At 45.1% G+C, this 70,734-nt stretch overlaps 6 protein-coding genes across 8 annotated transcripts; 5 read left to right on the top strand and 1 right to left on the bottom strand.

Moving 5' to 3' along the window:
• The first annotated feature begins 20,990 nt into the window (after nt 1-20,990).
• LOC129596872 (serine/threonine-protein kinase 3/4-like) lies at nt 20,991-23,545 on the top strand. Its single transcript, XM_055494270.1, has 4 exons — nt 20,991-21,601; nt 21,852-22,462; nt 22,708-22,796; nt 22,944-23,545. The coding sequence occupies exons 1-4, from the start codon at nt 21,238-21,240 to the stop codon at nt 23,293-23,295; spliced, it is 1,416 nt and encodes a 471-aa protein (XP_055350245.1). The 5' UTR covers nt 20,991-21,237; the 3' UTR covers nt 23,296-23,545.
• Nucleotides 23,546-34,356: 10,811 nt separating this feature from the next.
• On the top strand, nt 34,357-36,515 carry LOC129596878 (speckle-type POZ protein-like). The gene is made up of 2 exons (XM_055494278.1): nt 34,357-34,838; nt 35,531-36,515. Exons 1-2 carry the CDS (start codon nt 34,513-34,515, stop codon nt 36,291-36,293), a joined length of 1,089 nt encoding a protein of 362 aa, XP_055350253.1. The 5' UTR covers nt 34,357-34,512; the 3' UTR covers nt 36,294-36,515.
• A 1,529-nt stretch (nt 36,516-38,044) lies between these two features.
• LOC129596885 (uncharacterized) lies at nt 38,045-41,062 on the top strand. Its single transcript, XM_055494284.1, has 4 exons — nt 38,045-39,356; nt 39,465-39,558; nt 39,866-40,621; nt 40,822-41,062. The coding sequence occupies exons 1-4, from the start codon at nt 38,864-38,866 to the stop codon at nt 40,949-40,951; spliced, it is 1,473 nt and encodes a 490-aa protein (XP_055350259.1). The 5' UTR covers nt 38,045-38,863; the 3' UTR covers nt 40,952-41,062.
• Nucleotides 41,063-42,362: 1,300 nt separating this feature from the next.
• LOC129596883 (uncharacterized) lies at nt 42,363-43,402 on the top strand. The gene is made up of 2 exons (XM_055494281.1): nt 42,363-42,578; nt 43,002-43,402. The coding sequence occupies exons 1-2, from the start codon at nt 42,458-42,460 to the stop codon at nt 43,196-43,198; spliced, it is 318 nt and encodes a 105-aa protein (XP_055350256.1). The 5' UTR covers nt 42,363-42,457; the 3' UTR covers nt 43,199-43,402.
• Nucleotides 43,403-43,825: 423 nt separating this feature from the next.
• LOC129596873 (uncharacterized) lies at nt 43,826-47,439 on the top strand. 3 transcript variants are annotated; one of them, XM_055494271.1, is made up of 4 exons: nt 43,826-45,018; nt 45,278-45,371; nt 46,057-46,773; nt 47,017-47,439. In XM_055494271.1, the coding sequence occupies exons 1-4, from the start codon at nt 44,190-44,192 to the stop codon at nt 47,219-47,221; spliced, it is 1,845 nt and encodes a 614-aa protein (XP_055350246.1). In that variant the 5' UTR covers nt 43,826-44,189; the 3' UTR covers nt 47,222-47,439. The 3 variants fall into 3 exon arrangements, with proteins under 3 accessions (XP_055350246.1, XP_055350247.1, XP_055350248.1); XM_055494272.1 differs by having other exon boundaries at nt 46,057-46,746; XM_055494273.1 differs by having other exon boundaries at nt 46,135-46,773.
• Nucleotides 47,440-47,637: 198 nt separating this feature from the next.
• Nucleotides 47,638-50,039, bottom strand: LOC129596896 (speckle-type POZ protein B-like). Its single transcript, XM_055494297.1, has 3 exons — nt 49,930-50,039; nt 49,407-49,787; nt 47,638-48,423 (listed from the first exon to the last, which is right to left on the bottom strand). Exons 2-3 carry the CDS (start codon nt 49,724-49,726, stop codon nt 47,673-47,675), a joined length of 1,071 nt encoding a protein of 356 aa, XP_055350272.1. The 5' UTR covers nt 49,727-49,787; nt 49,930-50,039; the 3' UTR covers nt 47,638-47,672.
• Nucleotides 50,040-70,734: the final 20,695 nt, after the last annotated feature.

A 70,734-nucleotide genomic window follows, 5' to 3' on the forward strand; every position in this document is an offset into this window, starting at 1 on the left:
CGACTTGGACTTCGTCCTGAGCAAAGGATTCTTCCAAAAGAGATTTGGCATCAACCAGACTCGGGAAGGAGAACGATACGAAGCCCTTAAGCCATCAACACACCGACACGGACACTTACCGAAGCATCCACCGACCTCGGAGCAACAGAATGAGCCAACCGACTCTCTCCAGGTGAACCGGGTGGAATCGACTAACGGATGAGGAGACATGGAATACGTCGGAAGAGTCGTAGAATCGACCTCTTTCATGAGTGCCACACAAGTACTTGTGATCACCGACCTCCCCTCGGACACAACAGAATGTCCCGACCTACCTCATTAGGCACCACATAAGTGCCTTGGACCAGCTCGAGAACCGACCCGGCCCGACCGTTGTAATCATAGGATGTAACACGTATAGGCTAACGAATCCGAGAAACGGATCGTCTAATTTTTCTTTTAACAGCCGCGAACGGAGGCGTACATGGCGGACTGCCGACATTGCAGAGAGAACTCAACTCCGCAGGGCAACAGACTCCCATGCGCGGACTGCATCATTTCTTTCTCGGATGAACATACCCCACAAGTCGGACGTCGTGACGCGATGCAAGCAGCGGCGTTGTACATAAACGTCGTCGCTGGGAACATCAGCGCATACCGACGTTTAGCCCGCAGCGAACGTCTGATTAACCAGTTACGGGCCTACGAACAGGATCACTTGTCGGAAATCCAACGCAACCGCGCTTCCGACCCCGGATGGACTAACACAGTGCCACCGACCTTGACTCATCGGCTTCTGGAATACCGTCAGCAACAGGACCTGCGGCGCCAGGAGGAGGACCGTGCGAAACTTAAGGCAGTCAACGAAAGAATTGCCACCATGAAGGTCCATCCACCACCAACGAAGCACGAGCCACAAATTACTGTTCACCTACAGCAGCCCACACAAGGCCGCTCAGAGTCGGAACAGGTGCTCCACGACGTGAGAGAAGTGATAGTCGGAGACATCCACCGACCTCTTCAGTCCGCATCAATCCAAATGATGATGCGACAGGACGACGGAACCATGAAAATGGTCACTCTTTACCCTGCAACGGCGGAGCAGATGGCAACGATCCCACAGAAGGTTGTTCCAGTGGTTACACAAACCCAGCCGGCTGCTCCCTTAGAGATTCCTCAACCTGGATCCTCGGCACAACCAGTTGCCGCGTCGTCGACTCAACAGCAGCGCCGACCTGCCAAACCATTGGCCGGACACGACCTTCGACATAGGCTCGGACACGACGCTCGACACAGAATCGAGGAACGACGAGCCTCTGCCGGACACGGCAATAGCGAAGCAACCCGACCTTCACCTGGTAAACGGTCAAGTCCGGAAAAGACGAGCATGGGACTGGTCGTCGACTCAACTAGTAAGTCGAAACGGAACTTCGTCCCACCTGAACACCAACCAGAACCGGAAGCCCACATGGCGGAACCGGCAGACAAACCCGAAGAAATGGATGTGGATGTGGCAAATCAGATGGCCTCGATGCCAACAGTGCAAGTCCCCAGCCAGGACGACCCTCGCTACGATAACGCCCGACGACAGGGAGTCGAAGTCGTTATGCCACATCCGACCGAACGGACGAACTACATTATGAATACCCTGGGATACGAGGAACGACACCGACCACACATTTAGCGAATGGTAGAAAACCTGCGTCAGTTCCTCATCCGATCCGGATTCCAGACCAGATTCCAATTGAATAACTGGATGGGCGAGTTCAACATGAACGACCACCCCAACGTGGAACACCCGATCAATCGAGCGAACGCTTTGCCTTCGGTGCATGATCCGGCACTGTTGGACGTACCCTTGTCCACACCGGAGAGGACGAGTCTAAGTCAGCTCGGACCTCAGGAGTACTCACGCGATCAAATGGAAAGCGTGGCTCAATTCGTCATTACCGACGCCCACCCGGCCTTCATTATCGCAGCGGCTCGAGCGGCCCTGGACTTACTGCAGTACTTGCCGGAAGAAGAACCGGGACCAGAAGATCGAAATGCAACCATTTTGCGGTACGTCTTCGCAGCAAGGCTAGGCAACTACTTTTGCCACTACACGCTGTGGGGAGCACGTCGCACGGCACGTATCCCACCAGAACTGGATACGATTGTCGTACAACTTGGTTCACCCATGCGAAGTATCATCTTGGCAGTTTGGTTACGCGACCTCCTCTACATACAGGAACGGCATGCGGCCAGATACGCCTTCCGCAAGGACTTCAAAGATCCAGACGACGATGCGGCCGAATTCGTGAAGTGGTACCGCGAAGAAAAAGCGTTACCTAGCGGATTCACCTCTAGACCATATGGAGAAGGGATGTCGGACGACTTGGCACCCGGCGCAGTACCTAACGCGCATAAGCTCCGTAGGAAGGTCCAGAAAGCCAAGAAGGCGCGGGCGGAACAACCTGGCCAGGAAGACACCCCACAACAAGATGGGCAACCACCAGCAACATGTAAGCCTGACGTCTTCCGGCGCCTTGGTCGACCACCACCTAAATCTGACGATGACGAGGAAGATTACTTCGGCGGAGACCCGCCGATCTCAGTCCCCTTGGGATAACAGGTTCCCACATAAGGAACCTGTGGTCCCACTTCAACAGTAAGGAAGGGACATCGAGCTGAGAAACAGCGAAGTCGAGAACCGACCTGGCGGAGAACCTGCCCGGCTGAGAAACAGCCACGTCGAGAAACGACATGGAAAACATGGAACGGATACTTTTCTTTTATGGACCCTAAAGCAGACGTGAACCACGAATAAGCCAGAAGCGCCAACCACATAAGTTGGCCGGATTCTTTGGTCGGACCCGGAAACGTGTGGTCAGACCTGGGTAGTTCGGTTCTTTCACCGTACCGTTACGTCCTCCAAGGAATCCCCTGGAAAGAACTGGGCAACCGACCTCAGTTCCCCAGCATGGCATTAGCAGATCGCGAACCAGATCACAACCACATCTGCTATAACGGAGCCAACAGACGCCCCGCCTTGCTAACATAGCATATCGTGAATCACGTTCTGCTACCGAAGAAGATTACTCCGGCTAACCGACTCTGGAGAACAGACCGAGAGGATTACGCTAACATGGTGTCGAAAACGTTGTCACGTTCTCGACACCATGCTCGCCTGGCACCCGTGGCCGACTTTGGGACCGGGTAACCGACCAGTAACTTTCATCACCGCAGACAGTGGTATCCTCATCGCCCCGCAATGTCACATGGTTCGGAATTGACCACAGAAGTTAAAACCGACCTGTTACGACATGACGCACTGAATTAACCGAAGGCAGGAACGAAGAACCGGATTCCCGCCCAGAGACCTAACTTCGCAGACCGCGACCTCAACCATGTCTCGCTACCTCAGTCAACCACGGAAGTTGACCATTCCCGAGGTAACTAAAGGCAGTGACGCAGACCGTGTCACAGAACCATGACCTACTACCTTCGTTGACCACGGAGTCAGCCAATTTTAAGGTAGAATTTGGACCTTTCCTCATCACGACTCGGATAACTTAGCCGACCACAGAAGTCGGTGAAGTTTCAACCTTACATCCGAAGAACACCTGGTATAGAAGGCGCACCCAACGCAGACCGTGTTGGTTAATTACGATCTACGACATCAACACTCCGGCAACCGGACTCCGGAGTACAAACCAGCGAGGATTCCGCTAGCATGGCCCGGAACACAGCACTGCGGTGTGTTCAGGACCATGCTTGCCAAGGCACCACGGTTAACTCCGAAATCGGATGGCCGAAAGGATAACAAGTCCGCAAACAACACGGAGTCACTCGGACCGCAACGGACCGGACAGTGTCAACTACGACCTGCTACCTAGAATCGACCACAGAAGTCGATTTTTCAACGGTAGCCGACCTTTGAGATGTCGACTAACCGACGTCGGCCTGACGGAAGCACACGGAAATTACAAACGGGATGGCTTTATCGTAGCCTTTACTGACCACAGAAGTCGGTAATGGTGACCGCAAACCGCGACACCCGACTACGATTTTAGTCTGGACGGATTCTCCGTTTGAACCCGGACCTACAGGCTCTCAACCAGGAACCTGTACCTGGAGTCCAACCGCAGTCTCCCCCGGAGGATATCGGATAAACCAACCGATTCACCGGTGACCACGACTACGCGCGGCTTGACCGTGCTGCCATTACCTGAAGAGGAACAGCGACGGTGATTTGGCTACTGACGTACCAACGACTCCGCCGCGACCTGCTTCCCCATGTCTCAAATGGAACATCCTAGGCAAACCGTGTTAGAACACACGGCCTGCACCCCCATACAGATCCCTACGGACCTGTGATGTCTTTCCATAACAGAAGTGGCAAGGCGTCACAGGTTCGCGGAACCGAACGAAGGAACTCCAAACCAGGGAAGTGAAGTGATCTGATTTTACCTCAGTTCGCATGTTGCATGGGGATGGGAACGGGCAGTCTGACATAAGTCGGGGCCCGAGGCACAACGCTGCCAAGGCGCGAGAATTGTACGCCGGTCTGAAACCAAAGAGTCTGTCTTGTGGATTGGGACCACAGAAGTCCCTTGATGCCACAAGCGACCTGGATTACATGTTGAATGGCCAACAGACGCCATGGAATCGCCGAACCTGATGGGACTCGGACCCGTCCAGAGGCAAAGTTATCGACCCGAACCAGGGCATGTTAGAGGCATGGAAGAGACCATCGCTCCAAACAAACCTCGCAGAGATCGGATGAGTGCCCAGAGGCTTAAACCGACCTCCTGACATACGGAACCGACCTGGACGAAGAATCACCGACCTCGGGTTGGATAACACTATGTCCAACCTCAGGTCGGATGAAGTGGAATAACCGACAACAGGTCGGTTATGAGGATGATTCCACCGAAACGGATTTGTATGGCTCCACTTTGAGCCTGCATACCGTAACTCACTTCGGTTGAACACGGAATTACGGAATCACCGACCTCAGGTCGGATAACGTTGTAACCGACCTCGGGTCGGACATGAGAAGTAACCGACAACAGGTCGGTGGATGGAAACGCCATCGTAAGGATTCACGGAAAATGACTTCCGGATGTAAGAATTCGACCTCAATCGACCTGGGACTTGGAGTAACCGACCTCCAGTCGGATAACATTATTACCGACCTCAGGTCGGTCCAACCGACCACAGAAGTCGGTTAGGAACACCGGATCGCTCGGTTCCGCCCGGAACATCAGCGGCTTAGCCGGGATACGACTTTCGAACGGACCAGTCACATGGTCGGACATCAGGAGTCACCGATAACAGGTCGGTGAAGGACGACTAAACTGAAGATCAGAACTGGAAACGACCTCGGAATGGACGAATTCGACCTAACGGGACTTGTTTGGCCCCACATGGGCCTAAATAACACGAGTTACCGAGGTCGACCATGGAGGTGCGTTATCACCGACCTCAGGTCGGATAACATTACAACCGACCTCAGGTCGGATACCCATCCTCGACCGACAGAAGGTCGGATGAACTACTATTGGATGGAGGAGCAACAAATTCCGACCGGACCTTCGAGCCAGTTCGCCTCGGAAAAGTCTTAACCAGGCTCGTGGTAGCAGATTTAACGGTTTTAAACCGACCACATTCCATCGGCGTTACCACTTGGCGACCACGGAAGTTGCACGACACAAGTACGGTTTTGTCCGACTTGACTTTTGGAATTCGGGACTTCGCCGAATTCCCTTGCCGCCGGTTAACTTGCCGGTAGGCCGACCTTGGTCCGACGACCTTGGTCCATTCCCCCTAATCAGAGAGGATGCTTCGGCATTCGCAACAGCGACAGTGCCTCTCACTCCGGAACGGATGAACACGAGTCGGATGTAAGTGTCAGCCATGCTTACCCGACCTCGTACGGATTTACCGGTTACGTTAGGTAACCCGGGAATTGACGCCCCGGACCTGACACACCGGACTGCATTTAGACAGGAGGGTCAACGCACAATTCCGACCGGACCTTCGAGCCAGTTCGCCTCGGAAAAGTCTTAACCAGGCTCGTGGTAGCAGATTTAACGGTTTTAAACCGACCACATTCCATCGGCGTTACCACTTGGCGACCACGGAAGTTGCACGACACAAGTACGGTTTTGTCCGACTTGACTTTTGGAATTCGGGACTTCGCCGAATTCCCTTGCCGCCGGTTAACTTGCCGGTAGGCCGACCTTGGTCCGACGACCTTGGTCCATTCCCCCTAATCAGAGAGGATGCTTCGGCATTCGCAACAGCGACAGTGCCTCTCACTCCGGAACGGATGAACACGAGTCGGATGTAAGTGTCAGCCATGCTTACCCGACCTCGTACGGATTTACCGGTTACGTTAGGTAACCCGGGAATTGACGCCCCGGACCTGACACACCGGACTGCATTTAGACAGGAGACCCCGTGGAAACTCAAGACCCGTGGACGTCATCCTAGTCGGAATAAGCCCCCGGACAGATCTTTTTTTTAGTATTTTTGTACATTTTCTAACAAACGGAATTGTATTTTACTTAGAATCTCTAACCAGATCTGTTTTGCATTTACTTTTTGCTCACTGGAATTGTGATTAAACTTTATTACTCTTTACTTCGCGCTGTTTAACCGTCATTACTTTTCTTTTACTTTCTCCGCGAGCCAACAGAAGCAAGATGCCAGGCCAACAGAAGCAATACCGGTCCAACAACGAACCCCGAGCGGCTTCCAGATTTGCGGCCGTGAGTTGCTTGCCTCTCATGGGTCTGGAAGTGATGGATGGGACGGTCAACAAGACACCGGACTCCCACTGTAAGAGGACGCGTACCGGCGACCCCACATGGGTCGACCGGAGAGGTGCGACGCTGGCGCGGTACTGAGTCTGAGCATCCTCGCAGGAGCTCGGATTCCCGCCCAGAGGCATGTTAGAGGCACGACAGCCTGCGTGATAGATACGCCACTTTGCGTATGCGTATCACTGCACACATGCTGATTCGCCCTCTCTCGTACGTACGTGAGTGGCTGCACTGCACTCTCCGCCTATGCGGATACACCGCGGGCGCACTCACTGAGCATACTTGCTCTCTCGCTCCTCTCTCTCGCTGTATGACTCAGCGTATATTCGCTCGCGTTGGATACGAGTCCAGTCTGCGCACTCACATTCCATGTGTCTGGACAGCGTGACGCCGTTGCCGCCAGCACATTTCTTTCTCTACATTTCATTACGCTCTAGAACTAGCTCGCAGCAACTTGACTTGCTGATTTCTGCCAGACACTGGCCTTTGTTGTGTTTTTCCCCGCATTCACGCGGCATTTGCTCCACTTTATTTGTACAATAAAGTCATCTGTGAGCTCTCTGTGCTTGCCTGTCACACACGAAATCAGAGATTCTCTTTTCGTTTCAAAAATTCCGCAGTAGTCCGTTGCAAGTGAAAATTATGGCGAATAATTTCATTCTTTGCTATGCACAAAACTGTTGCGCATAACAACTCTGTAACTTGTTTTCGCACCAATTTTAACGCACCAATCTTGCATTTTATGAATCTGAAGCACTTCCCCTGCAAAAATCGTTCAATATACTCCCTAAATAATGCCCCATGCCCGCATGCCGGACACCTAAAATTCGATCCCGACAAAAATGTTTCGAACGCCGAACAGAACTAAGTACAATCCTGCAAGATTTCTAGAGATATAAAATGCTGTTGGCAGTTTTTCAAAGGTCACTAGTGGACTGGTAAACTACCTCATCTGAAGTTGCTGCTTGCGGTAAAAACCGTAAAACTGATGGACAAGCTACAATCACACTCCGACCAAAGTATTAGGGTGCAGCTCATGCTCAAATCAAATTGCCTGGGCTGAAATAATGCTCCGACCAAACTGTGCGGCTCGAAAAACCTGTCAAAAACAAATGGCTGCATAGAGAACGCGAAAGCAAAGGGTGGACAAAATTTACGGAGGACGTTTTTTTGACTCCGGACGGTTTGGTCGGTTTAACGACCCAATCGTCCGCCCGAATTCAGTCTTGCACTGTATGTTAAAATTAAATCTGTTTACATAATGTGATTATTGTCGTTCTCTTTTATCATTACTTGAAACTGCCTACTTGTGTAAATATGGTTGCATTACTTCAGTTAAACTTGAAGACTTCTTAACGGAACCAAAACGAGTGGGAGAAGGTAAACGGTTTCATGTTTTGTAATATAAAAAGTGAACGACAGGATGTACTGTCTGACATCACTCACCAGTCACAAGAAACAAAAATCTAACATGCCGACTGTTTGTATACCGCTTTGCCGCCAGGCTGCCGGCGCAGCAAGAACGGAAATAATTCTTTCCTAAGGTAATGCGGAAATAATGTAATTTCGTGTGATCCCACGGTTCTTCGAATATTCTGATATGTAGTACTTCTAACGAGAAGCTATAATATTTATTCGGCAGAAGTCACCGAAACAACAAAACTGCATTCGTCTTCAAATTGCATAAAACGATATAAGAACAATTGTTTCATTAGCATTTCAAGCATATTATTCCGCACTATTCCTGCACATGGATGCCACTATTTATTCTGTGCTAGCACAACAATAACAATGCATCCAAAAAGGAAGCGAGCAGAAATGCGTGGTAAAAGAGGTCGTCCAGCTGGGTGCTTGGGTCAGACCTGATCAGATTGTAGGCACAAAGCGGCGCGAACCAATGTCCAAGCAAATAATAAAGGAAAATGCTTCTCTCCGGGAACAAAAAACATCAGAACATAAAAAACAAAAAAAGCCACTCGACAACAGACGTCCAATGCAACGTAAGAGTGCTTAACGCTATCTTGACACCATTCGTCGTCGCATGAACTCGCCACGCATTTGACAGTGGAAACGCGGACGCCGCACCTTCTTCCACAACCAGACTGTTCCGGCGATGCAAGTCAAAAGCGTCATCGTCTGCACCGGCAGCCATGCGCGCTCAGGAATAAGGAAATCCAAGATCTTTGGCGTTGCATTGTACCAGGCACCACACAGGACATAAGAGCCGGTCAGCATGTAAACCACGCTGATCTCCAGTGTTATTGTGCTTGGCTCCACTGGTTGGTCGGCTGCTGGGACAACTGGTTGGTCCGGTGCTTCAGCAACTGGTTGGTCCGCTGCTGGTTCGGCTTCCACGCGTGAAGAGTACCAACGACAGCCGCAGAGTATCGGAACAGCTAGCCCCACCAGCAACAGAAAATGGTCAGTGATTATGTCAATCGGCCCCGAGATACAGTAGCTCAACAGGGCGACATATTTTGCGCCCCATGGGGGATCGCTAGTGCCGTCTGGGAAGATGGTCGCATAAGTGGTGTCATCGAAGTGCGGGCGCATATCTGTCCAGTAAGCCATACGGGCGGTAATCCCTTCCAGGGTCTGCAACACGAGTACTCGGTATATTTTGGTACAACGGGAGCAGTTTTCCATACTGACTTGTCTAAAATCCGACGTTTAATCTGAACGTTACGCTGTACGCAGGAGTACAGTTTTGTGGGCTGATTTTGAGCTGGTAAAAATACGAGGAACGTGAGATTGTAGTGTATCCTTTAGCCCATGTAAATCCGTCCTGGTTTAGTTATCATATGCTGCGGTATCCACGTTAATGTACACTTGAACACCATATTGTTAAATTGAGCAGAATGAAGTGCTAGGGACAGCGCGAAGGACATCTTCAGTGCATTCATTTCAAAAATTTATTGGTAAAACGTTCAAGTTTTCTTTATTGCATAGTATAAACATGTGGTGCAGTTGTTTTGGCAATCATTTGGAACCACGTGAATTCTCTGCTTTCCTCTCGTCTTTCTTCGTGCCAACTATCTTCGCTTCTTCTCTTTCAGCTACGCTCTTGTTTGCACCGAGCGCGAAGCGCGAGGTGCTGCAATTAACTGATCGTCAAGAGCATAAATTTGTCTGACGCCACGAAGAGCGTCACCGCTCACTTTTCCAATTCCACAAACCCAGTACCACTACTGAGTGGTATTGGCGCTCGCGCTCGTGCAATAATGTGGTTAACAACCACCGCTAGTTATCTTAATAATTCATTTGGTTGTTCAAACCTGGCTACGATACCATTCAGAGAAGATACAGTTACAAACTATTATCCTCGTACTACATCAGTGTTGTTAGCAACTCGAATTGCTACTATTGTCTAAGTTATCTAGCCCCCTAGCCAGAACCGGCATCCAAGGATAATTTTTAGGAAGTAAAATGCATGTGAACCGTCAACAGTTTAAAAAATGCATGTGAACAGTCAACAGTTTAAAAAATGCATGTGAACTTCTAAACAGATTCTGAAAATGCTGAATGTGATGGCGTTAGCAGCTTTTCTCATTATGCTATGGTTTTCGTTGCCTCAGAGTTTTTGCAGTTATATTGAAGATCTTGTTCTTTAATTAATTTGGAAATATAGTCATTAGCCATGAGTGTAAACGTACCACGAGAGAAGTTTTATTTCCGGCGATGTGTCCCTCGTTAAAATTTTTTGTGCCCATGGTCGCACTCCATGGTGGAATGAACGGTACCGCATCTTGCAGGAAAATGTAGATGTTATAGGGATAGCTCAAGTGGAGTATCCGTCCCAGGCCGCATAGTAAAAAGGTAAATATCAATCGTCGTAGTATTACCGCTATGATGACTGCGGACCTTCGCTCGGTGGCGCTTCTGCCTTCTACACTGCGGCTTTTTCTGTAAGCGGAAATTAACGTGATCGTCAGAAGCGCCGTAATCACTTTCTAAAATTTCCTTAACAGGCTTCACCAGTTGACGTAGAAGATATTATGATCAAAAAACGCAACCTTACTTTGCGATTGCTTTATCCGGCTAATTTTTATAAGATATTAGAACAGTCCTTCGATGTTTCTATAATCAGAAAAAATTCTCTCCACGAAATTTCTCATATAATTGTTTCTAATATTGTGCTGACATTGAGTAACATTTTATGTACATATATCGTAATCAGGATCGCTAAGAAAACGAATTTACAGGAACGAATATTTTTCAAACGAATCTCGCTGACGAACTTCGAAGTATCCTTAAATCTCCGTAAAAGAGCAAACAGCAGAAGCTATGTAGTGTATTCGGTACTTTGTTCGGGATAAATCTCTCTTTACAGTCCCAGTATATTTACCTATGCGTAATTAGTTGCAATAAATCATTTATTGTGCAGGAAAGCGGTATAAATATGCATGATAATTCTCTGCTACGTTTTAATTATTGCAAATTCATAATACGAGAAACAGGAGGCAAATAACCAATGTAATTCTACAAGGAAAATGCCTTATTCGTGCAGGTGCAACTAACAGCCATGGCCGAAAGAAAATCCCGGTCCGCGATGGAATTCTTAACATCCCCGCGAGATTAAGCACGCAAAACACTGCCGATCCGCCCGCCGCAAAACAGGTGAAGGCAATACCACCGTCAGCCGGGCCAAACGTTTTGGATACCCAAACAGAGGTATTGACCAGTAAAAAAGGTGGAAAATAGATGGACGCGGCGTACAAGAAAATGGCGGCTGCACCAAGGAGCCAGGTCCAGAGCGAGCGGCGGACGACTTTAATTTACAGAGTATATTTAAAAACTACTTTTATCGGCAACGGTCCAGTGGGCGTGGCCAAACATGAATTTAATTATTACTACGGTAGTATTCCGTGTACTGAATATCATTGCCTTATTAAGCCGTACTAGATGTTACTTATTATAATGACACCAATTTTATTTTTACAAGTTTGGTTATCCGTGTAGCCTTTGCGCATCATTTGGTTTTGTTTCCTAAACACAGTTTTGACAATTTAAAGTTTTAGAAAAAGTTGCCACTTATTGAGCTCTAATTTAAGTATTTGCACCACCCACCACATGGACGGTTCAACACTGTCGATAAATGGCGAGATTCCCTTAAATTTTAACTTTTGGAAAGGTCGGTTAGAAAATAAAATAAAAAAATAAAAAACCAGTGATCAGAAATAGTGCGGCAGTACGGCAAAGATAATACGAGTACATGCAATACCGTTGACAATTAAATTCGTGTTTGGCTACGCCCACTAGCCCACTGCCGATGAAAGTATTGACGACAATCCACAACAATGGGACACCATGGATCTCCGTCAGTCAGATATTGTTTCTTTGATTGCAGTCCTGGATGGATGCTACAGAGTATTTTAACTGAGACTGGCACTTTTTAATGAAATGCCAGCTGGTATGTTGTAAACATCTCAGCCTTTTACTTATTTTACACTAATGCCAGGATCGTTTGTTGTGCCAGTATTCGAACCAAAAAGAGCGGATTTATCTCTACTCGTACCCATCATTGTTATAGGACGTACAGTACTGTAGTTGACGATGAGAATTATGTAAACGAATCTGTATTTTGGTGATTAACTCTTACTTTATTGACGTTCGCTTCATCCGCGCAAATGCGGACTTCCATAATATTTTGACGTAGCTAGCAAAAACTATACTAATTTTATATTAATTTCTCCCTAATTTCTATTAGTTTCAACTGTTGAAAGACTGAGCCCATAAGAGCGAAGTAATTAAATACATTTAACGGCCCTTTCGTGCAACACAGAAGGCTGTAATCGAGTCTTTATCTTACCGCAGAAATATGACGGCATTTTGAGTCCTTCAATGCTATCAGTGGTAGCATCAAGGATGTTTATTATAAAAGCACTGCAATACAATGCAAACGCTGCGACCGCCGACCGGTGCTAATTATGTAAGTTGCTCGCATAGTCATTGGCTCATTGCTGTCAATTTAAAAAGAAAATGTATTTTCGATTTCGCAGTTATACGCGCATTGCAATATGAAATTTTGTGAAACTGTACATGGTGAATTTTTCAAACTAATGTAGAAATGATGGATCTGTTATCTATTGAATTTTTCTTAACACTGGCTTGTTCAAAATACGGTTTTAAGAGTGTGTTGTGTGTTTCACGCAGCGGCCCGTATTGTTTCACATAGCGTATCTGGTTCGCTGGCAACAGTTCGCACACGGTCCCCTGCTCCAGCTGTACCTCCACGATTCCGTAAGAATAAAATGCGTGCATGCCCACGATAACGGTCAACAATTCGGCGGGATACCATGTCCAGATGCCGTCCGGATGGGAGCGCATCAGTGCTTGCACTTCGTATCGCTCAGTTTCATTAAATCTCTTGGGGAGCAGCGCACGGTGGTTACCTTCAAAGGGCGCGAACCATCGAAAATGCTCCCGTATTCCACGAAAACCGGCGGCTTCATGGGGCAGAAATCGATCATCAAGTCGTTCGGCACTTTATCAACGACACGACCGTGCCGCAGCAAACCGTTGATTATCACGGTTACTGCGTTAAATGCACGCACTGAAGAGTAACTTCCTCCGTATGACTGCTCTACCGGCAAAATTAAGTCAAAAGTTGACCGATAACAGCGGAATATATTGGTTATATAGTCGACACTGAATTTCGTATTTTTTTGTAGTGTAGAAATTTGCAGCACACCGTCAGAGAAAAAAGTAGAATGCAGGCAATGACAACTGTTTCATGAGCCTGGTGTCCGTGGTGACCACTGAATGTCAAAAGATTAACTGCGTCGACAGTCGACGGAATTATAAAAATTGCTGCAAAGGGTAAAGATTCAAGACCGGTTGTATTGTCTGCTGTTCCATGCAACTGCCCGGTGAATAGCTTGCCCTTGTTGCGTACACGAGTAGAATCCTGGTTCCGTGCGTGATCGGGTAGCCGTTAAGAAAATAAGCCACTTGAGACTGCGCCTGCCATGTATCACAAAACTACAAAGCAAGTGCTGGCGGGAACCAAATTTCTATTTTACTTATGTAAATAGGCTGAAAGGTATCGAAGCACATATGGGCAGAGAAAGGATTCCGTAGCGCCATCTGTAGATAACCACTGAAACGCAACATTTTTGAAATCTATTTATTGACTTTTATGCTAAAATTTAAGAAGAACCTACCGAAAAAATTTGGTTACATAATGTGCTGATCGCCTTGGGAAGGATGTAAGTGCTTAAACCGACGTTATAAGTGGACCGTAACTGGATCGCCGCTTGGAAAATTTTCTACAATTTACGGTATATGTAAAGTACATGTAAGCTGTTATTGCTTGTACATGATGGTTTTTTAATATTCAGTGCGTTTTTTTGGAACAATTAAAAGTGAAACGTTGTGCACCCTTTACCGGCATTGCAGCTGCTTGCACAGAAACATAGTTTAGAAAGTTCCCATTTACGAAAACCTATCATAGAAAAAATACATAAATATTTTAGACATCAAAGGTCGTAGGCAAGAAATTTTTGTTACTGTCCGAACGAACACGTTTTGCCGTTTCAACTTGGCAGGTCGCTAATTACTGGTGGCGTTCCCGATGTCATTCATGAGGCCCGTTATCGAGTTGAGGGCGCATCCCGCCGCGGCATACTCTATCAGCGTGCAGAAGGGTTTACTGTCGGTGAATGTCTGCTGCGGAACGTCGGCAGCGGAAAAACAGTACGGGGCCAATGCAGCATCGACGACGCTGTCGACGGATGCCAGCTGATCCGCCGTCATTTTATCCGGGCGATTGCGCGTCAGCACGTGGAACGATGGCTTGTCGCACATGCCCGTCTTGTAGTTGGGGCTCAAGCAGATGTAGACAAAGTAGAAGATGTCGATATCAAGGGCGAGCATGTTCATGTCACTGGCAGCTGCAATATTAGAATTTAATTAAGGACTTTCTAATTATAATAACCACCAGTTTTTGCTGCATACTGTTTATTGCAGCACATACAGCTCACATTAAACTACATAAATGCATGTACAAGTCCGGTGATTAATTTTTCTGCATAAGTGTGTGCGTAGTACATAATAACTTTGATGCTACCGTAGCACCTAAACTGCAACCGTGCTGCAGTTATGTTAAGGCCATGGCTAGTTCGGCTTTAATCATAAGGCGCCGTTTTGCAAAAAGAAGCGGCTCTATAGAATGAAGACTGCTCTATTAGATGGCAACATAATCAGAGCTATAAAACTGCAGGGTTATGAAATATGAATTTTTCAAGTTAGCTGCCTAAACTGAATGATGGTGCAAGCAGTGACTGGCCCGGCTCACCATTACAAACGCTTATGCAAGTTAGCGCAGTTAGCGCACCTGCGATGAAATCAATGGAGAATGCAGAATTGTGATCCACATCTTTTGTTTTACTGACCGCCATAAAACCGAGCACTGGTCAGTGGATGAAAGCAAACATCGAAGACAATAGATTTTGATCACACCGACGAACCGTGTGGTAGGAAGCGAACAATCGGCTGTCTGGACAGTCACTATGGTTTGGTTTGTGTGGTGGACTGAGACAGTCAACGTGCCTTTGACTGATGTAAACTTGCCTGAACTTTCGAAAGCTACCGTTCGAAATGCGCCAAATGAGGTTTGAAAACTAACTCAAATCCAGGGCATATCAAAATTTTCAAACTTGATGCATTGGATTAAGAAAACCCATGGAAGTATACTTGCGAGAGCGATTTTGAAAAAAATCGTTTTTACTCAAGTTATATACGAAAATCGAAACACTAAAAGTGTTTTTTTCAAGGTTTTTGAAGTTTAAAATTTTTTTATCAAAAAAAGCCCTCGCAAGGTGCAGGAGAACTACGTTTACGATTTTCTGGGTGGTTTATCTAAAATTCTGTATGGTTCCCTGCAGACTAGTTAATTTTTAAGCGTGATTTTTTCGATTGAAACTTTAAACTGTGTGTTGTAAACCGATCTTATCAGTTTAAAATTGTGAATTTTTGTCGATTTAAACTGGACAGACAGATGTATCGAGAAAGAGATACGATTTTAAAAAGCTTATAAAACCGGCCTTCTTCATCTGAATTAAGCCGAACTAGCCTTGGCCTTAAGTAATCATAACTGATTTAATTCTGAGCTTAATTAATGTGTTCATTAAATTCGGTCGTCATAGTTTTCGATTTTACGATAAAGAGTAAATGTTAATACGATATCAATATAATTTTTATGTTCATCCACCATGCTAAATGCTCGTACACGGAAAGTGCAGGGCGTGGCAGGTACGACGCTCGGCTTTACACACTATCTTAGCTCACAATTTGGTTGTTAATAATTGTTGACTGTCGCTTCAGACAACAAACGAGCGTCAAGTAAGCAATTTTTATTATCTAGATTTGGTGTAGTGTCAGTATTGAGACCGGAAGTTGCTTACCAGGAACGTAACCGTCAACAGACGAAAGGACTTTAGCCGGAGTCTGTCCGTTAACCCCGTACTTACCGACCTGGAAACGGTACGCGCACTGCGCATCATTCGGGGTGTTATACTGCGCAGCGCGCAGGATCATTCCCGTCGCGGAGGTCGTGGTGAACGGGAGAGCGGTGCGGTTCAGGACGACATGATCAACGAACTGGTTGGTGGTGTGGACGCCGGAATGCCGATATTTGTACCATCGTCCGGCAAACTTAAATTTAAAACGGTTTTTATGAACAGCTGAGGGCAAAATAAGTGTTGCAATTACATACGCGAGACGCATCGGGAATGGGCACCGTATTGACAACAACGGGAATTCCGCAGCCTTTAGCGGTCGTCCATGGCCGCACCCGGACATTTGGGAGTGTGACATTTCGCCGCAATTAAATCCGACGCACGACTTTTCGCCGCGAAGACATTTCGCCGCGGGACATTCTGACGCGGGACATTCTGACGCATCGACACTTCGGTTTGGGACAATTTGCACTGAGACATTTTAACTTTGCGACTTTTTGACGCAAGACGTCTGGTCGCAGACACTTCGCCGCAAAAGAGTTGACACGCTTAATTTTCCGGGTTACTTGTAAGGTTTTCTTAGGATTTTTAGATTTCTTAGGTTTCTTAGGTTTCTTAGGTTTCTTAGGTTTCTTAGGTTTCTTTGGTTTCTTTGGTTTCTTTGGTTCCTTGGGTTTCTTAGGTTTCTTAGGCTTCTTTGATTTCTTAGGTTTTTAGATTTCTTGGGTTTTTTAGATTTTTTGGGTTTCTTAGGTTTCTTAGGTTTTTTGGGTTTCTAAGGTTTCTTAGGTTGTTATCTTCAGTGTTCCTGAATTATTTTTAGGTGTTCCTAGACTGTTTCGATTGGCCTGATTGAAAGTTTGTCTGCTAAAGTGGACTTTTCGTCGAAACAGCCTCGCGGCGAAATGTATCGGCGTCTAAACGGCCTTGCGACGAAATGTCTCAAGGTGTGATGTCCAGCCGACTAAATGTCCCGCGACGAAACGCCGCGAGATGACCTCGCGGCGAAATGTCTGCGACCAAAAGTCCTGCGACGAGTTGTCGGCGGCGAAATGTCGCGGTGCCTCGATGGCGACGATGGGGATTGCGCATATTGTCCTTGCGCAATTACCAACGCCAGAAATAATCCAGCTGGAAAAGCACGCGATTATGAGCTTTCATTCCTGCTTTGTATTTTTTCGCATTAGAACTGTCTGCTTTATGCTGTAGAACAAATTCCGCGCATCGGTTCACCTCAAAAAGCGACTAACTAAATACCTAATTAAAATGGAAATACCTTCAAAAACAAGACAGTTAATAGCTAATTGTTTGATATATGCTTAAGGTTAACAACTACAAAATATTCCGAAATAATTCTACAAATATGAGCAAATATTAATAAATGTCGAGATAACCAAAAATAGTTAGACAGGAAAAGTTCTTACCAATGAGGAAACTTCTCGTTATCATTATCGTAGGCTGTGTCAATAAGAGTACTGCACGAACCCTGGAACCAGCCGACTGTAGTCAGTCGATAATAAATTTAGAAGCTTATTCAGTGTGGAGAAAACGATGGACTGCTTGCGAATGATAAAGAACGTTTGCGATCACCAACGTTTTTCGTTCGCGCAACATGATGTTACGGTTATAAAATTATCCGCAAGGGATATTCATCTATTACGATTTAATGGATTAACTGGTCGAAGGTCGATTGGTCCATTAATTGGCTGGTTTTGTCTTGCTTAATTGGTCGAAGACGGCGTATTAAGTCCGTCAGTTCGTTTGTATGGTTCTAACACAGTGATACGGCATGGCAGTTGAAGAAGTAATTGGTCCGCAGAAACAGCATACTAAATAGGCGGCGAAGAAATGCAAAGTATCTGTAAATATTGGAACACATGAAGTGCAGTGGTTTCAGAAACTGGCAGCTGTCTCGTTCGCAACCGTCTCGCTCGCTGACTCGTTATACTATGCCGGCACTGATAAATCGTTACATCTGGGAAATCTGTATCAGTAAATGTATCTGGGGAAGTTCACGAGAACTTTCTCTTTCACGCACCCTCAAGCGCATTTTAACATTTCTTCATGGCATTATGCAGCCAGATGATCTGTATGTATGCACTGCCGTGAAAACCGTTTGTCCGTGCAAAATCCGACTAGGGAAATATGCGTAAAATAAAATTTTAAAATGTTTAACTCAAGGCAGGTGTTCCAGAAGTCATATCACGAAACCGATCTTCGTTAGCAATTACGCGGATACAGAAAAATTCTGCACTTGACCACGGCAATTTACCAAATTTACAGTGATTTATGGACGACTAATAACAAGGAAAACAAGCGAGTTATAAATGTTTCATGTTTAAGTTTTCGGACTCGTCCGTACATGTTGAAAAACATCCCCACCTGCTACGCGTGCCGATGACTGTAATTTCTGTAAAGTTTCTATTAGACCGGTTTGATTGGTGCTTCTAAATAAAGTTGTTTTCCAACGATCGACGAACTTGACTACCTAATGGCTAGACAAACGATGTCTGCACTTGATGTTCTAAGTGTTTTTGCGATGTTGCAACGTTTTTTAAAAGGACATAATTATTATATGCTCAGCAAGTTGATGCTTTGCTAGTATATGTACTTCAATTATGCTGTACTGTACGGTGTGTACGCTATATACGGTGTGTACGCAACTGCATTGTATATGTACGGTATTGTACTGTACTGTATCTTATGCTATAATATTGTGCATGTACAATAGTCTGTTTCTACTTCCCGAAGCAAAATTATGAAACGTTGCAGACGTTGTACCAGCAATTATGACAATCTAAAAGCTGACGTCGGCTGACATTTAAAAATAGTCAAGTCCACCGGTCGTCGAAAACAATCAAGCATTCAGACGCATCAATCACACGGGTCTAGTGAAATTGTGTAGAAAGTAATAAACATTACAGAAACACATTCACGGTGATTTCAGCCTGGTTTCTATCCGTTAAATTACAGAAAAGCGCCCCGGAAGATTTTACTTGTGCATTAATCACTGTTTCAAAATGCGCTACCGTGTATTGACAATTTTCGTTAAATGCACAAGCGACGTCAATTAATACATAATGCCAAAACACTGAAATGCATAAAGCTGCTCCGAAAAGGTTAACCGCACTAGACCCCAGATCTTTACCGGCAAATAAGGCTTCTCTTATCCATGATACCAGAAATAAGACCCTTAATCTATAGTTTATTTCATTCAGAACAAAAAGAAAAATTTTTATATCTACTTTGTAACAAAATACGCGTTTCATCTGTAAATAATGTAATACACGCCACTTGCCCTTTCGTCTTTGATTTAACGTCATAGTATTATTAATAATTATTTTTGCTGATTGATTGGTTAATTTCTTATATGTATTAGCTTCCTCCTCGTAGCTGTGATGATTACCAGAGGGTTTTTTGCCGACATGCCTGTTTTCCTTGCGTTATCATTGTTTTTTCATACTCCACTTGTAATTTGAACAATTTTTAACCAACGAGAGGATTACGTTACCGAAGTACAGCCTTAACCAGGCTACATGCTCTGGAGAAATAGATTTCTATCCTTCCTTCCGGTAGACAGAAAAAGCAGTCTGCAGCGCTGTCTTTTGCGAACCACAAGGGCTCTGTTTCGCAATTGATGGTTACAAGTAACGCTAAAATACCGGTACTACAATCTGGGAAAGTTGTTATCAAACTTCTTCACGTTTTCATCATCTTTGAGAATATATAATGGAAAGAAAAGCAATGGGAATGACAGCTTCGTGTTTGGGTTTAAGCACTCATGCCAGGCCAGTTTCCAATGTTTTGACTCGCGGACTGCCGCCGGTAACATAGGTGATTCGGCTGGCCATCGTCTGCAGGGCCGCACGTTGCCCAGGTGAGATTCCCGTGACTATGTTGCCCAGACAATGTTTTGAGCGTCAGGAGAATTCCCGCCTCAGTAGCACAGGGAACGGTCGCAGACATATGCTCAGACAGAAACGTAATTAGTCTCTTAGGATCCCCAGTATCATCGGTGACGACGGTGAGCAAAGTTTATGAAACGAAGGTAAAGCAGGCGTACCAGGCAAATGCAAGTCACTTGTTGCCTGGTGATAAAAGGTTGCAAACCCGTTTTGGGAAGGAAATGTAAGTTAAACGGGGCTTTTTGAAGAAGCGAAATATATAGATGATGTAGATGTAAGCAGCAAAGTGGTCTAAGTCGGAGTCAGAGGTTGTGCGGGGCCGTAAAACGCAATGAAACGAGGTACTGCTGATTCTGCAGTACCCCAATGCTATTCGCCACAGTTTTTTTTTGGCACAGTAAAAACGTAAAAGAAACTTTTTAGCATGGAGCAAAGATTTTATTAAAATAGCTTCTTTCTACGAATAAGGTGTTAAGCGAAATGAATATGTATACCAAATGACCGCATTCGTACGCTACGGTACATCCTAACGAGCTCGTGAGCTCGTAATGCTATACAAGCTCACAATCACTTTATATTATGATTGTGAGCTCGTATAGCGTGTTGCATTATGAATGTGGAATGTGGGTGTACTGTTTAAAATTTTCAGTTCGCGGCTCACAGTAAAACAAAAAGCTTCCGCTCTGTGATAACTGCTTCACTTCCTGGGGCTGCCATACATATCATTGTCGGAGTGGCCAAACTGAAATGCATCTGGTAGTCATCCTATACATAATCATACTTGGGAACGGCGGCCCGAATGTCGTTATCGCAACCCTCATCTGACGACGATATCAGGCTGCATTAACAGTGATTCATACCGCTGCATTTACTAGGTGCAAAACGCTGTGTTCTGTTTCACACTGCCTAGAGCTGTATGATTCACAAACGGATGTTCCTTCTTGCGAGAGACTTAATAATATTTCTTTACGTGTCTGCTGTACTGCATTAACAGTCACAACTTGCTATCCTTTTTTATGTACTTATTTTGTTTATTGAAAAAGCGAGGACATCGCTTGCAAATCAGCCAATTTCTTTCCAGCCATGGCTGCGGCGATTCGTGCGCATGTTGACGGTGAAATCTGCCACCATCTTATTCTGCAACTTCACCTCACTGATTACCGGCCACCATTCGAATACACTATGGGAAGAGTTTTAGGAAGAGGCGCATTAAGCCGCGGCGTATATTTAGCCACAGCCAAGATTTCCAGAAGGCAGTTCGCAGTCAAACGGATCCAATTGACGTCATCGAGCGTCAACGAACTTCTCCGGGAAAGCGTACAAGAATTCAAGGCAGTCGTGGCCAACAACGCTCATCCGCATACAAATGTTGTCCGGTATTATTATATGGACATCGCGTATTTTGATAACGCACCGGAAGTCTGCATTTTCATGGAATATTGTGAAGGTAGTTAACACGGTTAAATTTTAAGCAAAAGTAGAAGTTCTTCAAAAATTTTATTCTTTTTATTTCATTACAAATTATAAGTTAAGTAAAATCTCCTTTTTTGAGCGTATTAATATCAATATAACTTTATTTATTTCATAATTATACGTTTTTTTATTTGATTTTAAATTGATTTTATTAACTTGCATTTCCGTTTTTTACATCAATTAATTTATTTATTTTACATCTAGTTATTTTAATTTATTTCTAGGCGGCACTTTGGAGCATAAAAACGATGAACTCAACGCAGCTGGCAAGCGGTATAAACAAGCTGACATCGTTCGGGATTTAACTGGCATCTTAAAAGGCATCGAATACCTGCACAAGAACGGAAAAGCGCACCGCGATTTAAAGCCGGCAAATATCCTTTTTGACGCCGACGGCACCCCAAAAATCGCGGACTTCGGCCTGATGATTCAGCTGCAAAATTCCGTTACCCGAAAGAACGAGCTGCCTCGCGGAGAGGGAACTCTTCTGTACGCAGCACCGGAAGTGTTCAACCAGGCTTTTGGTAATCTTGGTCGTGCCTGCGATATCTGGGCGTTGGGATGCATTCTGCTGGAGATGTTACAAGGACACGACCTGTATTACAAGCGCAAAGACGGGAGCGGAAAGCTAGTGAACTTGGCAACGACAAGTGAGATCATTGCGGCGCTGTCCAATGGCACTAAACCGTATTACACCAAAGACTTCGGACGACAGGGTTGTGGCGACACGCGGCAGTTTCTGGATGCAGCTGCAAATTTTTTGGAGCAATGCTTTCATAGTCATCCAAGTAATCGGTCATCGGCGCACATGCTGCTGAATCATCCATTGATTCAGGTAATTGTGGCACACTGTTAATCGTAACACTGGAGCCTTTTGTGACATGCATTTCAATGCATGTCATGTGTGTCAAAATGACTCATGCATCAGCGGCATGACTGTTCCTAAAGCAACACTTTTTATATTACTGTTGTAGCAGGCAGTACATTAATATTATGTAACTAAAGAAACCGAGTGAAATAATCAATTTAAAAATTATTTATTGCCAATAAAATTGCATTACTGTATTGTTGATCTTACAGGGAAAATCGCCAACGAGTTCCAGCAACAGCAGTGACAGTGGCATTTCCAGCGAACTTGAGAACCGTCTTAAACTGAACGTCGATAACCAGTAAGAGCTTCATTTGCAACGTTTCTACAAAAAAATCAGTTTACCATTTGCACATAGCGAAATCATTCTGTCATTCATACCTGAAGATGTGATAATTATTTATAGTGGTTATAAATTTTTTTCAAATTAACGGGAATTTATTTTTAGCGTGCTGTATCACGTGCATCCGAAACCACATTCCCCGGCAGAGCTGCATGCGCGTCACGCCGATCCATCGCCGCTTTTTCACAGGCACCATTCCAGACTGGATACAAGCGATGAAGCACCCTTCGTAACGCCCGCAGCTTTCATGCTTTTCCCTAGCTCGTTTCCGGTCACTTCGCCGCCAGTACTGCACGCTGCACACTCGCCAACCTCCTTTCCGAAAAGTCTGTTCACGGGGCCGCCGGTGGGTTCTGCAATGCCTCATAATGTGCCAGTGGAAATGCTGTTTGGGGACGTTCCAATTGGCCGACATGGATGCTGCAGAAAAGTGCCGCGGTCGCCGTTTAACTCTTAGTTGATGCAATGAGGCCTTACACTTAAAGTGCTGCTTCAGTGCTTCCAACAGCGGTTATTTGTTGTTATTGGTTATACCATGGATTAGCATGCTGCTTCAAAGTGCTTCGTTGTATAATTTGTTATGTAGAAAATATTTTTATTCGGCAATAATGTACATACTACATATACTTGTGTTCGGTACAACTAATTTCGAGCTTGTGGCCGCTTTACATGTTGTTTTCCAAATCACAGAATTAAATGCACTCACTGTATTTGAAACCGTTTGCAATAAAAAAATAAATTTCAATAAAATAACTTTTATTCCGTTATTTTCAAGTCGAGAAGACCTTTGAAGTTTGAGTTTATTGTGGTGCGCAGTCCGATCAATAAAAACGTACGTAGCATTCATAGACCCTGATAGCTAGGATACGATATGTAACTTCTTTATTTAAAACAATGGAGATTTCCTGAAGCAGTTAAAAATTACAGATGCTTTTTTAAGCTTTAAACGTCAGTTCAAATCCAGTTTATTTCAAGCTGTTCCAATACAGTTCGTACAGTATCACCCGAAAACTTTGAACTTCGATCATGTACTGGATGTCATACTAGGGGGATGCCGGATGCGCATCGGTGCAACTAGTTACTACGCTGCAGTGGACCATAGCCGGCGTAGCGAATCCGGCTCAACACCCCACGATGTTCTAATCCAATTTGCCGAGATCATTAATTTTTGTAAACATGACAATCTGAATGAACTAGGAGACCTACTTTAACTGTTTTCCTTGCTTCGCTTTTTTCTTTATGTTCAAGTTTTTTTCTTTATTGACATTATGAACGCAACATCCCTTTATTTTCGCCAGCTCTTCTTAAACACCCGCGTGTTGAACTACGGGAATACGGTGCTGGTGCAGCGCTACAATGGCCAATGGTGGCTGGGATACGTTCAGGATATTGACGGCGATTACTTCTTCATTGACTTCGATGCCAGCACAATCACTGCCCAGTGGATCCATAGCAGCCGCTTGTGGCCGCATCATTTCCTTTACCGAATTTTAGGGCATTCACGTCAAGGCGAATCGGTGTACGTAGCACTACGTGAAACCAATGGCGGCCCAATGGTTTTTCATGACGCTACTGTTGTTGAAGACAGGAACGATGAATTTTACACAGTGCTCCTGGATGATGTAGACCCTACCGAAATCAATCCGTCTCCTACGGCTTGTCATATCTTGCTGCGGAATCACATGACTAAAGAGTTACCGGATCCTGACGATGGCAAATGTTTTTTCGGCCGTACCACGGGGTTCCTGTACAAAAAATATGTCGTCGGCTTTCCCCAAGCAAGCTTGTTGCCCGACGTGGATTGCATCATACCGTTTCTTGCCCGTACATGCCATCTGACGTGGGAATGGTATGATGGAGAGTGTGATTCGGAGTGTCAGTTTAGGTATTCACTTTGCGAGGACCAAATGGAGTTCAGCTGCATGGAAAAGCACGCACAGAACTGTGGGTACTACGAAATAGTAGTCGGCTGTAGAGTGTTCGTGCGACTGGGTTCCGATACGGTCACATTTATCTGCGCGGAAATGCACTTGGACCGCAACGGTCGGAGTATGTTCTGGACTAACGATGCCCTGAAGAAAGCTTGCGAGTACTATTTCGCACAGAGAACTCTGGCGCCGCCGGTTAGCGTGGGCATAATTGCGTGCGGTGAGCGCCAGTTTGGTAAGGGTGAGGTTGTGTGCTTGTAGAGGCGACCTTTCCCCTTTTCGCCAGTAAATTACAAAGATAACGTCTCTTACAAATTGTAATACACTTTAATCTTAACATATCTCAACACTAGCAAAAAAACTGCAGTTAATAACGTAACACGGCATACTCTTCCAAATAATGTCTTGACGCCCCACAAATGTATTCGCCAGTGGTGCCCCGTTTGCTGAATGACTCCCAACAAGTAGAAAAAAAAGAACAACCCACTTTTTGCAGATACGGCGGATATATCGATTAATGAACTTTCTCATCCAGTTATGGGTGGGATACTGTGTTATCTCGATGTGGATTCCCAGTTTCGAGCGAGCAGGTAACTTTCAATATTATTATCATGTTCGATACTAATCCGCTTGTAAAACTTACCAGTAAACGTTGGATTGTATCGTAGCGTACGATGGCGATAGTGAAATTTCATTAAATTTTAGCTTCGGTAAGTCAACAATACTTCTGGGCCCACTTCTTTATTAAGATAAGGCGATAGTTATACTTATGGCAACTGGTTGACGGCAACACATGCAAATTCTTCTGACCTCATTCGGGATAACTGGTGCCATAAAACCAGTTTTTTCGATTCAGACCTTTGGAGTACCTTTGGTTTTGACTCTTGCATTCGTCGTTATCAGAGTATGTGCGCTGTGGAAAATGCTGTGCGGCCAGTATGTGGACAACCGAAGCATCTTTATTGACCTGGGTGCAGCGTGCCAAAACCAACTACCGAATTGCGACTTGATGATCGAATACGAATACCTTACGTATAAACTGGTCAACATGCTACAGCGCTTAATCACCAAACGCACCCACACGCTGGCGTTTGCGGAGAATCGAACATGTCAGGGTTATCCGGCGCTTAGTCTAGAAATGATTATTTCGGCGATCATTACAGTGGTGCAGGCCACACCCTTCCGTCTGCCCTACATCATTGTGAAGGACGGCCGGGATAGCCTGGAGAACCGGGATAATGCATTTGCTTCCGAATCCTTCCTGACAATCTTCCGCAGTTCCCGCACTGGCTGTTTCCAGTGCGCCGCGCTGTCGCAACTGATGAGCTTTTGCGATCAATTGGTGCTGATTAATTTCGCCGCTTCGTCAGCACTCGTCGAATCAGCGGAGCAAATATTGCTGGCCGATGACGAATCCCAGCTACCGGAGTCCGAACTAGCCTTTTGTCGCAATCACCCGTCAGATGACTTGGGAATCAACATTCCGCTTCTGCGCTTTCATTCCACGGAAACAGCCGCGGAGCACTGCCGAGTGTTGCTCGCAGCCGCTAACGATCATTGTCCGGCCGTCAGTCAGCGAGTCTACGAAAAGATCACAGCCCTGCATAAACGTTGGATGCGGACGGTGAGCTATCCGGAACAGTGGAACGGTATACGAAGTTTTTTGCAACTGTAAGTGGCGCGCTCGTACACACGTGTGTAACCGGAAAATCGTCCGGACGGATGAACCGTCCACCGGACGCTTTTGCCTGTAAGCCGGCAAAACCGTCCGGCGGTCCAAGAAAACGTCCGCCGTGAATTTTGCCCACCCAGTTTTTTCTGCTCTATTCGATCTTGTGGACATCCCGGACTGTATATTCGGGGGCGGACGGTTTTGCCGGCTTACAGGCAAAAGCGTCCGGCGGACGGTTCATCCGTCCGGACGATTTTGCCGGTTACAGTCGCCCTTAGTGGCGGCTGATATGCGGATCTTATGGAATTGATAAGTCTCATGGCCATTCTTCCTCTGTTCTGTTTTTCTCTTGTTTGGCAATCAACTAATCTTTTGTGAGGAACCCGTTCCCCACAGCTTGGGGATAATTTTTCCTATCGAGACTGTACTAGACCAATTTCGTTATGTTATGGAATGCTTTGATTATTAGGTTCAACTGCCTTTGCCGGGATGACAATTCACAACGGTGGGACGCGCTAGATCTCCGAGAACTCGACATTGCTTCTTTAACCAATGTGACCTTCGCAGTCCTGGATGCGTGGTACTACGACTGAAGCTGATAGGAATTCAATGGGCTTCTTTACATGACGACAGCTAGAAAAGTAGACTGACTCGGGCACTGGCCACGGCAATGTATCGGCAGCTGACGTTTTCACACAGAAGTAACCTCCACCTTATAGCACAATCGGCCAAAGGACTGTCGTTCTAGGATCCGGACACTTTATGAGCATCGTCTGTTTGCATAAACTCGCAATACCAGAAAGTTTAGTTCGCTTCGTCGAAATTTTGAAATTTTGTATTATTTTGTCTTCCCGCTCTCGTGCGTAACCTGAAAGATTTTGACCGGCGTTCTGTTGCTGTTCCAGTTATTTTAACGATACTGCTTAGGGTAAAAAGCTCAAGCGTTTTCTTTCGTAATCAGGACACTTCAGTAAACAACAAACACTGTAAACAATAACCTCTGGCAATAAACTGTGGCTGTGCGATTACTTATACGGAACCGATATGGACCCTGTGCAACTGCAAGGGTAAATCGCTACTTGTTCCAGACCGATTTATACGTGTACTCAATGAAGGTACATATTAGCAAAACAATTTTCTCTAATAATGACGCAGTGTTCGGTCTGCGATATTGACAAATCAGTTCGTATATCAAAACACACAAGAAGGGAAATACATAAATACGGCTGTTGATAACCGTATTGAACGCAGATTTATTTAAAACATAGCATTTGCCCAGAGCGAAGATGCAGGTTGGAATCGGATAAGATTTGACGTTACCCGAACGGTCCAGTGTGCGGACTGCGGACCGCTACGTTAAGTGAATGAGCGATGATCGTATAAATGGACCACTTAAATAATAAATTGCACAAACTGATCCTTTTTATTTTCTTCGTCTGATTAAATAGGATGTACCCTTTACTTTACAGATTACCATAATTTAAAGGCACAGCTGAACCGCAACTGCGCCGTAAAAGATCAGTGCCGAAATCGCTTTAGCCAACCCCGCAGTGGCACAGAGACGACTGCAGACTACAAAATTTTCTGATTTCCATACTGTGCTTTGTCAGTGTCAGTGTTTAAGCTCTTTCCCGTGCTTTGTTTTTTTCTGTCAACCAAAGTTTAAATCTCCGCTGCTATTATGAATGCAACATCACTTTATTTCCGTCAGCTTTTCTCAAACGCACGGGTACTGAACTACGGGAACACGGTGCTGGTCCAGCGCTACAATGGCCAATGGTGGCTGGGATACGTCCAGAATATTGACGGCGATTACTTCTTCGTTGATTTCGATGCCAGCTCAATCAATGCCCAATGGATTCACTGCAGCCGCTTGTGGCCGCATCATTTCCTCACGCGATGGGAGGATGGGTCGCGTGAAGGCGAACTAGTGTACGTAGCGCTGCGCGAAACCGATGGGGACCCCATGGTTTTCTATGAGGCCATAGTTGTCGATGATGGGAACGATCAGTTTTACACAGTCGTATTGGATGATCCCGATTCTGAAAAAAGCAATCCGCCGTCTCCCAGGTGCCGTATCGTGCTGCGGAATCATATGACAGAAGAGATGCCGAATCCCAATGATGGTGGAAGTTTCTTTACACGGACCACCGGGTTCCTATACAAGAAACATGTCGTCGGTTTTCCCGAACCACATTTATTACCGGATTTGAATTTTATTATGCCGTTTCTGGCGCGCACATGCCGATTGACATGGGATCGGTTCGACGGCGAGTGCGATTCGGAGTGCCAGTTTAAATATTTTGTTATGGATGACGAAATGAATTTTCACTGCACTGGACGGCACGCGCGGAATTTTGAGGGCTATGACATAGAAGTCGGATGTAGAGCGTTTGCGCGGGTGAGTTCCGATACGGTGACTTTTATTTGCGCCGAAATGCACGTGGACGAAGAGGGACGGAGTATGTTCTGGACCGAGGATGCCTTGAAGAAAGCGTGCGAGTACTATCTGGCAGACAGACTAACGGGAGTGCCTGTTAACACGGGCACAGCTCCTCGAAGTGCACGCCAGTTTGGTAAGTTCAACGTTATGTGAATTATGTTTTGTAGGGTGAATATTATTACTGAAGTACTCGTGTTATCGCATCCGGTTTTTTAGGTTTTTCCTTATTTTACTGTACTGAATAATCGTTTTTTCGTAGTCCTTTTCTATATCCCTTTCCAAGTTTCACGAACAAAAATTATTTGGGAATGAAATAAAAACTAATAATTGATTAAGCGAAAAATACAAAGAAGATTTCAGCAATTCCGAGACAGGGCAATAAACTTACTACAACCTAGCTTACGCAATTTATAACTCGGATAGCTCAGATAGTGACGGAATAACAGTAGTTTGCGCGTGCCGAGTAATTCACAAAGCGATAACAATGTCTGTTGTATGTAGTACGAGTTAAGATGGAAACTGAATAATACCCTGCAGATATGGAGAAATCGTCTATCAACGATCTTCCGCATCCAGTCCTGGGTTGTGTATTGCGCTATCTCGACGTGGAATCGCAGGTTCAAGCGATCAGGTGAGTCCCTGCAAAACTTAATTATGGGTAATAATCCGTGAGAGCCTACTAAGGAAGGTAGTGCACCTGATCAACTTCCAGAAGGGTAGAGAAAAAGCTAAGAAGCAATGGCAAAAGTAGCTGGGTTTTGGACGCAGGGCCGGGACCAGAAACCACACATCAGCCAAGGGGGGGGGGTATTCTATCGCTTTTTCGATGACCTCTGCCGTGAAGAATTTTGCAATGTACCTGGCCGTGGCTCCATGAGCCCACCTCCCTTTAAGTTCACCACAGCTCAGAAGTGCGGAACAGCTGCTGTTTATGATAAATAGCCGTAAGCCAGCGCCCGTTTTACACGAAAATCCTGACATCCTGTGCTGAGTTTATCAAAAAGTTGAAGAAAAAATAATGTGAATGGGATCTTACGTCATTCGCCACGAATCGGAGCTGATTGTGAAAAGCCTCTTAATTTTACAAGAGTTTAGCTATACCTTTCAGAGCGGCGATTGGGCGGTTTCATGTACGTTGCAGGAATGCAGGCTATCCCGTGTAACTTGCAGCGAAAGCAAACTTTACGAGAGGTGTAAGCGGTTGCGCGCTTTCTAACTGTTTTGAGCCGGGCACTTCGTCTGGCCACTTTGTCTGGCACACGACACCTTGTCCCGTAGCGAACAGTATCCCGGCTAATCGTTGTCCGTTGTTCTGTCCGGACGACTCATATTTGTCGATTATTTTTCACCACTTGCATTTTTTTTGCCAGAGTTTGTGCGCTCTGGAGAATGCTGCGCGATCATTACGTGGACAACCGGAACATACTGATTGATCTGGGCGCAGCATGCGAAAGCCGTCCACAGAACTGCGAGTTGCTGGTAGATTACGAAAACGTCCTCACGTACAAACTGGTCAGCATGCTGCAGCGCTTGCTCTCGAAGCGCACCCATACGCTGGCGTTCACGGAAAACCGACAAGATCCCCGTCAACCTGCGCTGGTCCTTTCAGAGATTCTGTCAGCGGTCATAACAGTCGCGCGAGCCAAAGAAATTCATTTACCCCGCATCATTGTGAAGAACGGCGGAGATAGCGATGAGCTTCCCTCGAACTCCTTCCTGACGATCTACCGCAGTCCCCGCAATGGCCGCTTTGAATGCGTTGCGCTGACGGACTTGTTAAGCGTGTGCGATCAACTGGTGTTGATCAATTTCGCCGCGTCATCAGCCGTCGTCGGGTCGGCAGCTCAAATACTGCTCGCTTATGACGAATTAGATCTCCCAGATTCCGAAATTCCGTTCTACCGCACGGATGCTCCGGATAGCTTGGGTATAACGATTCCGCTCCTGCGCTTTAATTCCACGGAAACGGCCACGGAACAGTGTCGAGCGATGCTGGCAGCAGCCAACAAACACAGTCCGGCCGTCAGTCACGGGCTCTGTGCACGGGACAGTACCGGTAGCTCGGTCACTTGTTGACGTAACGAGTTCTGTGCACTGGACAGTAGTGTCAGCACGGCACCCGCTCACCTAACGGGCTCTGTGAACTGGACTCTAGTGGTAGCTCGGTCACCCATTCACCTAACGGGCTCTGTGCACTGGATAGTACCTATCGGTATATTTTGACCTAACGGGTTTTGGGCACTGCACAGTAGTGTCAGCTAGGTCACCCGCTCACCTAACGGGCTCTGTGAACTGGACGGTAGTGTCAGCTCGGTCATTTGTTCAGTTGACAAATTCTGTGCTCTGGGCAGTATCGGTAGCTTCAGGAAGCAGCTTCTGCTTTGCCTCTGCGTTTCTTTTGGTTCACTGCCGGTCTATTTCAATAATTTCATAGGTTTATTTTTAAAATCTTATTTCGCCAAACAGCATCAAAACGCAAATTTGGTATAAAATTCGGTTCATCGTTTTGAGTATTGGAAGGCATTCATTCTGGCTTTTAGATCTACGAATAATTTATTTTGAATCCGCGAAACGAACTTACCCCTGTCTTCCACGCACTAATCTACAAACTCCCAGAACCTTTGCACTGGACATAGTTCAGTCACTCACTGACAATTCGGTACTCCCTAACCTAGCGGGCTCTGGTGACCGGACATCCGTGGACGTGGTAGTTCGGTCGCTCGTTCACCAAAGGGTCTTGTTAACCGTGGTTCCGTCTTGTTAACCGCCCTTTGCCCCGGACAGTAGTGGTAGTTCGTTCACTCGTTCTCTAATGGATTTTGTGCACTGGGCGGTAGTGACAGCTCGTTTACTCGTTCCCTAATGGGCTTTGCACACTGGATAGTAGTGACCGCTCGGGCACCCGTTCACCTAACGATCTCTTTGCACCGGACAGTAGTGGTGGCTCGGTCACCGGTTCTTTAACGAGCTCTGTGCACTGGACAGTAGTGACAGCTCAGTTAATCGCTCGCTTCACGAGTTCTTTGCACGGGACAGTAGTGACCGCTCGGTCACCCGCACACCTACCGAACTATAGTGGTCACTTACTGGCATAGCGGGCTATGTCAACTAGACTTTAGAGGTATTTCGGTCACTCGCCGAACTTATAGGTGTGTCACCATGGGTGCACCGAACAGTGGCGGTAGTTCGGTCACTGATTGAACAGACAATCATGGTCGTGACTAGTGATAGTGTAGCGATAGCTGTTGGGCCGGCACTCGTGCAGAAATTCTCCTTGATGACAACGTTACATACGTAGTTGTTATTGCCGTAATAATGGTCTGGTAATTAAATCCATTTGATACATAATTTAATCAGTAGAGCAGACTTTCATTTTTTAACTATATTTTAGTTGGTTTACGTGGCAACATTGCCTGGTTAAAAATACCACGATGATAATTATTATTATATAATAATTTAGTTGCATTTGGGGAAGGTAGTCAAAACTCTTCCGCTTTGGCGTTCGAAGCGGGAGAGTTTTAAAAAGAAATGAATACTATCTGGCCGGGTTTTCGACTACGGGCTTTCAGAATATAATACTGGTATGGGTCAGTCTTTTCTGGTTTACCGGCTCTGGTGTATCCCATTCGTGGCAATATAGATCTGAATCTTGATATACAAATCATTTAGCTTTAGAATGACGTAAGGGATTACAAAAAAAGTGGTGCGCGAAACGGCGAAAGCGAAAGTATAGTGTATGTACCCCATTTTTGACACTATGTACCTGGCTATTTTCCTTTATTAGATCACGAACATTTTTAATTTTTTCCATTATTGTATTGCCCTATACATGTCAACATGTCGTGAGAATGTGCTGCATAGTCAATAGGTCCGACAGAAGATGTTCCCTCTTGTGATTGACTGAGAAATAACTTTTGGGTATACAGTGAAACCTGGTTACTAAATACACCTTCGGTTAAAGCAGAACCGTATGTATTATCCAGGTGTATGTATTACACAGAGCTATATTACAGTCTATGGGACGCGCCGGTCAGGTGTATGTATTTACCGGTGTATGTACTTATAAGACAGGTTTCACTGCATGTGTTTAAACTGATTTGCAGGATGCATATGTTTTATTCGACTGGATTTTATGCAGCCTCTACACTGCAAGTAGTGAAGTGCTTTGTTTATTTTCAGACTTGAAGCTATGGACTCATAATGCATTGACGACATACGACAACAGCACCGGAATCTGCACCCACCTACTTGTTCGAAAATGGGTGTGCCGGTGAAAAATATTTTTTAACAACTGATACAGCATACAAGCACATGAATACAGTACAAGCACTTGTTGCTAACTTTTATTTTTTATATCTTTTCGAGCGGTTTTTAAGTTTTCCAATCGGTATTTTATTGAGTAAGATTGTTCAAGTGCAATATTAAACGGAATATACCGGCACACCTTTACGCAAATATGGAATCACCGTTCGTTAATCTGATGAAGTTAATCAGTGGAGGCAGGCCAGTGTTTGTTTACCCAAAAAAGCCGCTGTGTAGATAGATGCTTGCTTATGGCAGTCACTGAAATTAGTTGCGGACACCAAGCAATTAAACTCAACGACTTGAACCATATACTGTATTTACACGATATTAAGGGACAGAGAAATCCCCAGGACCGCCCGCACTAGCTTCGGTTCCTTTGACATATCGTGTAAATACAGTACTGATGTACAGTATACTGAGCATAGAGAGAGGAGAAACAGCATTTCCAGAAGGCCGACAAAATAGCCGGCAATCCGGAGCAGAAGTACGATTCAACGCTGAAATTTCGTTTGTTACGTTTTTTTTTGCCATGAAATATGCTCTAAGGAAATCATGCATAAGGTAAGAGTTTCTCAGGATATTTTTCTGGGCCACAGCCGTGGTCGAGAGCGGTGAGAGCACACGTATCGCTGTCCGAACTATTGTTTGTTTGTAACCTATTGGTGCTGATCAACTAGGAACCAGAACAGAGTCACACTTGAAAGATCTGACTTTGGTGAATCGCTAAAACAGTGATTCAGATTGGCAATCGCTTTAACCGGAAATGAAACCACAGTACCGCTGAACTGGTAGACACCGGCTCGCCGAAACATATAAACCATGCAGTCGCATTACGCATTCCTGGCGTTCCATCTACCGTAGAAATAACAAACAGGAAAACTGGTCCCGTGCACTGCATTCATAGAAATAACCATCGTGCTTTGCATATTGTGACATTTTTCTTCGGATACGCTTTCGCGTTTCGCGTTAACACCCTACCCTCACTTCAAAAAGAAAAGTTGCGAACATTTGCTAAATTTAGGAGTACATATTGATAAAATCATAAAGATGCCGTTTGAATCAGTGCTGACTCGCAGTTAAAAACTACCGCACTTGAGCTTAAGTATGTAATATATATGTGAGTGTGCGTAAAATGCCTCCTCATTTTCTCGCTCGGGTATTTTCATGAAATGCTAAAAAGTTCGCGATGTTTTTCGGGATTTTTGAAGCCTACCAAGCACAATAAGTTGGAGAAAATCGCTGAACAGTTGTAATACATTTTGTGTACTTCTGTGTAATACTTGAAGTACATTTCGAAAAGACGACAGTTCAACAATTCCCTTCAAGATGACCACGCAACGGCATATTGTTATCAGCGAGCAAACTGATCAGAAGATAGCGCACTTCACACTGAAATGGACCTTCGACCACTTCGCCTCGTACCGCAACGACGCCATCACATGGTACAACAGCGGCATCACCATGGCCGAACTGGGGTTTGATGAGCCCATGCAGGGACGTTGGTGTATTGGCATAAAACCTTGCCATACAGTTGCGGACTGGGTGTGGCCAGCGGAAAGTCGTTTCCTGGGAATCGCGCTGGGTTTCGTCGACAGTACGGGTGAAGTTGCATACAACGGCCCACGTCAACTGCACGCCGAATTCCACGTCCGGTGAGATTCTTTTAGCAGTAGTGGAACGTTAAAAAGTATGTGTTTCCTAGTTGAATTTGCCATCAACCTGGAAATGAACTGCTGCTGTTCATTCAGATATCGTACATTAGACAACAGACATACAACCACTTTCCTAGCACTGCATAGTGTAACCGAACGTGCAACAAGTCGTTCGAGGAAAAATAATAAAAAATAAATTTGACAAGATAATTAGCTTTGGCCCAATAACAGTTTAGACAGTCTTTTTTCTTTTGAACCGTTAACTTAAACGTTACACGACAAAGCCAGTTTTTTCCTTTTGTTACTCAAAGAACCGGTTTTTGTCCCATATAATCCACTTACTCTCACATGCGTAAAATACATTGTACAGCAAAACAAAGAATGCTTCGTCTGCATTTTAACAGGAAGTATGCTTTCGCAGAAATCTGTTTATTTCAAGTTAACTGGTAGTAAATTTTTCGGACTTCTAGACAGCTTGCTGCTACAGCATATAGTATCTGCTGATCTCAAGTTATTAAGCAAAACAACCAATACCGCAATGACCACGTAATAATTAAAACAGTAACCGAAACGAAAATCGTCTTAAAATGGAGCGCGTTAATTCGGGTTCACAAGTCGGTCAGCTGCGTAACAGTTTACGACAATACTTACCACAACAGGATAGGCAGTTACCTAATTAATTATCATTGTAGTTTAACTACCGGCGAAGGCTCGACACTACTCCACGAGCAGCATGACGCAGCCGTATTCTTGAGAGGGCAGAATGTCTGGCGTAACGATTGCTTCATACGACAAGATCGCCTGCTGGGCACACGTTGGCGCGCCGGTCTCATCCGCGACAACTTGATCACGGTCGTAATGGACATTAAGATGCATGACCAGCCCCACGTCATCCGCATTCCAGAGCTGGCGGTTACTTCGCTGTGCACCAAGGCCTTCCTGCAGCGCCAGCGCGAATGCTGGCAGTCCGAACAGCATCGGGATCTGGCGGATTTTGTCCTGCGCGCCAACGACGGTACCGTCTTCCGGACGCATCGCTTTCTGCTGGCGGCGCATTCGCCGGTCTTTGCCGCCATGTTTACACACGATTTCCAAGAGAAGCAGAATTGCGGCTGTGAAATGGCCGATATGGATAGGGAGTGTGTCGAAGTCCTGCTGGCGTACGTCTACGCGTGCGATGTTTCCAAGGTCACCGTGGATAACGCTGAGAAGATCCTGATCATGGCGGATAAATATGAGATTATGGATCTGCGCGGAGTATGTGAAAACATCTTGGCGAGTAATGTCCTGGCGCAGAATGCCGACCACTTTCTGGAATTGGCTAGTCAACGGCAACTTCCTGTACTGCAGCATGCAGCTGGAAAAGCCGCTGGCCACGCATCATCACTGCAGCAAGCGAAAGAGAAAAAACGTGCTAATCGGTTGAGATCGCTGTTTCGTCATTCTTCTGCTTAGCGTACCACTGCAACTTCAAAATTTTGTACTACTACTTATAATTATCAATTTATCATTATATCAATCTTTTTTGCCATTAATATGCAACTATGCTACCAACTTCCTCACATTTAAATACCTTATCTCGCAATTGGAAGATTTATTTTCTTTCTCTTGTCAAGCGATAACACAGTTTTCTTTTTTTTAACGCTTACTGCACAGTAGTTTGCAAATCGTACGAAGTACCAGTCCAATAACATCCGTCTCACAGAACATCGAGCTCGAGTGTCTAACCAAAGTCCTAGTGAACTTTTCAAGATGTTATCAATCAACTAATTACCCAACTTTCTGGTTGAACAACCTGCCAGGCTTTTGCAAACTGTTACTGGCTGCTTTTTACCGTGCTTCTTCCAGCTAACAGTTGTTCAAGTTCCTCCACAAACGTTGTAGGTCACTTTGAATGACAGTCCAGTCCCGCCAATACATGTCGAAAACTCAATCCGCTGTGCATTCTCTGTCATCATCTTGGGAAGCAGCGTCACGGGATGTCTCATTTTTCCCAAAAATTCTGGCACGCCGTCAAAATTATTCGGCCAGATGACATCTTATTTTAATTCTCATCCTGGAATAGAACTTAGTAATGCCGCTGAGTGATATCTTTCTAACCTTCGGCCGGCGCTGGTACTTCCGTCGGGAAATGTGATAAACGAACAGAACGTATTCTTCGCACACATTTGTTTGCTCTTTTCGAATATACGAACTCTGCGCTGCCGAACGATATATAGATATCAAAGCTTTACCTTCTGTGTCGCCTTGAGAAGAAGACACATGAATTTTGTGTACTGCATCTTCTTTTTCTTAATTACAGTATTACAAATGTACGATGTAAAGGATTACAATAGGATATGCAACCAGCGAAATTGCGCACAATTTGGTGTAACACAGTTCGCTCGCCTTCGTGGGGGCTAATGCAATTTGCGTAAGAAGGTAGATGTGCGGTATTAATAGTTCGTAATCACTGCTCATCATGTGACCGTAGCATCATATTGTAGAATCCACCACTTAGAAATCTCACATGCGCTTGTACCTTGTGCCGATCTATCATCTATCCAAACATACTGTGTGTGATGCAAACAGCGTGAGCTGCATCGATCGGCTACGGAGCACCAGCTTTTCCAATTACGCACGTGGAGCATGGTATGCTGACATACTATCGTGTGTGCGCCCCATCTAAATCTTGTCATTACGCATATCACCGTGGACTGTGAAAGAGTCCAGGACGGTAGCCCAGACTGACAGGACTCCGTGGAGTGTAATACGTGACGTTTAAAGGAAGAAATGCACAACGCACGATACCCAGTCTACGTAGTACACTTTATTAACGTTCTCTATCGTGAAAAACCAACACACTGACGTTCAATGCTCGGTGAGCTAACGTCTACCAGAATTCTCACATATAAACTGCACGGCGCATAGTGAACACAGTGAACAGCAGCCGTCAGCCAATCAGAAGAGAGCCACGCCACAGACGGCAATTCCATGGGGAATCCCCAGTGCGTAGTGCAACGAAGCACTCCCCCAACTCCAGTAGCGTCACTAAGGTGGACGCAAGGGAGCCATCGCCTCACACGCAGTTGGATGAGTTGTTTTATACGATGGAAGCCGTGTTTCTTGTCATAGAGCCGAGATATTAATATAATTTGATGTGAACGCAGGCTTCCGACTAAAAACAATTTCTGCAGGAACGCGAGCTGGCATTTAAATATTGTACTTCTACTGCTTTTTTCATGGCATAAAAGAGTAAACCTTGTTAATACTGCTTCTCCAATCTGGTTTTGCTTCCTTAGTTGCTATGATCTGTATTTGGCACATGCGTTCTGCATTAAATTTTAGTATTATGATTTCTATGTACAGGAAATCCATTAAGAAAACTGTTTAACCTTGGCAATTTCGTCATGGTAAATTTAACGGTGATAATGAATATCTACTGGGATATTTCCAGGACATCAATTCCGGCTCGGTATTTGTTGGTATTGAATGCGAGCACAAAGTCCCGCAATGTTTCTCCGCTTTCCTTGCAGCGCTTGTGGCATCATGACAAACCCCAGCTTATAAGTTCTATAACATATTACAACGACAGAACAAGCTAATCTCCTTCGTTTGGTTTATTCCTAGCGTTTGAATCTATTCTCTACTGACACTATGAACGCGACATCGCTGTATTTTCGGCAGCTTTTCTCTAATACCCGCTTGCTGAACTACGGGAATACTGTGCTGGTGCAGCGCTACAACGGTCAGTGGTTGGGATACGTTCAAGATATTGACGGCGATTACTTCTTCATTGATTTCGACGCAAGCACAGTCAACGCTCAGTGGATCCATTCCAGCCGCTTGTGGCCGCATCATTTCCTGTACCGACCGCATGACGGAACGCGAGAAGACGAGTTGGTTCACGTAGCACTGCGCGAGGCCGATGGTGGTCCAATGGTTTTTCGTGAGGCCACCGTTGTTGAGGATGGAAACGATGAATTCTACACTGTAAAGACTGGGGAAATACTGTAAATTCAACGTCTAAGGCCAGCCATATCGTGATGCGGAATCATATGACTGATGAGTTGCCGCAGCCTGACGATGGTGAAAGTTTCTTTGGGCGGACCACGGGGTTCCTGTACAAGAAATATGTTATCGACTTTCCCGCAGCGAATTTGTTGACCGAGATGGATTTTATCGTGCCGTTTCTGGCTCGCACCTGCCACCTGTCGTGGGAATGGTGTGATGGAGAGTGCGAATCGGAGTGTCAGTTTGAGTATTTCATTTCAGAGGATGAAGTGACTTTTTATTGCACGGGACTGCACGCGCTGAGCGGTGAGGGCTATGTAATGGAACTCGGCTTTCGAGTGTTCGCCCGGCTGGGATCCGATACGGTAACTTTCATTTGCGCTGAAATGAACGTGGACGAAGAGGGACGGAGTATGTTCTGGACTGAAGACGCCCTGAAGAAAGCTTGCGAATATTATTTCGGAAACAGGATGACGGAACCGCTTGTTAGCATGGTCACAACTCCGTGCGATAGAAACCAGTTTGGTAAGCGTAAAGCTGAGTTCATAGTCATAATGGACTGTTCGTTCTGTAATAAATCACTGGTACCATAGCTTACTGAAAGAAGCAATAAAAATCATTATTATGCTGCAGATATGGAAGAGTTTTCGATTAGGGCGCTTTCGCATCCAGTCATCGGTTGTATTCTGTGCTGTCTCGATTTAGATTCCCAGTTTCGAGCAAGCAGGTAAATTTCAGCAAGTTTGACCTATCGGCAAGCTTTGCAGTCTAGTAGATTATTGGCTAAGAATATTTTGCCGCAGTAAGAACAATATGCGGCACTATAGCTGGTTGGCTAAGCTGTTCGTCACTTGGTAACCCATTTTGTTACAGATCGCGATTCCATAGTAAAGCAATTGAATATAAGCTGTTACTATTTTTGCTATCTAAGCTGTTTTCGTTGCAAGTTGCAGTGTTTCGTCAGTCGTTTACTTAGTAGGATTATGACCTTTCGCGGGAGTTTGTTTTCTGATCTTTGCATTGGTCATTGTCAGAGTGTGTGCGCTGTGGAGAATACTGTATCGCCATTACGTAAACAACCGGCACATACTCATCGATCTGAGCGCGGCATGCGGCAACCAACCACAGAACAGCGACTTGTTGGTTCAGTACCATGACTGTCTCATGTATAAACTGGTCAACTTGCTACAGCGCATCCTCTCAAAGCAAACCCATACCCTAGCGCTTACGGATAATCAGAAAAGTCGCCGCCAGTCGGCGCTTGTCCTGAAAGAGATTATGTCGGCGATTAATACATTTGCACAAGCCAAGAAAATTCGTTTGCCCCGCCTCATTGTGAAAAACTGTCGATATAGCGAAACGAGCCCTTTGCATTCCTTCCTGGCCATCAAACACTGTTCCCACGCGAACCGTTTCGAATGTGCCTCGCTGTCGCAGTTGATGAGCGTTTGCGATCAACTGATGCTGATTAATTTTGACGCATCGTCAGCACTCGTTGGATCAGCGGAGCTAACGCTCCTCACAGGAGACGAAACAAATCTGCCGGAATTTGAGCGAGCGTTCTGGCGGGAGTTTCCTCCAGATGACTTCAGAATATGCATTCCGTTTCTGCAGTTCAAATCCACGGAAACGCCCGCGGAACAATGTCGTATGCTGCTGGCAGCGGCCAACGATCGCTGTCCGATCGTCAGTCCGCGTGTTAACAGAAAGGTCGCAGCCATTCATGCGCGCTGGGTCCACAGGTTGAATTATCCGGAACAGTGGGCCCGTATTCGAATTTTCCTGAAACTGTAAGGGACACTTCTGGAAGAATGGCTCAACAGTCATTCAAATTGTTTTTGAATTGTACTTAAATTATACTTAAATTTAAGTTTATTCTTAAATTGTTTTTAAATTGTATTTTAAATAGGGTTATCATGTAAATTTGTCTTGAAATAATATTGGTATTTTTTTATTCAGTATTTATAATTGTATTTGGATTTCATAATAGGTTTAACTGCCTTCGCCTGAATGACAACGTTCAACGGTGGGACGCGTTGGATCTCCGAGAACTTAACATTGGTTTGTTGACTAATGTGACTTACGCTGTCCTGAATGCGTGCTACGAAGACTTATTCTGACAGGAACACAACCATCGACTTAAACTCAGTGACCAGTGATATCTATGTACTAAAATTATTTTGTTCGCTTATTTCGGCGCTAAATTGATGAATTCTTCTGCCGACCGATTCAAAGCAAAGCAGTTTTTGATACATAGAGTTTGATATTTTTCTGTTTTCGTCGTAATCGTCGCTTAAATTACTACAACGCTAATTTTTGAGGAATACGTCATCGAAACGGATGATAAATTTTGGCTGAATAGCCAGCAATGCCGTACACGGAACTAAAGTTGCAGTTTTCTTCAGAATTTAAAATTAATTTTAAAATGTTTGAATTGCATTTTAAATTGAAGAAGACTGATAGAGCGGTGGTTCGGTGTAAGAGAAATCATCATAATTATTATTGCGCGATAGGGTTTGAAGGCGACCAGTACCGTACACAGTGCGATTTTTGGTACAGTTTAATACATAAACTTTCTAAAAACATCCTTTCAGCTATAACTCCCTAACCGCGCGCAAAAAAACAGTTTCACGGCCAACTTAACAAATCATTCGCTTGCACAATGTTACGATGGAGGCAAAAAAGATTATGTAGCACGCAAAATCGAAATTTTTCGTGCGGGATTATGAATTTTGTACTATGTGCCGGTTCGGTTCCCTTTTGAAAAGAAGCATTAAATTTATACTACTCTGTAGGTAGACTATTATAATCTTGATAGTGGTGTACAGTACTTGTAGCCACGTTCGGCAAGAAAAAACTTTTATAACTCCCTGGACCCACTTGTTCTGCTCTCTGTAACTTTGAAGGCCGAAGATTATCCATACATAACAAAACTGATGGTAATAACTTAATAGTAATTAATGTCATATTAATTTAACATTAACGCTGCCCGGTATTAATTTAATATCGCGCTGCATTTGCATGTTAATGCTACTTGTTCTAATTAAACGCTGGATCAGGCAAGACGCTAAAGTAATTTTTTGCATTCCTGTAACGAAGTTTCTAATATAAATTATAATAATTATAATTTATATTTAAAGACTTCATAGTATAATTATTACACAATACTCACCAAAAATTTATCGCATAACTCCGCTGCATAATTATTTATTATCGATGCACAATGCACATGTATGAAACGTGCTTCTGTTTTTGGTAAGCGATACACAAGTGGTGAATCACGACACGCATTCTCGTGGTCAACACTCAACAAAGTCTGCCCGCAGGCCACCACACTGGCACAAGCACATAACAATTCCACCGAATTTCCGCGCCGAACGCAACAACAGCTCCGCTAACTCACGCTTTATATGGTATGCTTTTGTCGTTGGTAGCCGTAAACACCTTGTTTGGGTAGATCCCCGCTTGACACACTTACGAAACAGCAGACAAATAATGGAACTGTTCGTGAAATATATATAAGGAGACCCACCGACATTAATACTTATCAAACGAGCCTTACAGTTTCTAAACGCGTATCTTCCGCAAAGCTGCACGATCAATCTCTCCTCCCTTTCGTCGCAACCATGAAGTGCATCCTGGTGACCCTTCTCTTGGTAGCCTGTGTCAGCGCAAACGTCATCCGTGAACGCCGACAACTGACCGGTGGCAGCGCCAGCTGCACCGCTGCCCAGCAAGCTCAGTGCGGTAAGTTTCATCCATACGTTAAAAATAATATAGTGTTTTGTGATACACATTTTGTGTTGTGACAAACGTGCAGCGTGTAGTTTTAACTAACCAAGTTAGCAACAGAAAAAGTCTAAACCGTTTAAAAATTGGAGAAGGGTCTCGTAAAAATGTAGAAAATCAAAATTATTAATAATTTTACTATTTCCCATGGAAGTTCTAATAAATCTCACGGGAAAAAACGTGAGTGGCTTGGAGCGAAATCCGACACATTTATAAATTCCGCTTTGATTCTAGCATTGCACTATTTTGGTCCTTACTCTCGTGAACTTGAAATATGTGGTCAAAAGCGTAATAATTTACTATTTTTATTTAAAATTTTCTGGTGCCATCGCCATGCTATCGAGTTCCCTCGTACTAATATTGATTGGTACGTATTTACAGGTCTTGCCCAGTGTCAGAACAACAATAACCAGAATACCCAGGTGATCACCGGCGGTAACCAGGGTGGTTCGCCCCTGATCAGCCTGATCCCCGTCAACGCCCTTAACGGAGCCGGTGTTCAGGTGCCCGTCAATGCCAACATCTGCCCACCGGTTTCCGTCTGCAATGTCTGTTTGGGTGCTAACGTCCTCGGCTAAAACCGTGTTGCCTGGAACTCTTTCTGATTTTGTAAAAAGGTCATCAGGGACTGCTTACAGATATCAGTGTTCATAATATTTATGAGCGCTGTTGAAAACATCGTCATGCTTTTCGATCGTGTCGGACAGTCGACAATTGTTGATTTGTTGAACTGATGCAATATAAAGAAAAAAAATGGAATTAAAATTAAAAGAACTCTCTTGGATGGCAATACGTTGTGGATCTTCTGTGAACTACACCAAAATCCTTGCAAACAACATTCACAAACACGAAAGCGCACACGCGGATACTTAAACAAATTAACGAGTCCCAATCATGTCGTCGCGTCGGTGCAGTTTAAGCGGTAGCCGAACATTCGCTCTGCCTGTTTGCATTGGTGTTGGTGTTCTGTTTTTCAATGCCGCCTGCAGAAGTGCGCCAACTCGAGTAACTCAGTTCTCACGCCTTAGGTCTGTGGAGTTTTATTAATAACATACCGGTAACATATTTTAATACTAGAATGATTCATCCACCATTTTAGAAACCGCATATGCGTTTGAACCGGTCTATCCAGCTGCGTGAAATTCATACAGTGTGAACTGCATCGATCGACAAGCACAAGCTTTTCCGATTGTAAAAGCGGAGCAAGGCATGCTCATGTACTCTCTGCACCCCATCGGCTTCTAGTCATACCGCAGTTTTATGGGTACGGTGCATATTGTGTTTTCCGTGATGCACGGAGCCGAGATGCTGATATGATCGATTTTTCTATGAATGCAGGTTTCCGACTATAAACGTTTTCTGTAGAAGTGGAGCTGGTATGTGAACGTTGCTGTTCGACTGCTTTTTTTCATTAAGATAAGATTAAATTCTAAATCTTCGCATTAATGCTGTTTTAACTGGCTCCGCTTTCCCATTTGCTATATTAACACATGCGCCTTGGTGCATGCAGTAAGCAAAAAAATCCATTGTTAACGGAGCAGAAATTGATTTAAAAATTGGTATTCAGCCATGACTTCGTATTTTTCTTGTGGCGTCCGGCGTGGTCAGTTCAACTTGGGCAATACCGTTCTGGTGAATTTAACCCGTGCTGACGAATATCTGCTGGGATATCTCCAGGACATCAATGCCGACCAGGTGTTCATTGATTTCGACAGCGAGCGCATCGCACCGCAGTGGGTCCCGATGCAGCGCGTCTGGCATCACGATAAACCGAGCCTTATAGCGGAACTTCCCTGTGACGTCCATGTGGCCGTCCGTCGGGAAGCGGGCGGACCGTACATCTTCGGCCCGGCAAAGTTACTGTGCAGTTGCAGTTCTTACGACCAGTTTCTCTGTTGCGTGTCGTTGGAGCATGCTTCTTCTACGTCCGAGAAACCCAGCATTCGTATCGTGCATTCTTGGCAGCTTATTCACAGACTGCCCAGTAATTGGCGACCGGACAGAATTTGCCGGTTGCCTATAAAAAAAGTGGTGTATGGTTCCGACCAGCCACATTCAATCAGGGATATCCAAGAACGGCATATTGAGCGGATACTGGATGTGGGATTTCGCCACGGGAATCGCCCACGGGATCAGGGTCGTGATCGCGTATTCGTTCGGGTTACGGCAAAGAAATTTATGTTCCTGATTATGCGTATTCAGTGCTGTTGTCCGTCTAGTAAGACTCGGGAATGCCTGCAGTCCAGCTGTTGGTTGACAAGCACCACGAGAAAAGTTGCCGCCGGGATTGAGCACTGTTTGTATAATCTTTCGCGTAGGCTTAACCAGACGCATATGCTCAACCTGTGCTACGGTCAACGGCAACCGGTCATCCGTGTTTTACCTCCGCCTTCTGCCGGTAAGGATCAACGCGCTCGTTCACCGTACGCAGAGCTCCATAGTATCTTTTGACAATTTGAAACCTCTTTAATTGAAGGAGAGGAAGTACTGTAATATAGAAAAGCACACGGAAGGCGAACAAAATGCCCATATAGGTTATGAACCAAAATCTGCTGGTGCTGCTTCCTTCTGTATGTTGCCGATATGACATTTGGTACCAGGGATATCGCTCACAACGGTCTGATACTAATGGAATTTGGTGTCTTCTTTCATTTCAGGGAAAAAGGAGCTTGCACTTTTTAATCTACTGCCGGAGATTCTGTCCATAGTCATCTGTTACTTGGATATTGTTTCACAAGGAAAATTAAAACGGTATGTCGCACGTTTCGATTCAGAACGTGGTCGGGATTACAACGCACCAACGAAATTTGAATACTCTTGAGTTTTGAACAACAAAAAGCAATCTTAAGTGTTGGTAAGCTCTAAAAAAATGTACGAGCCTGCTTATCGGTTACTGGCTTGCTTTTCGATTTGATTTTTTAATGCTCCGTTGTCCTCAACTTGCCAAAAGAAATTGCAGTTATAGGAAGTTCTAATTTGTTTAAATTTTATTATGTGGAAAACGGAATGCGACCGATCCAGTTACTGTGATTCGTAGTGTATACTTCGTAGTGATTCGTAGTGATTCGTAGTGTGATTCGTAGTGCATGTATTGTATATTTCTAATTTGAAAAAAGTAGTGATCTTTATGCTTTGGAATGTACGTGCAACGTTTTCGCCATGAAACGTTTTCATTTATGTTCACTTTTTTTTGTCAAGAAATTTTTACAAATGGAACCCATATGTAGGGTTAAATATAAATATGCAAGCGTAATTCAGTGACCAAACTTTTTCATTTGAAAAAAAGCCGACGTCCAACAAAAGGTGAAGCATGTGTATCACGACCCTTCCAGTTTGCTTGTAGTCGTAGATATTCTTTTTGCTCTAAGCATCCGCCAGATGTGCTGGGAATTGCATAAAAAATACTAAGTTCTGTAAAAGCGTTCCCTTCCTACAGAGTGTGCAGTGTATGGAACGCTGTAATTTGTGACCGGGCATTTTCCACCTGCATTACAATTGATTTCTCCACACTTAGTCGACAGATACTACGGCGCGCGGAGACAGAAGGCTACCATATCGCACTCCTGCTCCATCGATTTGTTAATGCTAAAACAAAAACGTTAGCATTAATAAACATGGATTACCGGACGGAATGCAATAATCCCGTTATTTCGCTCGTTGCCAATTGGCTCATTATAGCAAGGATTATTCTCCCTCTGATTATTGTCAAGAATTGCCGGATAACTATTGTAAAAGCACCGTATGGAATATACACCGACTACACTTTGGGTCTCGCCAGAAGCGAACAGCGAAAGATCGATTTTCGGCCGCTCCAACTGAAACAAGCCTGCCGCCGTGTGGTAGTACTGAATGCAGAGATAAACTGCGGGGCATGGACAGGCGTGGTATTCCCACATCGAGCGCGAAAGCGTATTAAACTGAAGGAGTGGACCAACCTAATTATTTCGGTACCGAAGCTGCAGTTTCGTCAGAGCCAGAGCGATGCGGATGTCATTATGCAGTTGAAACATGCGCTGGAGCGAAACTGCTATGGGGTTACTCCTTTCGTAAAGAATCGAATCAAGGCAGTGCACGCCGGCTGGGTCAGACAGTACCCGTATCATGGAACCTATCCTGCAAATGAATGGTATGGACTCCACGAACTGCTGAAGCTGTAAGTTGCTTAAGTTTGTTTGGGTTAGCTTTCGTAAACCAAGGAAACGCCTGAAACGTTTTCTGAACGGATATTCAAAAACCGGTTGTGTCTTGCGGCCAGATTTGCCATCGGCTTTAGCGCTGACTTTCTGATCCGCTGCCCTACTTGCTAGCTTTTGGATGGGAATTGAATAATGTTTTAAATTGTACTTATGGGGTAGTAAATTAATATTATGGTGACTAATGGGATTTTTTGTTGCAGCTTTGGTGCCTATTCAACAGCGTCAGGTGTGGAATTTTGTAACGATTCGGATCATCAGGACTATGCAGAATTTTTTAGAGGCTTAGATTTGAGGGATTTCGAAAAACTTCCCATGGGAAATATCGTATATACGATACTTGCGTGCGGTCACCTTCGGCTTTTCCGACGCATAAATGGATATCATCCTCCCCTTTTAATCTTTTGAATTTAATGTCGATCTGCAAGAATATTTTGCTTTACTGTGAAGAAAATAAAAACTGTGCCTCTTGCAAAGTTTCACAGACCTGATGTACAACTTTCTTCTACCATTCACGTGCTTGGATCCTTTAAAGTCATCATACGTGTCTACGGAGAAAACTATTCTCAACATTACGGGCTGCCAACCGCCCAGATAGGTGTATACAGATAGGTGGTTGAGGCATTCGACTGCGCAATAATTTGTGTCTGTGTATAATCTCGGGCACAGCTATCAAAGTATGGTAAGGCAAATGCTGTCTCAGTAAAGGACACGCGTCTCATATATAATTACAAAAATTTTGAAGAGTAGTGGATATTAAACATATATTAAAATATATATTATATTAAAATAGATATAATAAAATATAATGCAGTGTAGATATATTAAAATGCATCAAGCACGTATTAGTACGGTGAACTCAGGAGTGAGAACGAAGCGAGAGAAACCGACCACTGCGGGGGCAGCGGGGCTGCTTTGTCGTTCGCTGCACTGACGGTGCGTGGCAAGTGACATTCCGAGCGGCATCCTGCAGTATCGGAAGTTGCCGTTGGCGTGCCAGTTCCAGATCGTGCTCAGCATTTCGCTCCTGTACATTATTTGCCAAGATAGTTTCACACACTCCGCGCAGATCCATAATCTGATACGTATCCGCCATGATCAGCATCTTCTCAGCGTTATCTACGGTGACCGCGGTAAGATCACCCGAATATACAAACGCCAAAAGGACTTCCACACACTCCCCATCCATATCGACCAGGACAGGGCCGCCGCTCTGTGTCCCCTGGGAATCGCACTTAAACATGTCGGCAAAGACCGGCGAATCCGCCGCCAGCAGGAAGCGATGCGCGGGGAAGACGTTACCGTCGTTGGCGCGCAGGACCACATCCGCCGAATTCCGATAGTTTTCGGCTTGCCAGTAGCGTTGGCGGCGCTGATAATGCGTCGTAACAGTCAGCTCGGGAGTGCAGTCTACGTAAGCCTGGTCGTGGATCTTGATGTCCATTAGTATCGTGATCAAGTTATCGCGGATGAGACCAGGACGCTGCCCGTTACCCAGCAGACGATCTTGGCGTAGGAAGCCTTTGTTGTGGCAGACATTCTTTCGTTTCGAAAACACGGCTGTCGTCTGATGCTCCTTGACGAGAGTCATGGATTTGCCAGTAGTTAAACTGCAACGATAATTAAATGCGCGTGATGATGCAATTAGTATTGTCCTCAACTTGGTGGCAGGTATCAAGTTTGGGAAAGTGTCTCAGCGATATCCTGCATGTGCTACGGGTAATATTATTTAGCGCATCCCACATTATCCTTCATGCACACACTTGATCTGTCCTCTTAGTTTTCTAATCGTTTCTAGGTTTCTTGGTACTCCTTGTATTCGAAGACGTTAAACATTAAAACTGCACCTTAAGTTTCTTGGTGGATTGTACGCGGGACACGCAAAAGGTTATTGTGGGCTACGGTAGTAAGTAAAACTAAGACAAACAATTACGATGGCATTTAAGGGATCCGTAGAGGATACCATAGGATACAGCGGACAAAAATAAAAAAACGTGCCGTAAAACGTTTAACTGGTACGAAGTCGCACATATCTACGACGTAGTACTTATCTTTCTGCTGGGGCACCTGAATTGACTCGCACTACAACTTCGGCAATATTTCTTGTTTCTTACATGCATTACAATTACTTGTTGATCCTAACCAGATAAGGTTTTTAGTGTCGCTTTGTAGCTAATGATTTCAGACCAACCTATACTATGTCTGACCAAAATATGTCTTGTAACCTGACAGAAGATCACAAAAACAATTAAACGAACTTCCCTTTAGGCGCTGCTAAAATATCATGGAGCCGCAACAAAGCAAAGATGAGACTGAATGCAACATATGTGGCACAAAAACCATGCACAAAAAGCCGATGTTCTTTTTGTGGGCCAGTAAAAAAATATTTTCTCATGTGCTCAATGACTCGTTGGCTCTTTGATTGCGACCTTTGTTAGCTACTGTATTGTGGCTTTTCGACAGAAAGGGATGAATGTCCCAAATTAACGTTTACAGTTGAATGTTCGTATATTCGTTACAGCAAACGTAAAAGTTGTCCGCAGTATTTTTGCAGATTGATGGAAACCCGTTGGAAATGTTTAGGATATCGTACCGGAGGTGGAAATCGGCATGCAGCTTATATGGTCCGCTGTACACGCTATAACTCGTAACATCGAAGAAGCCAAGCGCGATCCCCACAAAACGTTTTTGCCCGGACGTTTCCACGATTTTATGACACGGTACCATACCAATACACCAACGTCCCGGCATCGACTCACGAAATCCCAGTTCAGCCATGGTGATGCCACTGTCGAAGAGAGTGAAGCAGTCATTGCGATACGAGGCGAAATTATCGATGGTCCATTTCAGGGTGAAGCGAAATGCCTTTCGGCCGGTTTGCTCATCGATCACAGTCTTCGTTTGCGTTGCCATTTGGACGGCAATCGTTAACTCTCGCTTCTCCAAACCCGGTTGACTTTAAAAAAAAATGTGCCTATTAAAGAAAAAATGTATTGCAAATGTGACAACTTTCTTTTGCTAAACAGACATCAAAATGAAGAAAAAAATTCGTTTACTTATTAGTAAGTACACACCGACATTACGACATAACCCACAACGAAAAAGAGAGTACGTACAGATATGCCGCGTAAATGGATAAATGTTAATGTTGCACTCAGTAACTAAAAGCCGGTTACGTGTATTTGTACGTGCAAGTCAACAGCAGTTCTACGGCCGGCATCTTTCCACCGAACCTTAACACTAATGCCCAGTACCCTTAAAATGTGCAGAAGTGGGCAATTTTTCTTTTTGAAGTGGTTGTAACGGAAAACTGTAGATCGTATTCGAAGAAAAGTGACAACATGCAAGTCTGCAATTTCTACGAATGCAGTGCTGCACGAACCCGTTTTCCCTCTTGACTCGTAAACGGATGACTGCAAACGAGTTTACGACTGCACATGTAGGCTGTAACGAGCCGGCTGCTCGGCCCGGTGTCCGTTATCGGGCTGCGCATATACCTTCCGCCGGCGATGTTCGGGTCATAAATGAAGCGATATAAGGTAAACTGGAAGTCACCGCACTGGATGCCCCCTTCTTCGGTTATTAGACCGCAAACTGAATTTTAAAACGTACGGTTCGATAATAGAGCTGAGTAGCGTTCGCGAAGGCGTGACAACCTCTTCGTACATGTGACCACATGTTTAAGTCCCATCAATGATGCAGCAACAAAAAAAGATTTAAACAAATCATGTAAATGCACTGTTTGCCAAATAAATGCACCTCTTAGAATAAGCGCACCTGCTCTATGGTATTCGAAGCCCAGTGCTGCAAATTCGATAATTACGGTACATGCGTTCCACGTGAATATGAAGTAATGGTAAGATCAACTTGCCGGTAAAAGTAGATCAAATTGTTGGTTTTTTCGAGCAAATTCGAAAAATGTCGACAAGAAGATCAGGTACTCTAGTGATCTTGGAGATCCGTTGATGAACGAAGAAGCCTCGTTCGCGACGTCCATTATGTTCTATATGGCGTTCACACGTTATCAGAAAGAAACATGGATTTTAGAATGCTTTGAGAAGAAAGAACTGCTTCCCTTAAAATAGATGCGTCGGACTGCAGGCCGAGAATTGCCCGGATTTGTTACCTATCCACAACTGATGCGGCATTGTACAGCGCGTTGATATGGATGCAGCTGCGCAAACAAACATTCAGTTATTTACGCCTCCGCGTTTCTTATGGTCCACGACCACTTCATTTCATTTCGAATGAATATTTGTTAGTGTAGGTTATGTCCATATTTCGTCGAAACATGATAAATCGAAGAATTGTAGTTCATTCTGATCCTTCGTACACTTCCGGATGGACATGTACTGTACCTCACGTTCATTTACCCTGGGCTAGTCACGGTGATTTCCATAAAACTAGTTACCTTAATAAGAAATTTACATGACAGTTCATGTTCGCACTTTACACGCTTGTAGCCGGCAGGAAGGTGGACGGGTGGATGGTGGATCCTCAATGAATGTCATCCACCTTTCTGGAAAGGTCATCCACCTTTCTTGAAAGGTCATCCACCTTTCTCAACCACCATTCTGTTAAGGTCATCTACCTTTCTAGAAAGGTCATCCACCTTTCTTATCCACCTTTCTGTCGGCTATATCCATTGATCTTACTACGAAGCCATTTTTCTCAATGTATTTCTTTGAAAGCAACAACTGGATAGATCAATGGTAGCCGCCATCAGATCGACAGATCGGTGGGTATGTTAATTCGTTTTTGGCAGTTTTGTCCTCTAATAGCGTACAGTAATAACTTTTCGCTTATGTCGCTCGTTTTTCACTGATGATTTAAAATTAGAGGCGTATGGGACTTTCTCAATTTTCATTTCCTTAATTTACCCACTAAAATATCTCGAAACATATTCGGCGCATTCGCAAATATACCAACGCTGGAAACAAGACAAGTAAGACTCAAGGAAGTTCTGAAATAGAATCCTAACATACTATGTAAACTAAGTCACCGGGTGAATGGCCAAACGCAAAGCGCCAATGTTAATTTATGCAAGCGAGTCCGGCTCAGTCCGCTACACCAACTTCCCACATTAATGGTTTTCCTTTTACCTACAAAACAAAGTCATCCCATCTTATAGTTCTCCATCAGCGTTTCGTGGCATTCAACATCCCGTGTTCTGCCGAAAATTATCCAACTTCCTTCAAAGCTTATCCACCTTTTTTTAAAGGCCATCCACCTTTTTCAAAGGTCATCCACCTCTCTTCAAAGGTCATCCACCTTTCTTCAAAGTCCGTCCACCATTCTTTAAATGTAATTCAAAATTATGCAGGGGAATACCTCGATCTTAGCCTATGCGCACCAGCGTATTTGCCAGTCCGAATGGCAAAAAGCCTGCTTTATTTATTACAGTACGTCTGTTTATTGGATCAAGCAAGTAGGCTAACAGTATCACGCATGCAGCGCATATGAGCATAGTCGCTCTGTCGGCAAATGCTCTTGCAGATGGTAGAAAAGTCCTTAACTTCCAAGTCTTCCATTAAGTAATTTTTTTCATGGCTAGCATTAATAAAATTCACGTCTTCTTGTGACTAATCGGTTACTATCGGTGGCTTTCCCATACGCCTCTAATTTTAAATCATAAGTGAAAAACGAGCGACATAAGCGAAAAGTAATTACTGTACGCTATTAGAGGACAAAACTGCCAAAAACGAATTAACATACCCACCGATGTGTCGATCTGATGGCGGCTACCGTTGATCCATCCAGTTGTTGCTCCCAAAGAAATACATTGAGAAAAATGGCTTCGTAGTAAGATCAATGGATATAGCCGACAGAAAGGTGGATAAGAAAGGTGGATGACCTTTCTAGAAAGGTGGATGACCTTTCCAGAAAGGTGGATGACCTTAACAGAATGGTGGATGAGAAAGGTGGATGACCTTTCAAGAAAGGTGGATGACCTTTCCAGAAAGGTGGATGACCTTCATTGAGGATCCACCATCCACCCGTCCACCTTCCTGCCGGCTACACACGCTTGCTAACGACTTTGAATGGATTGTAATGAAAGGTCAGCCGTTTGGACGATAATTATGATCGAAAAGATTTTAATTTTTCAATCCAAGTTTATAGTTTCAAGTTAAAGCATACTAAATTATTGATTTTCCGCTCTATGCAACCACACTTTAAAAATCTTTTCAAGTCACCTTACGATTTATCGTTCTACCGGCACCGGTACTGGCATGTTTGAGAGGTGGTGGGTGCTGATTTTTTTAAAATCAAAATGCGTGGGACACGGTTTCTAGTTTCGTGAGCAACAAACCGAATACCGAGACGCCCATTTTGTTCAGTCACCCGGTATACAAGTATCCTCGATTGCAAACTCTAAGAATTCTGAAAACATTATCAGTTTACAGTTGTAATACTCCAACGATATACTTGTATAACATTTCTCGCACGTACTTTTAGACGCAAAATGTGATTTCCACTTTGCTAAACTAATGGTGCCCGGTGTTTTAAAACAGTGAAAATTTTTAAAACGATGAAATGCTGCTTCGCCTTAATGCATCGATCAAACTTTGTTTTAATTCCAGAATCGCGCAATAGTAATTTAACAACAAAATATTATCATGCAAAATTAGGGCGCAACAATTTTGGTAATCTAGGGTAAGTGTTCTGACTGTTCTCGATAAGGCTAAAATAATTGTGCACAAAAAAATTCCATCAAGTAACCATAAGAGACGAGCTGCAGCGTACAATTATCAGTCGTACCTGATTTAAGTGCGCTCGAGGCGAAGAAGCCAGTGTTGCTTTACTTAGTAAACATTAAGTAAACTGGTAGTAAACAGTAGCCTAACCTTAAAAAGTAAATAAACAGTAAAGCCTTTTGAGACCAGTAAATGACAATTAACGAGTTAATTGATGTTAATGTTAGCTGGAGGACATGCGCTCCCGCTCTCTCTCCTTTCGCCGTGTGTTGCGAGTTACGTGAGTCTGTTGGTGGCGCTGCGCGTCGCCGTGGCGCTTAGATCAAAGCGGCCGCCGTCATGCACGGGCATGCTGTTTGCACTTGGCACTGTTTGTGTGCTCACATTGCATGGTTCTGCAGTTCTCATCGCTGTCTGTCTTTGCTCCTTCGATATCGTGTGCGCGCGAGTGATCTCTGTTCTTTTACCACCCGCCATACCCTGCTGTTTTCTTCAGCTGTTATTTCGCACTTGCTCAATAAAGGGGACTTCGGTTGCGCAGAGCACTGGTCGCTCTCTTCCACCGACCCCCGGTCGGCCGGCTTCTCGCTTACCCACGGTCACCGCACGCAGCCGATCAAAGAGAGCACCAGACTCCCAGCAGCCGGGGCTCCAGTGCCCCCAGTGGATTCCGGAAGCGGTAACATTAACAGTAAGTAAAGAGTAAAAGTTTCTTCAAGAAACATCTCGTAAGCGCAGTTAGATCATGTAATATAAACAGCGTGCGATCGACAACAGATATCGTGTCCGAGAAATGAGTAAGAATCTCTCTGCTGAGAATCAGTTTATTATTGGCTGACAGTGATAGCCACTCCTTAGATCGACCGGCCACCGGTCATCGGAGGCGCATGTATAATGAGCACGGCATACCGGTAACTTCCAGTTGCAGGCAGCAGCAGCAGCAGCAAGCAGAAACTTCATCGAACGAATAAAAATTTATTCTGGGATTGTCTTTAGTCGCTGTTAAATGCCTGCGGATACGTGTTAGCTAACACAGCCTAAGCCGGTCCCTTTGTTTACAACTTTACCTTACCATCACTGGTCCATCTGATCAAGCCTGTACAGATATCTTACGCATAACATGTCCGTATGAATTACTCAATTTTCATAAAATCCGACCATGATTTATTCCAACCGTGATACTTTCAAATGCTTTCGGCTGAAATTCTAGTAAATATCGGAGCAATGCAATTAAGCCTACAACAAAAGTGGGAAGTTCTTTGATATTTTCTAATCTCTTATTAGAATTTGAATTTTCTCTTGTATTCTACGTGATCATATAAACGTTATGTTTGCATTCCGAACGATTTTTATAAACTGAAGACGATATTTTAAATTATAGAACAGTAATTATATAAATCGTTTTTGCTTAGCTAGATTCCCCATGAATTCGACATCATCCTACTTTCGCAACTGGTTCTCGGGTGCACGCGAGGTGAACTTCGAGAACACGGTCCTGGTGCGGCGCGACACTGGCCAGTGGTGGCTGGGATATGTTCAGGATATTGACGGCGATCAGTTCTTCGTCAACTTCGACGCCCCTACAATTCCCGCCCAATGGATTCACACGAAACATCTCTGGCCGCATCGCTATATCTACAGCAAGTTACGCTACGGCTACATCGTGCAGGTAGCTTTACGGCTTGCCCTTGATCAGCCGATGGTTTTCCAGCAGGCCGAAATTATAGAAGTGAAGAACTACTGGACCCTAACCGTGTGTGTGGATGATGGGGTTCCTGCTCTAAAGGTGCCTTACTCGAAGAACTACTACACTGTGGAATTGAATCAGTGTGCTGCGCAGCTTCCGGCATCGGATAACTGCGAGAATTTTTTTGGACGATCTGCCGGGTTGTTGTATGAAAAAATTGTCATCAGCTTCCCCGAAGCCCATTTACTGCCGGACCTGCATTTCCTGCCGCTGTTTGTGTCCCGCAACGTTCTGACAGATTGTCTGCGTGGCCGTGTTGAGTCGGATGGAAAATGCATGGTCGGCCGACCGGTTGCATCTGACGGGATAACTATTCCGTGTACCGGCACGCATCGGCGGACTAAGTCAATTTTCGAGTACGTTATCGACCAAGTCGGTTATCGAGTGTTTGCCCGAGCCGGAATGGATGCGATCACTTTCGTCTGTGCTGTGATACGCGGTGACGAAGCGGGGCGCAGTATATTCTGGAACGAAGATGTCTTGAAGAAAGCGTCCGCGGAGTATCTTCTATGGAAACGAACCGCTGAGCCTAACTGCGCAGCGATGACTCCAAGCCAAGCGCTCGTGTATGGTCAGTGATCCAAATCGTGTTCGCGTTTTCCCAATCAGCTTTCTTCCTTAGCTCCAGTGACCTTTCCTAATTTCTATGCCTACAATTTGCAGCTTTTGTAAAGAAAATGGTCCGATATTTAACATGGCGCCATAAGGGAGCAATTTTTGGAATTTTCATTTTATATACGTATCTCGAAATCCTTCTTTATATCGTGTCGGGCCATTTAAATACGCAGCCAAATGATTTGCAGCCATATACATACAGACTGTATGAACTGTTTCTGCGCGCCGTTACGCGTTTATATGAAATTTTGTCAAATATAATGAGCATGAACTGCGCTCACAAAAGTGGGTATGACTTGCCGGGCCAACAGGCATTTATTGGCCCAGTGTATGCCGCCTTCTAACAGTGCAAGACAGATGTTACACGATGCGCGAAAGTTTCAGTGGATGCAGAAAGAATCCCTAGTCGTGCATTCATTAGCGCATGTCATTTTAAACTTCCTATATCCGGTAGGTCACGAAGAGATGTCCATCAGCGAACTTGCGCATCCGCTTCTGGCTTGTATAATACAAAATCTGGATGTGGATTCCCGGTTACAGACAACCCGGTAAGGGACCGCACTTTTACAAATAAATAAAAATCAACAAATAAACACCGAATAATTAAAGAAAAACAAAATCAATTTCATGGCTTATGGCAGTAATGGTAACAGCTCTTATGCGGCTTACATCGCGAAGTGTAATTGCTATTACGCGAATGCACTTTTCGTTATTTTGGTTGCTTTTTCTCAGTAAAAAATCAATTGTTGTGTTGCTATTGAATTTCATTAAAATCTTTGAACATCGAAAATTGGACTTAACAGCTCGCATCCGTAATAGAAACCAATATGTCCGCTTCACTACTGGTACTTCAGAAGTCCTCATACTATAGTTCAAATACAAATAAGAACGTACCTGTTTCCGGCAGAGGAGCTACAAAAATATGGCACGCCAGGGCAGATTATACTACCGAAGTTTTCAGTTTTCAACATTCCAAAAGCGCTGTTACTTTTGCATGCTGTGCTATTGAAAAGAATAGGTGTGACTGTTTACCAGGGTATGCGCGCTATGGCGGCGGATTTGGCGAGAATATGTTGGCATCCAAGACATCCTCTTTGATCTCTGCACAACATGCAGAAGAGCTCCGCAAGGTCATTTACTGGGAGCGGAACATATTTCCTATCTCCGGTACAAACTGGTCGCCATGTTGGACAGCATCCATCCCCAACGCACTCGTTCCGTGTCGTTGCAGGAGGACGGAAACCACGCCCACCCTGCGCTCTCTTTTCAAACGCGAATTTTGGCGGCAAAACGAGTCTTGGAAGCCAGACGCCACCGTGTGCCCATCATCGTCATAAAGAACGCTCCGGACCGGTGGAAAGCGCCGCTGTTGACCATCCACCGCCATAACACAGACGGAACGCTGGAATGCCCAGAGTTAGTGGCCTGGATGGCGTTGTGCGAGAAATTGGTGCTGATCAACTACGCCGCGTCGGAAGCCATTCCGGCATCATCACGGCAGATATTACACCGGGATTCAGGATCGGCTTTGCCGGAGTCCGAGTGGCCATTTATGCGCCTCACCTTGTATGACACACCTGACTACAAAATTAACGTTCCCTTTCTACGCTTTGTGTCCACGGAAACACCTTCCCAGCAATGCCGAAACTTCTTAGCAGCAGCTAACGACCATTGCCCAGCGGTTAGCCAATCTGTATATGAAAAAGTCTCAAGAGTTCACGCGCGATGGGTAGACACATTGGTCTACCCGGATCAGTGGACCGGCATTCGAATATTCTTGAAACTGTAGGTAGCATAATTAATTTCTCTGTGGGTGCTGTACTGTCTCATGAGTTCTAACGAGTTCTTGCTGATTAGTTTCAACAATCTCAGCCAGGATTCCGAGCCGCATCGATGGGACACGATGGAGCTCCGTCAACTGGACATTGCTTCGTTGACCAATGTGACCTTTGTTGCTCTGGATGGATGCTTCAAAGACTGATGGCAGCTGATGTTAATTAAATAACTATCGACATATAGTGAGGGGATATCTATATTTTGCAGCCAAATATTCCTGCTCCAGCTTTCGAAAGTTAACGGTACGCGCTCTGCCTTATCGGGAAGTGGGCGCTGAAAAAGCTTTTTAAATAACCGAGAGAAGTTCTTAGCAACACTATTATCTCGACTAGGGTAGGGCGCAACGATTTCTGCGGTTAAAGGCCTGCACTGCATGCTTTGTTTAGTTTTAACTGTGTGTTAATAAAAATATTAAGGTGAATTTAATAAACAAGTTCTGCGGTTTATAATTTAAACATGGAAAGTTGACGGATATTTTTGCAGCTGGGTTCTGAACGTTTAAAAAATCAAGCGTACCGAAAAATAAAAAGTAAAATCAGCTGTTCCTTGCCAATTTTCAAGGCATCGTGTTTGTGATTTGCCAAGATGTCTGTTGCTGTTGTTGTTTGTTTTGTTTCATCATGGAGGGGGCAAATAGGATCATCTTGAACGACGCAACATGGAAATCTACGAAGTAAATACCCTTTGTCCACGGTGTAACGTGCTTTAGCCTACAAGTCGGCATTTCGTAATCGCCGTGGACGGGAAGGTACGACTGCCGTTGACAAACTTCCGGCTTCTGGCACGATGCCACAGTCACTGCACAAGGTCCTTGTACACTTTGTGTGACGATAACAGCGTTTCCCCAACCAGGCATGTCCGTCTGCAGCACTGTTGTTGGTATTCGTTATCGGGGTGACCTGCGCATATACCTTCCGCCGTCGTTATTCTGATGTGGGATGCGTTCGGAGTTAAACCAAAAATCACAGCACTGGGTACCTTTAGTAAATATCAAGCCAAATAGACCGGCAGTTTCTGTTGACCGCAGACTGGTTTTAAAACGTAAGATTGAATCATTACTGAGTACTACCGCGATCATTACTCAGCTGAGCAGTGATCGCGAGGCCTTGACAACATCCTCGTGAGCATGACTGCATGTTTGAGTACAATCAATGATGAAGCAACAGAAAATAAACGGGACGGGAACGGGTTAAGCCAAAGCATTGTGCTTCCCAATGGCATGATTTCCTTCAAACGTGGATCAAACGAAGTCTGAGGATACCTTAAGCCCAGTGAGACAGTGCTTGAATGCAACGTCAGTACATAACAAGAAAACTGCGTATACAGTAAAACCTGTCTTTTACATACACCGGTAAATACATACACCTTGAAAATACATACACCTGGAAATTAACCGGCGTGTCCCATAGACAGTAATATAACTCTGTGTAATAGGTACATACACCTGGATAACACATACGGTTTTGCATTAACCGAAGGTGTATTTAGCAACCAGGTTTTACTGTAGAATCAACATTTACGAGCCCCAGATAACCAGAACTTTATCCTGCAGCCTGTGTTTTCTGTTGATTACTAATTCAGTGCTGCGTGCACGGGCAAACACTGGCGTTGGCTGAGTTCACGGTGGTGGCGACGGCTTCGCTTCACTTTATACATTACGTAAGATATTCTTGAATTTTATTGCTCAGGTGATGCTGTAGTTCCATCGTACCATAAACCGTTTTTCAAATTTTATCCCAGAATGACTAATTTATCGCCGTTAGGCGTTATAGGACATATTTCTTGGTATACCACAACAGACGTGGTATTATTACAGAACCTTTTAGTCTGTCTAATCAGGCATTTGTCGACCCGACTGCCTGCTGGTGATCGGAGGAAATGGTTATTATTCATAGTTTCGAATCCCTGATCCCTGGAAACGGTCCTCAATAGTGTAGGTAGACGGCCCCTAGTGATTCATAGATGTTCACTTTCCGAACCCCAGTGAAAATTAAATCAGCAGTGACCGTATCCGTGCCGTGTTTAAATTCTCTCAATATTTTTTTCCTACTTCAAAGGTTCAGCAGTGCTGTGAGAGGCGACCGTGTGCCTTGGAAGCATGGATTATTGGTGTGCTGTATAGCATCAGTATCTCGATCGGTAAAGAACTGTTCTAAGCTATTTTACTTCCTTTGGCAACGGATCAAATCAGAGCGTAGAAGTTCGACGCCGCGAGAACATGCCAACATCAGCCGGGAATCCCATAATTCTATACGAAACGTTTACAAAACCGAAATGCGGAAGCAGGCTGTCTGGAGGTTGGAGGCTTCCGATTTGGGTAAAATATCGCGCATGGTTATTTACTTGTCTGGATTGCAGCGCAGCCCTTTGTCGTGTGATACTTCGGCCCAGGGCGAGCGATTCCGTTCAAACCCGTCCGGCATTAACGTCGGGCAAGATAAAATGACCAGCTGTGCAATCGGCCTATTCGGATTTTATAGTACATACATAATAAAAAACTAGCGGTGGTTGTTAACCACATCATTGCACCGAGCGCGAGCGCCGGTCCGCAGGGAATGTGAAACTATGATTCGACATGGCGCACCGCGAACCCAGTTCTGATGGCGCTCTTCGGGGATGGTGTAACCACCGTATATGTAATATAAGCTCGCTGGTGCAAGTTTTGCGCTGGCGTGTTCCAGTCTATTGTTACGATCCCGTGATCTACTGTCAATCTGGGAAACTACATTCAGTAAAACACTACAGAACACTACATTTAGGAAAACATTAAAAAAGGATTTCGCTGTGGATAAAAACAAATGATTTTTATCGAAATTCTGACCAGAAAATTTCGTGCTAAAGTACGAGTATTTCTGATCGGCGCCGGACTTATATGGTTGCATGGCAACCGCCATAGACGTTGTTTCGCACGTCACCAATTACAGGAATTACAGTGCGCCAAAATGGGAACTACGCATACACTACGTATCACGTAAAAATTGGCGCATGGTAGGCGCACTGTAATACCGGGGCCACTAACTGACCGCAGATTTTACCGAGCACACTACTTTTTTATCATGCATGTGTCTTTCGCTTTGTAGACCTTAGTTTTCTGTTAATTTTCATGTGCCACCCGTATTTGCAGACAGCACGGTTTGCAAACGCGCCCTAATTAAAAAGTACAGTAGGAGCACGCGTTGCTATGGAGCAGCCACGACTTCCCGGCTACTCGAAGGCTACTGACTTCCAACCGCCCTCGTGCGGCGTGGCGGCGCAGATCAGAAATTAACGTAGTCTAGCTGAACCCGCCTGCTCTGTATTACATCTCTGTCTGTACTCTACCTCTCTGTCTGTTTGTCTGTTCAGCTAGACTACGGTATTAACGACACCCAGTATTGTGCGCTTCCAATACCATTAGAAAACGATGTTAATGGCATCCTTGAAACAGCACGTACGCTATGAAATAACATTGCCAATGGAAATGAAAATTTGTGGAATTGGAAAAGCGTGACTGACACTTTTCGTGGGCGACAGACAAACTTTGCTACGGGAAGCGTATACTCTGCTATGGAATGCTATGAATGCGTGTATCGCTTGACGAAGGCATAGAGTAGCACCTCGCGCTTCGCGCTCGGTGCAGATAAACATACATTATACAGTACATAATAAATGTTTATATTTTGTCAACTGTCATTTAATAATTTATTTACATTTTATTGTTTGTGTGATACCGTCTGTATGAGCGAAACTAGCTCTCGTTCATACGCTCGAGAACACCGACAATGATTTTGTTCAAAGGGAAAAGCATCTCGACGCCGAACGACGTTGACGGAAGAGCAGAAACGGGAGATAACGGAGCTATTACACCAAGACGAACTCCCTCCATTACAAATAGCAAAACAGTTCAACATTGGCGTGTCGACCGTCAAGCGAATGCAGCTGATGGCCGGCCTGACTGAAGACCAGAGGGCAACGATGATCCAACTGTTCCGCCGCGGTGACTCCAAAACGGATATTATGCGCCAAGTTAACGTCGACGATCTTACCGTCGAAGCGGTAGTCCAAAGCACCGGCGAAAGTTTTGCTGTGCGCGAGAAGGCGTCTGTCAGTCCGGAGCGACAAGAAGAGATATTGCAGTGCTTCGATGAAGGACGCAACCGAGACTACATCATGGAGAAGTTCGATCTGTCCAGCCAGTCGATCAGGATGTTGTTGCGACTGAACGGTCGATCCTTCCCGAAGCAAAGTACCTCGCACCGCCCAAGTAAAGTCCTGCAGCTCTGTGCCGAGGGATTGTCAGCGAACGCCATAGCGAGGCAGCTGAAAATGCGGAAGGAGAAGGTAAAGGAAATAGTGAAAGTGGCCCGTCAGAACGGAGCAAGTGTTGCCACGCCGAAAGCGCATCTGAGTGCGGAGCAACAACAAGAAGCACTGCAGTGCTTCGACGAAGGCCGTAGTCGCGGCTACATCGCGGAAAAGTTCGGTCGGTCCGGGGATTCCATTAGCAGGTTGTTGCGACGGAATGGGAGAGCAACATTCCCGGAGCTCTCGCTTTTAAATAACTCGCACAAGCCAGGTGCCATTTTGCGACTTCGTGCCGAGGGATTGTCATATCGAGCGATAGCGAAGCGGTTCAAAATGGGGCATAGGACGGTGATGGAAATAGTGAAAGCGGGCGCGAAGAAATCCACAATTCCCGAAGCGGGCTCTCTGGACACCGTGGAGACTGTCGAGCGATCCGGGCTGGAAGTTGATAGTGACGAAGAAAACCAAGTATTTCGGACTGCGCGAAAGCCGGAGGACGGCGGAGAGCTTTCAACAGTCAGCAGTCATGACGAGCCAAAGCTGGGTTCCTTCGATGATTTCTTCGGTGGAAAATATCATTTGGCCGAAATGGCCCAGGCAGCGGGTCTCCCGTCGGAGCGTGCCCGGAGTATTCTCATGTTCGGCCCACCGCGTCGGAAATGTGATACTCCAACAGCGTTCAACGTCTCTGCCACCACGCCACCCAAGGGTACATCGGGAACCAATGCGAACGGAGGCAGCGACTTAGTCCCTGAGTGTCGAAGGTCGGATCGCCTGGCGGCAGCGCAGCGTTATCGTCCAGCTTTAAGCGCACACATTCCGGTCATAAGCGCGAGAAAAGACCACATGCCAATAATATCATGGAGAAGGGTCGGAATATCACTGAGGAAACTCCCGGAATATCTAACAGTTCCACATCTCAGCAGGCTACGCCCGGCAAACGCCAGTGCCATCTAACAGAGAGCAGACGCGCGTTGATGGTTTTAAATTGTCGTCTCCACACAGTTGCATCAACTTATATACCACATCAATATGCATACTCGCATAACACGCTCGTATTCGCATACAGCCACAAAGCTATAAAAACACATGCACCAATCTGACCACTGCACATCCGCTCCTGCAGGCCAGATTAGTCCTGCCTTCCTCTCATTCCCACTTGACCATCGGCCACAAACACTCATGCATATAAATGCATAACACCACAAAGACATAAATGTCCCGCACAAATATGATCATAAACCATACAGCTCAGACTCGGCACAAACAATACCATAAAGATACATGCAGCCATGCAATCCACGCTATCCAGTGTCCATGGTCGTAAACCTCCATGATCGTAACAAAATCGCGAGAACTTCCTGAACCAACCCCATCGGGTTCCAGCGCCTTTCGTCAGTTAGCCGTAGTGAAACTGCAGTGGAATTGCATTCTCAGGAGACGGATGAGAACAGTCAGTATTTCTTAGCTTTATTATGACTTCCTACGTGTAATCTTGCAGCCTATAGAGCAGTAGAATCTGGGACTTACTCGCAAAAGTAACATTTCAGCCCTGATCTTACAATGGTTGCACAGTACTCGAGTGAATACCATGTTTCGGGATACTTGTTTCACCTGTTTTCTTTTCTAGTGATTCTAGGTACTGAAATGGAGAATTCAGTGCAGCGGGAACCCGAAGACTCTTTGGCTGGTTCCCGGAACAACCACATTCTGAACCCCGTGGATCCTGGGCAGCCTCTGTCGCCGGATAAGGAAGCGCTTGGCATCGCTTCAACACTGAAGAAGATCGGAACATACAGTGGACCGCCCAGCACACCGATCGTTAGCGCGCCACCTGCCTCGCCGAACCAGATTGCGGATCTGGCTACGGACCGGAGCAGCAGTCCATACCTCGAATTTCAATCCGCCGTTGCGAGACTGCGCGAACAGGGATGCTCGTATAAAGTGATAAAGCAGCACCACGATGCTTGTTTCTTGTCCGGTGCCCCGCCATTGCACGACGCCACGGGCGGTACCGAGGGGACGGACAGCAGCTAAACTAAACGCCTTCCAGTTGGTCCGCCGGTTGGTGTAAGTTAGCCCGCTGTAGCTAGTTTTGTCCGGTTGTACTCGTTCATGGTAAATCACTTTCTTCGCCAGGAGTAAAATCACAATGAAGATTACCAGCTTCTTGAATTGGTTGTTCCTTTCTTCTTTGTATGAATGGTTTTGGTTGTGTTGCAGTTTCACGAATGGCTCCCATCCTGCATGCTGACTGAGGACGAACATTTGGAGCTTGCACAGCAGCATCTTCGAGCAGCCCAAGTGATCGACGACGTGCAGGGCGACCATCCCGGGTTCCCGCACCATTTCCACCGCAACCAGTCTTGCCTGCAAATGAGGAGCCACCCGTGCTGCCGTTAACATCTTCCTCCCAATCCTTGCGGGAAGTCCTGACGGATATCGTATCGGCCGTCCACGGTCCGCCGAATCCGGATCCAGCACCACCGTTCCTGGTTTATATATCGTCAATAATCGAACCCCAATCACTGCTAGCTGCCCACTACGAGCCAACCATGGATTCAGTCTTTCTTGACGAGCTGTTGGGTGGTGTGACGCATGGTGACACAGCCGTGTCTGAAGATGATTTTAGCGAACAATTCTTCGTGTTGTCTGAAGACGACTTGCATGCGATGTTTGCAACATGGAAAATTTCTGTTTTGTTGCTCTGAATGTCTGCAATCGCCCAGATACACGTTAGGATACGGCTGTTGGCATTAATTTTATTGTGTTTTCTATGTATACGAGTACCTCTAATACCTGTTTTAGGGTGCTGGGATCATTGTATTATTGAGAACAAAATCTAGTTCGCCCAAGGCAGTTGCATTTCTGCATACACGCACCCCGGGCCAGCAGTTACATTCGGTTTGAATGATTGACTTTTCTTGCAATCCGACCGTGACAGTTTTAGATACTATCGGCTGCAATTTACCAATGCATTGCAGTTAAATCTTAAGAATAATCTAAAATCTTTTAAAGTTGCGACTTTCAATGATACTGCCAAACATGGCCAGGATTTAAATTTTCTCTTGCAATGTTCGCATTTATACGTTTACATTCCGAGAGAATTTTGTGTACTGAAAGAGAAGACATCTGTATACTTAATACTTCTACAGAGATTCTGTGGATACCTCTAAAATCCCCAGTCGCCACCCATTTTTATACAAACCGGTTCTGCTTGCTACATTCCCAATGAATTCGACATCATCATACTTTCGCAACTGGTTCTCGCGTGCGCGCGAGGTGAGCTATGAGAACACAGTGCTGGTGCGACGCGACACTGGCCATTGGTGGCTGGGATACGTTCAGGATATAGACGGCGATCAGTTCTTCGTCGACTTCGACGCCCCAACAGTCCCCGCTGAATTGATTCACACTAAGCAACTGTGGCCGCATCACCGTATCTACAACACGTTACGCAACGGCTACATCGTGCAGGTTGCCTTAAGGCTTGCCCAAGATCAGCCGATGGTTTTCCGGCCGGCCGAGATCGTAGAGATGGAGGACTACCTGACACTTACCGTGTGTGTGGATGATGGGGATACTGTTCCGGATGTTCCTCACTCCAAAAACTGTTACACCGTACAACTGAGTCAGTGTGCAACGGAACTGCCGGCATCGGATGACTGCGAGAGTTTCTTCGGACGATCTGCCGGGTTTCTGTATGAAAAATTTGTCATCGGCTTCCCCGAAGCCCATTTATTGCCAGAGTTGCATTTCCTGCCCCTGTTTGTGTCCCGCAACGTTCTGACAGATTGTCCGCGTGGCCGTGTTGAGCCTGATGGACAGTGCTCGTTTGGTCGACCGGTTCAACCTGACGGGATAACCATCCCGTGTACCGGCAGGCATCGGCGGACGACAAAGACAGGCCACATTTTGATTTACCAAATGGGTTATCGCGTGTTCGCACGAGCCGGATTGGATTCGATCACTTTCGTTTGCGCTGTGTTGCGCGGTGACGCAGCGGGATGCAACATGTTCTGGAATGAAGATGTTTTGAAGGAAATTTCCGCGGAGTACCTCCTCTGGAAACGAAGGGCTGAGCCTCAATGTACAGCGATGGCTCCAAGCCACGCGCTTGTTAATGGTCAGTGCCCGCAAATCGTGTTCGCTTCTTTCCAACTATCTTTTCGTACCTCGGTGCAATGTTTATTTTCTCTTTCTACAGTTACCATATTTGCACCTGTTTTTAAGGAATTACTGTTAAGTGTTAGTATTTAGCTCATTATTTTATATGGTACCAAAATTTTTGCTCGATCGATTTTGTGAGCAGTCTCAGAATTTTTTTTACTTTCGTCACCTAAAATCCCTCTTTATATCGTTTCGGGTCATTGCACAGCCAAATAATTCGTAGCCACAAATGCAGTAGTCGAAAATTGTTTGTGCACGCAACGATGCATTTAAAAGAACTGAGCATGGGTTGCTCTCACAAACTTAGAAATGGCATTTCGGACCGTCAAGTACTGGCCCGGAGTCATATGGCTTTATGACCGTTTGCAATAATACAAAAGAGATGTTTCGGGATGCGCGAATGTTTCAATGGATGTCGTTAGAATCGTTGCTCGTGAAATGCATTGGTGCATTTCATTTTAAGCTTCCAATATCCGGTAGGTCACGAAGGGATGTCCATCAGCGAACTTGCGCATCCGCTCCTGGCTTGTATGATACAAAATCTTGAATTGGATTCTCGAATACAGACAACCCGGTAAGAAATCCCTTTAGTTTGAAAAACTGAAGCCAACCTAAACAAAGGTCCGTGCCCGTAATTGAAGCCCACCCCGTGAGGCTTTCGAAATATTTGCAATATATATTCGAAATACTTTTTATTTTCAATATTTATATATGGGGCTCTATTCGATTGTAGTCGGCCGAAAGGTGGACGGGTGGATGGTGGATGTTCAGTGAAATCACATCCACCAATCTACCATCCACCCGTCCACCTTTCGGCCGACTACATTCGATAATAACGATATAATATGGTATTAACGATGATCCTATCTGACTGTTTATCAGGGTATGCGTTCTATGGCGGAGGGTTTGGCGAGAACATGTTGCCACCAAAGACATCCTCTTTGACCTCTGTACAACATGCAGAAGAGCTCCACGAGTTCGTTTACTAGGAGCGGAACATATTTCCTATCTCCGGTACAAATTGGTCGCCATGCTGGACAGCATCCATCCGCAACGCACTCGTTCCATTGCACTGATGGAGGACGGAAACCACTCTCACATGGGGCTCAGTTTTCAAACGCGAATTGTGGCGGCACAACGAGTTTTGGAAGCCAGGCGCCTCCGTCTGCCCATCATCGTCATAAAGAACGCCCCGGATCGGGGGATAGCGCCGCTGTTGACTATTCACCGCCATCCCAGGGATGGGACGATGGAATGTCCAGCGCTTGTTAAATGGATGTCCTTGTGTGAGAAGCTTGTGCTGATCAACTACGACGCGGTGGAAGCCATTCCGGCATCAGCACGACAGATATTGCAGCAGGATCCAGGATCGGCTTTGCCGCCGTCCGAGCGGTCATTTATCCGCCCTGCCACTTATCACCCACCTGGCTACAAATTAATCCTTCCGTTTCTACGCTTTTCGTCCACGGAAACGCCATCCGAGCAAAGCCGAAACTTCTTAGCAGCAGCCAACAACCGTTGCCTAGCGGCTAGTCAGCCTGTCTATGACAAAGTATCACGAGTGCATGCGCGTTGGGTAAACATGTTGGTTTATCCGGATCAGTGGACCGGCATTCGGACATTCCTGCAACTGTGAGTAGCGTCACTAATTTTCCTGTGAGAGCTGTACTGTCGCATGAGTTCTAACAAGTTCTTGTTGATTAGTTTCAACAGTTTTCGCCAGGATTCCAATCCGCATCGTTGGGACACGATGGATCTCCGACAACTGGACATAACTTCGTTAACCAGTGTGACCTTTGCTGCCCTTGATGGATGCTTCAAAGACTAATGGCAGTGGATGTAAATCAAATAATTATCGACGAACCAAACATTATGATGGGTTATCTTGATTCGAAACCATATTTTCTTTCTTTAATTTTTGAAAGATTTTTTGAAAAAGCGAATGGAATGCGATTTTTTGTTTCCGAAAGTGAGAAAGCTTCCTAAATCATTTGCGGAAGTTCTAAGCAACGTTGGTATGTCTAATTTGCCGAAACGATTCCAGTGGTTGACGGCATTTATGTTTTAGCTGCATCTTAATAAAATGATTTGGCAGGTTTATTAAACAGTTAACCTAAATTTTACTATGACAATTGGCGAACAATTTCTTTCAGGTGAGGGTTGAACGTCAAAAACATTTAGCGTAGCGCGAAGTAAAAAGTAGCATCAGCTCTGCTTGCTGATTTGCACGGAATTTGCGTAATTGAACTGCTTAGATGTCTGATGACAAGCCGTTTGGAATCAAGCGTTTCCGTAATTAGCAACCCTAGCTTTAGTGACGGCAATTCATTATTGACGGTACCAATAAAGTACTTACGAGGCGCATACCCGAACTCTTGATTCTCTGATCAACCTGTGCTTGGTGTCGTTAGATTCCTTAGAATTTTAGCAATCTTTCCAAAAATCAACTTTTCCCCAGCTAAAGAACTGGGATTTAGAGATCTCTGAGAAACCAACGCACACATGATGGTTGACTTCGCTCAGAACGTCAGCAGACGCTGTTCAGACCGCAATACGATCTACGGCGTCCATTTACGGATGCGTGCTTACGCAACCGTCTTTTATCGAGATTACAAAGCAGTGTTTGTCGATATCTATCGCACCTTTTTACCCCATTGCGCGCACTAGCATTGACTGGCTGCATCGGCATCAATGCAACCGTGGACGATGGCGCGCGCGATAGGGCAAAAAGCTGAAACATCTATCGAGAAACACAATACAGAATCAACAGATTTGTAGCGAGACTAGTCGCAGGTACTGCGCACAAATGCGTATGGCGTATGCTGACGTGATGATCGAAGTCAGCCATCATGTATGCGCTAGTTTCTCAGAGATCTCTAAATCCCACTTCTTTTGCTGGGGAAAAGTTGATTTTTGGAAAAGATTGCTTAATTTCTGCGGAGTCTAACGATACCAAGCACCTGTTGATCAGAGAATCAAGAGTTCGGGTATGCGCCTCGTTAAATCGTATGATGAAGAGAAACTTTTATTATGTTGACACTTGCTGCAGCGTTCACTTTGGCCTGTTCGCAACAAATAATCGGGCTCACACCGGCAAATTTCAGAATTATACTAAACAGTATCTAAATATTCTAGGCAGGCGTTGCTATGCGTCACAGCTCCGCTGGTTGTGCAAATTTGTGCGCAAACGTAATAATTCCATTCAGGAAACCAAATAAGTTATTATATTTCATGTTTTCACCGAATTGTTTTACGCAAGTAATCGCGAGGAAGCTCACCATCAACCATCAAATGTCGGTGGTTGTCGACGGGACTTATCGAGGATATAAAGCGTACAAACTATCAGGCTCCGTGCGTCCGAACCCGCCAGATTGCTCCACACACAATGGCAGTGGCAAATTTGGGCGGAGAAGGGGAGCATTTTTTTATCTAAAGTGGGCACTTCGGAAAAGAAAAGACGTTCTGCTGTTAAACGTCAACCGACTTTACGCTTGCTGGCTCCGCACGGAAGTACCTCATGCAATTGTTTATTACATGAATTTAAAGTATTTGGATAAAATATATATTATAGCTTACCATAACCCACATCACTCACTCGTTTTTGCAGAGAAGTGATGCAATATGTTAACAGGGCTCCGCGACATTTCGCCGCAGATAACTAGCCGCAGGACATTCGGTCGCAGAAATTACGCCGCAACGACATCTGGCAGTGCGACGTTTCGCCGCGGGACATTTCCCAGGCAGGAAATCAAGCCGCAAAACACTCCATCTCATGGCTGTTTTGACGCAAGGACGTGTCGACGACGAGCAAATCGCCTTCCGGAGAAATGGCTTACTAGGGTAAATAAAAGATAAGAAAAACTGAAAATTCAAACAAAACTGACAAAATAATTTAAGAAATAACATACGCAAACCAGATATAACGTGGTACTCAGAATGAGTCCAGGACAGAGATCCCCACTGACAGGATCCTGCGTAATGTAATATGCTAAGAAATCTGGATAAATGCGCGACGCACGGCATCCACTAGCATAGGTACACTTTATTGAGTGTGCAAAATCGACTTCACATCCACACTGACTGAACAACTGCCTGAACTCTGGCAAATCTGCCAAGCGAAGAGCTAAATCAACGCTCTTCGCATGCGCTCGTAGGCGCGCCCACACAAGGCAAACACAATGAACGGCTTTAGCCGTCAACCAATCAGAAGAGACACAACACAGACACGTCATCCGCTTAACGCCACAGGCGTGAGGGTGGACGTGAGTACAGCCATGGCTCACATGCCTCTGGGAGGGATGCCGAGCTCCGTTCGAGGCTGAATCCATCTCCGCGTTGAATCCGATCGTTTGGCGGACGGCCTGTGTGTGCTCATACTAATGCTAATAAAATATCGTCTCTCCTAGTCCATTTATCACATCAAGTCTATACATAGACAATTTCAATTCCGCGATGTGAAAATAAAGAGATCTGTATCAAAATACTATATCAACAGTTAAAAACAGATCAACAGAAGTAATAATCAAAATCCGTAGACTAGGATCCTCCACTCATCTGGTCACAGGTATCCTGTC

Source organism: Paramacrobiotus metropolitanus, unplaced genomic scaffold (genome assembly GCF_019649055.1).
Source record: "Paramacrobiotus metropolitanus isolate TYO unplaced genomic scaffold, Prichtersi_v1.0 Parri_scaffold0000097, whole genome shotgun sequence".
In the NCBI taxonomy this organism is placed as follows: domain Eukaryota; kingdom Metazoa; phylum Tardigrada; class Eutardigrada; order Parachela; family Macrobiotidae; genus Paramacrobiotus; species Paramacrobiotus metropolitanus.

What these genes read in the sequence shown, in the direction of transcription:
- LOC129596896 (XM_055494297.1), bottom strand. Translation starts at nt 49,726, where the DNA reads ATGGCAACGCAAACGAAGACTGTGATCGATGAGCAAACCGGCCGAAAG. An exon ending in CATGCCGATTTCCACCTCCG is followed by an intron (nt 48,424 to 49,406) that starts GTACGATATCCT and finishes TTATCGTTGCAG; the next exon opens with TTTAACTACTGGCAAATCCA.
- LOC129596878 (XM_055494278.1), top strand. Translation starts at nt 34,513, where the DNA reads ATGACCACGCAACGGCATATTGTTATCAGCGAGCAAACTGATCAGAAG. An exon ending in CACGCCGAATTCCACGTCCG is followed by an intron (nt 34,839 to 35,530) that starts GTGAGATTCTTT and finishes TTATCATTGTAG; the next exon opens with TTTAACTACCGGCGAAGGCT.
- LOC129596872 (XM_055494270.1), top strand. Translation starts at nt 21,238, where the DNA reads ATGGCTGCGGCGATTCGTGCGCATGTTGACGGTGAAATCTGCCACCAT. An exon ending in TTTCATGGAATATTGTGAAG is followed by an intron (nt 21,602 to 21,851) that starts GTAGTTAACACG and finishes ATTTATTTCTAG; the next exon opens with GCGGCACTTTGGAGCATAAA. An exon ending in TGAATCATCCATTGATTCAG is followed by an intron (nt 22,463 to 22,707) that starts GTAATTGTGGCA and finishes TTGATCTTACAG; the next exon opens with GGAAAATCGCCAACGAGTTC.
- LOC129596885 (XM_055494284.1), top strand. Translation starts at nt 38,864, where the DNA reads ATGCGGAATCATATGACTGATGAGTTGCCGCAGCCTGACGATGGTGAA. An exon ending in TCCCAGTTTCGAGCAAGCAG is followed by an intron (nt 39,559 to 39,865) that starts GTAAATTTCAGC and finishes GGTCATTGTCAG; the next exon opens with AGTGTGTGCGCTGTGGAGAA. An exon ending in ATTCGAATTTTCCTGAAACT is followed by an intron (nt 40,622 to 40,821) that starts GTAAGGGACACT and finishes ATTTCATAATAG; the next exon opens with GTTTAACTGCCTTCGCCTGA.
- LOC129596873 (XM_055494271.1), top strand. Translation starts at nt 44,190, where the DNA reads ATGACTTCGTATTTTTCTTGTGGCGTCCGGCGTGGTCAGTTCAACTTG. An exon ending in TCACAAGGAAAATTAAAACG is followed by an intron (nt 45,372 to 46,056) that starts GTATGTCGCACG and finishes CCCTTCCTACAG; the next exon opens with AGTGTGCAGTGTATGGAACG. An exon ending in CTCCACGAACTGCTGAAGCT is followed by an intron (nt 46,774 to 47,016) that starts GTAAGTTGCTTA and finishes TTTTTGTTGCAG; the next exon opens with CTTTGGTGCCTATTCAACAG.
- LOC129596883 (XM_055494281.1), top strand. Translation starts at nt 42,458, where the DNA reads ATGAAGTGCATCCTGGTGACCCTTCTCTTGGTAGCCTGTGTCAGCGCA. An exon ending in TGCCCAGCAAGCTCAGTGCG is followed by an intron (nt 42,579 to 43,001) that starts GTAAGTTTCATC and finishes ACGTATTTACAG; the next exon opens with GTCTTGCCCAGTGTCAGAAC.